The 72,089-nt window shown below is 32.0% G+C and overlaps 5 protein-coding genes and 2 long non-coding RNA genes across 14 annotated transcripts in view; 3 read left to right on the top strand and 4 right to left on the bottom strand.

Moving 5' to 3' along the window:
* The first annotated feature begins 17,448 nt into the window (after positions 1-17,448).
* Positions 17,449-18,537, top strand: LOC105772210 (uncharacterized). The gene is made up of 2 exons (XR_001126635.2): positions 17,449-17,970; positions 18,243-18,537. It is a non-coding gene; the product is annotated as an uncharacterized LOC105772210 (long non-coding RNA).
* A 6,319-nt stretch (positions 18,538-24,856) lies between these two features.
* On the bottom strand, positions 24,857-25,537 carry LOC128041816 (uncharacterized). The gene is made up of 2 exons (XR_008196682.1): positions 25,496-25,537; positions 24,857-25,401 (listed from the first exon to the last, which is right to left on the bottom strand). It is a non-coding gene; the product is annotated as an uncharacterized LOC128041816 (long non-coding RNA).
* Positions 25,538-33,308: 7,771 nt separating this feature from the next.
* On the bottom strand, positions 33,309-48,731 carry LOC105772201 (uncharacterized). Of its 3 annotated transcripts, none has more exons than XM_052632237.1 (2): positions 46,548-48,731; positions 33,309-33,362 (listed from the first exon to the last, which is right to left on the bottom strand). In XM_052632237.1, the coding sequence occupies exon 1, from the start codon at positions 48,600-48,602 to the stop codon at positions 46,563-46,565; it is 2,040 nt and encodes a 679-aa protein (XP_052488197.1). In that variant the 5' UTR covers positions 48,603-48,731; the 3' UTR covers positions 33,309-33,362; positions 46,548-46,562. The 3 variants fall into 3 exon arrangements, with proteins under 3 accessions (XP_052488197.1, XP_052488195.1, XP_052488196.1); XM_052632235.1 differs by lacking the exon at positions 33,309-33,362 and adding an exon at positions 46,305-46,445; XM_052632236.1 differs by lacking the exon at positions 33,309-33,362 and adding an exon at positions 46,305-46,430.
* Positions 33,495-35,789, bottom strand: LOC105772126 (uncharacterized). The gene has a single exon (XM_012593450.2). The coding sequence runs from the start codon at positions 35,787-35,789 to the stop codon at positions 33,495-33,497; it is 2,295 nt and encodes a 764-aa protein (XP_012448904.2).
* Positions 48,732-52,901: 4,170 nt separating the features above from the next.
* LOC105773032 (uncharacterized) lies at positions 52,902-57,764 on the bottom strand. Of its 2 annotated transcripts, XM_012594613.2 has the most exons (5): positions 57,666-57,764; positions 57,151-57,547; positions 56,412-56,934; positions 53,697-55,617; positions 52,902-53,183 (listed from the first exon to the last, which is right to left on the bottom strand). In XM_012594613.2, exons 2-4 carry the CDS (start codon positions 57,513-57,515, stop codon positions 53,716-53,718), a joined length of 2,790 nt encoding a protein of 929 aa, XP_012450067.1. In that variant the 5' UTR covers positions 57,516-57,547; positions 57,666-57,764; the 3' UTR covers positions 52,902-53,183; positions 53,697-53,715. The 2 variants fall into 2 exon arrangements, with proteins under 2 accessions (XP_012450067.1, XP_052487879.1); XM_052631919.1 differs by having other exon boundaries at positions 57,151-57,703.
* Positions 57,765-62,969: 5,205 nt separating this feature from the next.
* LOC105773100 (uncharacterized) lies at positions 62,970-66,639 on the top strand. 3 transcript variants are annotated; one of them, XM_012594757.2, is made up of 7 exons: positions 62,970-63,090; positions 63,185-63,266; positions 63,425-63,544; positions 63,620-63,698; positions 64,323-64,409; positions 65,548-65,610; positions 66,277-66,639. In XM_012594757.2, the coding sequence occupies exons 2-7, from the start codon at positions 63,214-63,216 to the stop codon at positions 66,352-66,354; spliced, it is 480 nt and encodes a 159-aa protein (XP_012450211.1). In that variant the 5' UTR covers positions 62,970-63,090; positions 63,185-63,213; the 3' UTR covers positions 66,355-66,639. The 3 variants fall into 3 exon arrangements, with proteins under 3 accessions (XP_012450211.1, XP_052488246.1, XP_012450212.1); XM_052632286.1 differs by lacking the exon at positions 66,277-66,639 and adding an exon at positions 66,004-66,177 and having other exon boundaries at positions 63,005-63,090; XM_012594758.2 differs by having other exon boundaries at positions 63,015-63,090; positions 63,193-63,266.
* Positions 66,640-67,845: 1,206 nt separating this feature from the next.
* The window catches only part of LOC105773097 (uncharacterized), a 5,863-nt gene continuing 1,619 nt past the window's right edge, over positions 67,846-72,089 (top strand). Inside the window, exons 1-6 of one of the 3 annotated variants that reach the window (XM_012594753.2) lie at positions 67,846-68,015; positions 68,105-68,758; positions 69,286-69,359; positions 69,454-69,545; positions 70,570-70,639; positions 71,916-72,006. In XM_012594753.2, coding sequence (XP_012450207.1) covers positions 67,974-68,015; positions 68,105-68,758; positions 69,286-69,359; positions 69,454-69,545; positions 70,570-70,639; positions 71,916-72,006 — 1,023 coding nt within the window. In that variant the 5' untranslated portion in view covers positions 67,846-67,973. Of the gene's footprint in view, positions 68,016-68,101; positions 68,759-69,285; positions 69,360-69,453; positions 69,546-70,569; positions 70,640-71,915; positions 72,007-72,089 lie in introns of those variants that run through there. The other 2 variants (XM_052632730.1, XM_012594754.2) reach the window with 2 other exon arrangements.

The following is a 72,089-nucleotide window of genomic DNA, read 5'->3' as shown; positions in this document are numbered from 1 at the left end:
TTTGATTTAATCATTGAAAAATTATAAAGATATAAAATATTAAAATGATGAAATTACATTTTTACTATTGGAAAAGTTACAATTTAATTTCGCCACTTTAACAAAATTTTGTAACTCCACCCTAGGTTAACTTATTTTTGTTTGAATCTAAGCTTCGAGTGACATCCCTCATAAGCTTGTCGAAATGATGCATCAAAAGAATAAACAAAGTTAAAATCATGGAAAAAAGTTCATGTATTGTAAATAAAATAAAATTTGTTCCATGTACACTATAACATAATAAGTCAGTAAGTTCGTCACTCACTTGCGAAAACAAACTAGGGCAGGCCAGCCTGCAATATGCTGGGCAAGTTTAACAATAGTAGATGAAGTCGGTGCCTCCACCATTGTAATGTTGTTGAAGTAGAATGCAGCAAAATTGTTGATGGCAGATGCACACTAAAATAATGTGTTCATACTCCTACATTGAACTTTAAACAAAAATAGTATTTTGGTTAAGGAAAAGTCAGCAATATTTTATTTTAAGTTATAGTAAGCACTTATATGAATCTGTAACACCTCAGACCCAGCCTAGACGTTATTATTGAATTCGAAAATGTCACAAAGATGGGTTTTGAAAACTGAGTCATTACAATAAATCGTTCTAGTTTTATAACTCAAACTTGTTTATATCTATTATCAAAAGTGTTATTTAATTAACTTATTTTCCAAAATGTAATTCATAGCGGACCTCATAGAAAATGTATTTTTTGGGGGAAATCCCATTCATGTATATATATTTGAAAACCTTTATTTTAGTAAAAACCACATTTTTAAATATCTGTCGCAAATAAAATGTTAAAACAAAAATATTAAAATTTAATCAAACAGTCCGGAGAGTCCAATTATAACAAAACTCCCAGAAATAAACCTTAAATTAAAAAAAACCACAATCTTAAACAGTTTATGAATTCATTGTCACCGTGAGGTTCTGCCACACTGATTCGCCTAAGTCCGTGGATTACCTGAACAAAATATATAGGCAGAAGTGAGTTTTCATAAAATCAGTGTAACCCAATAGAAATAGATATACAGTTCATATGGAAATCACAGATACAGTCAGATTCAGTCTCGAATCTATGTCCTTTACAGATACAGATAACAGAATCAAATATGCAGAACAGATATACAGAATCCTACCCCATCCTCTATACGCCAACTCCGACCATCCCATTACACAATGTGGGATTAAAAACACCTACCCATCACTACACACCACATGGTGTCTTTACGACACATAACAAATAATATGCAACCAAGCTGCCAGAATATAGGCGAAGGTCACTATGCAAATTACTTCATCCACATATACAATACCCACCCCAAACATAATTATAGATTACAGATAAAGAAATATCATACTTAACATGCTCGCATATAGATGTCAGATATATATAGTAGAATAATAAAACATGCATTACAATGGCCTACTCAGAGCAAACTATCAGAATATCAAATCACATAATATAAGGTTTGGTTAGCCCTTACCAACCCTACGTTAGGCCCACAATCGATCGAAATGACTCGTGCGATCTTAGGAAAAATTTTAGAATTATGGGCCTACATGCCCTTATGGGCCAACAAGCTTAGATTGGCCTCACATGTGTGGCCCATACGCCCTGTGTGGCATGTCCGTGTGACTCATATGCCCACTTTGGCCTAGCTCATGTGGCTCACACGGCCACATTCACACCACCACACAACCATGTCCTGCGCACGATTACATCTTCGTTAAACACACGGCCGTGTCTCGCACACGGCCAACCACACGCCCGTGTGACGTCGACAGAATATCTTTTTTGACTTTAACTGAAGCTCAATTTTTTACGTTAGGAGTACACACCTGGTTCGGTTCTGGTGCGACAACACTCTTGAGACCACTAGCACCTAAAATTGACCAATAAATCACCGAATTAGCCGCTCAAATCGATAACAAATTGAACTACCTTAAAATAGATAATCTTCTAATCCATAAAAACTCTTACCTTCAAATGAACAACGGTGATTTCACCTAACTAAAGCATCGATTGGAAACCCCCAGCCCTTTAATCTTCTCCTAAACACAAAACGAACCCCATTAATCAACGATTCACTAACCCAAAATAATAACCACACTTGCTATACTTACCAGAAATGCATAAAGAACACTGAAATATGGAGACACGACGAATTATGCAAAAGAGATGTGACAAAATAGGAAAGAACAAAGAAAATTGATAGAGAACCCAAAAGGAGAAGAAAAGAATGTTAGAATTTCTTTTCTAGAAGAGAGAGAGAAAAATTCTAAAAAAATAATACTACATAATTGATAACACATCCCCTATTTTTCTCCCACTAACCCACTAACTCCCAACCACCTCGGAATTTTAGCTTACCAAAACTCTATCAATCAACAAAGCAAAAATTAACACCATTGCACACATAGAGATTCAAACACAAGACCTCAAATACCTTAACTCCTCACCACTTGAACTAGTAAGCTCACTCTGATATAGATTAACAGACAATTTATATAAGCCCACTCAACAAGGGTAAGCCTTGGATCTGAAATAACAAAATTTAACAATAAAGAGACATGAACCCAAGACCTCATACACACACCCAAAATACTTAACCACCAAAGCAGATACACATTTATAAATACACATTTATGTTAGATACTTACAGGAATAGAAATAAATTAAGCAGGTCGTTATAGAATTCTCAATAATTAATTTAACTCTAATTAACTAACTAGTCAAAATAAAAATAGAGGACAACCTACAAATTTATACAAGACGAGAATCGAATATAAATCTCAAAGTTATTAAGGCCTCAACCTTACCATTAAGTTAAGGTCTTATTGACGAAAAAAAAAAGGTCATACAAAAGAAGAGAGAATGGCAAACCACCTATAATGGTCACCGTCCACCAAAAGGTAGCAAACTCCATGGTACAAAGTGAACCGCTCGAGGCACATCATGCCTAGAAGGATGCAAAACTGATATGGAAGAGTTTAGAATGTCCCAGATTGTGGCAGACACCTCTAGCACTCGTTGGAGAAGTCTAAAAGGCCCGAAACATTTTGAAAGGTTACAGAAAGGGCTGGACCCTTGTGGAATAGGGTAAAAGGTTTTAGAAGATCTAGAAACACCCACTTGTATATAACATTAAATATTGTTAGGTGAGAATATTCTAGATATTGTTACGGTAGAGGCAATTTAAGTTTTTGAGTACATCTATGGCCATGGGATTTTCTATGAAGGTAAATGGATGTTTGTGGATGTGGTTTTGGACTGTTGGTTAAACTTATATGAAGAAGATAAATGAGCACATTTGATGTCAAGGGAAAAATAACAAAAATTAATGACATTCATAAAAAAATGTGTTAGGTTTTTCCTTGTATAATGCACAAACATATACCTTATCATCACTAGGATATGGTCTTTGTTGATGAAAAAGACCATAATATGAGCATCGGGGATGGAAAGGATGATTAAGAAGTGAAAGGAGTGCTTCTACACATTACTTGTGAAGGTGATAATTGCAATGAATACAAGTGAAGTATGGAGCTGAAAGCAGTTTCCCACATCCACCACAGTAAGCTTTGAGACCTTCATTGCGTTGCTCTGCCACTAACACCAAGGGATGTTCCTCATGAAGAGGATGCTGAATTTGTTGCACCGACTTGTGGTGTCTCTCATTCTCATTCTCCCTCTCTATTGATTAATGTGTTTGTGAGAAATGAAGGAAATAATAGGAATGAATAAAGGAGATGAATAAAAGGAGGGATAATTTTGAAGTAGAGGAATGATTGAGAAATGGTAGTTTGAAGAGTTGTGGTTTAACATTATTATTTCTCAATTTTAATAAAAAAGAGAAAAATGAAAAGTGGGATGCAATTAATAATTGAGTAAATATAATAATTTGGATAAAGCGAGATTTGGTAGTGTGAGATTCGATTTGTTTTCTTTTTCTCAAGTATCCAAAGATTATCACTTCTAAAAAAAAATTAAAGTATTGTGGTTTGCTTAATTGTAAGCACAAAGAATTTTAGTTTTGGTAATTAAAAGAGAAGACTGCAAAACTTGAATAGATTTTATGCATATGAATGATATTAAAGAGTAAGAAATGAAGAATTAAGAGATATAATCACCGCCATATGATTTTATTAAAGATGATAATAGATCACATATATGCCATTTTGTAATAAAATTCTAATATGAAATTGCATAATTTCTTTATTAATGAATTAAATCTAAATATTACTATTTGAATCCAAAATAATAATTATCTAAATATGATTAATATATGAATCTGTAAGTTAAAAAATTAAAAATAATTTTTTAAAAATGTAAATTGGATCATTCAAATCCAAATATGTTTCTTAAAATAAATAATTTATTTAGTATAGTGTCGAAACCATTTTTTTGAAACAAAAATTAGTTGTCGACTTTAAAAACAAAAATTGGAGTCGCCACAGATCCTTTATTAAGGTGTAATCGGCTCACCATAAAATAATTTTGGTCTACGAAGTCTGAGAAAAATGGGTTCGAGAGTCAGTTACGCACGAGGAAGGGTTAGCACCCTCGTGACGCCCTAAATCGGTACCAAATTGATTATTTAATGTCCTGGTGTCGAAAATTTGAAAAGATTTTAAATAAAAAAATTTTAACTCGTGAATGGATTAAAATGATAAAACATTCTTATTTCAAAGAAATAAAACACCACTCCCAGTAAGTTAGGGCACAATATTTTAAATCTTCAAAATACCGAATATTGCCTTTTTGTTTTAGAAATTCTTATTTCAAGAAGTCAAAATATCACGACCAGTAAGTTAGGACCCGACATTTTTGGATTCCCGAGAATAAGCTTTTATTTGAAATCTTTGTGAATTTATTACAAAATAAATACTTGGTTTTTCCAAATTCATCGAAAAATAATCACAATCCAGTAAGTTAGGACACGATCTTTCTCGAGAATCAAGAATGTCAAATATTTAAAATTTAAAAAAACGATTTTAATGCTTTGACGAAACCAAAATATATTTTCTTTGAAAACATGATAAAATGCTAATGCATATATATATATATATATATATATATATATATATATATGTGTGTGTGTGTGTGTGTTTTCAAAAATCATGAAAATGAATTAATAATAAAATATACATACATTTTAGAAATAATAAACATAAAATGTATAAATATAATATATTAGTAGATTATAAAAATATGGATATATAGGTATATAAAAGAAGAATGCAGAAAATATACTTATTACAATTTTGAATAGTGAATGTATATATATATATTATAAAAAATGTATATATATATATATTATAAAAAATGTATATATATTCGGATTATAAAATATATAAAAAACTATATAAATATTATAAAACAGAAATATATGTACGTATATATATATATATATAAAACTAAGAAAAATAAAACAACAATAAAATATATAAGATATGAATATGAATTTAAAACATTTAAAATATGTACATATATCTATTAACATACATATGTGTATATACATATAGGTATAATAATATTAATATTTAATATATTATTAAATAATACTAATAATAATACAGTAATAATAACAATGTAACAGATTTAAAAAAACATAAAATGACAATGAAGGATTAATTTAAACTTTAATTTGAAAAACAGGTAAATTTGAAAATAATAAAATACTGAATGGACCGTTTAGAACAAACAATTAACGTGGAGGACCCAAAGAGAAATTTACCCAAACCTCCCAAACACTGCATGAAAGAACGAGCACCGAATTGAAACAGTCTTAAAATATGCGGTAAAATTTAAAAGAAATAATAAATTTAATTTAAACAACCCCAAAAAGCAAAGGACCAATCGTAAATGGCCCTTTTGAACCCTATAAAATCCCATTTTAAACCCTAAAGTCATTTTCCTTCGCTTTTGAAGTCGCGCCATTGCCATCTCCTTCCACCATTTCGGACCTATTTCCGACCGCCACAACGACGACGACGGCACCTCGACAGTAAGTTCTCTTTTCCTTTTCCTTTCGTTTTTTTTTTTTTTAAGAATCAAAGGAAAAAACCCCAAAATAAAATAAAATAAAACAAGAAAAGAACAAAAAATTAGAACAAAACCGATCACCTTTCCAAAATTCTTTTTCTCTTGATTTTCTCTTTTTAATACTTTTCAATACAATATATGTCTCTCTTCCCTCCCCTTTTTACATCGATTCCCCTTTTATTTGTTGTTGTACTCCCATTTGGATCTATTTTTCCGCAGTATAGAGATCGTGGGAGGGTGCATCGGGGTTGTTGAACGTGCAAGCAACGACGTTCAGTGGAAACGGTTCTTCGCGACACCAAAGTCGGGAAGAAGGTCATTGCTAGGGTTTGCACACTCGGCCTTATTGGGCCAAATGCATTAGGATTAGCCCAAATTCTATTGGTTTGTGTAAAATGGACTGTTTTCATTATTTATTTTTTAGCCAGGCCAAAATTGGCCTATTACAGCTGCCTCTCTTTCCTCGTTGTCGTGTAACGGGAACGGAACAAAGACCTTAAAATGGCCAATTTTGCCTGGTCGTGCTGGACCCTTATGCTCTTCTTCTTCAAGTAGCCTCGTTCTAACCTTCTGTGTCTTCAGAAGTATAGGAATTGATCCACTCCACTGCAACGTCAGGGAGATAGGATTATGATTTCTTCTGTCTGCTTCACTGTAACTTCAGGGAGATAAGACTAGATGCGATCTGCTCTATTGCAACCTCAGAGAGATAATATCTGTAGTTTTAATCCGCTCCACTGCAACTTCAAAAAGATGAGATCTGTCATGGGGATTTAATCCGACCTACTGCAACTTCAGAGGTATAGGATTCATCATTTTAATCCGCTTCACTGCAATTTCAGGGAAATAGGATTAGTTTCTTCTGTTTGCTCCACTGCAACTTCAAGGAGATAAGACTATATGTGATCTGCTCTCTGCAACCTCAAGGAGATAGGATTATTCTTCTGTCTGCTCCACTGCAACTTCAGGAAGATAAGATTCACTATATTCAGTCTGTTTAGCTGTAATGTCGGGGAAACAAGATCCGCCGTCGTGGCTTTAATCTGTTCTTACTACACCGCCAAGAAAGTAAGATTCACCGTTGTGACTTCAATCTTTTTAATTGCAATGTCAGGAAAACCAAATCTGCCGTCGTAGCTTCAATCTATTCCTACTACACCGCCAAGGAAGTAAGATCCGCCGTTATGGCTTCAATCTTTTTAATTGCAATGTCGGGGAAACCAGATCCGTCGTCGTAGCTTTAATCTGTTCCTACTACACCGCCAAGGAAGTAAGATCCGCCGTTGTGGCTTCAATCTCTTTAATTGCAATGTCGGGGAAACCAGATCCGCCGTCATAGCTTCAATCTTTTCCTACTACACTGCCAAGGAAGTAAGATCCGCCGTTGTGGCTTCAATCTTTTTAATTGCAATTTCGGGGAAACCAGATTCACCGTCGTAGCTTCAATCTAATCCACTACACCGCTAAGGAAGTAAGATCCGCCGTTGTGGCTTCAATCTTTTTAATTGTAATGTCGGGGAAACCAGATCCACTGTCGTAGCTTCAATTTGTTCCACTACATCGCCAAAGAAGTAAGATCGGCCGTTGTGGCTTCAATCTTTTTTAATTGCAATGTCGGGGAAACCAGATCCGCTGTCGTAGCTTCAATCTGTTCCGCTGTACCGCCAAGGAGGTAAGATCCGCCGTTGTGGCTTCAATCTTTTTAATTGCAATGTCGGGGAAACCAGATCTGCTGTCGTGACTTCAATCTATTCCGCTGCACCGCCAGGGAGGTAAGATCCGCCGTTGTGGCTTTAATCTTTTAAATCGTAATGTCGGGAGAACCAGATCTGCCGTCGTAGCTTCAATTTGTTCCTCTGTACCGCCAGGGAGATAAGATCCGCCGTTGTGACTTCAATCTTTTAAATTACAATGCCAAAGAGATAGGATTCGCTGCCCACAGCTTCAATCCGCTCCACTTCAACTAATCCAAGCCTTAACGCTAGAGAGATAAGATTCGCCGTCGTGGCTTCAATCTGCTCCACTGCGATGCCAGAAAAATAAGACCCGCCGTTGTGGCTTCAATCTTTTTAATTGTAATGTCGGGGAAACCAGATCCGCCGTCGTAGCTTCAATCTATTCCACTACATCGCTAGGGAAGTAAGATTCGCCGTTGCGGCTTCAATCTATCCAATTGCAATGTCGGGGAAACCAGATCTGCCGTCGTGGCTTCAATCTGTTTCGCTGCATCGCCAGGGAGGTAAGATCTGCCATTGTGGCTTTAATCTTTTAAATCGTAATGTCGGGAGAACCAGATCAGCCGTCGTAGCTTCAATCTGTTCCTCTGCACCGCCAGGGAGATAAGATCTACCGTTGTGACTTCAATCTTTTAAATTACAATGCCAAAGAGATAGGATTCGCTGCCCACAGCTTCAATCCGCTCCACTTCAACTAATCCAAGCCTTAACGCTAGGGAGATAAAATTCGCCATCGTGGCTTCAATCTGCTCCGCTACAATGCCAAGGAAATAAAAATCTACTATTTTCAACCTACTCCAATGCTGTTCAGGAAGATAAGGCTGAAGTTTTACCTGTTTGTTCTCTAGGGAACATGACCTGTATAATTCAAATTATGAACCTAATTATGCCTAGTGATTAGGATGTCATGATCAAAATAAATCAAATACTCCTAACTAGACGTGTATGAATGACATTTGAATGAATGTAGAATATTATTTTTCCTAAGAATGATCCTGTTTAGGTTGTCATTACTTAAAGTATATTAAAGCCGTATCACTAACGTGCCACAATGCCTTTTTGCTCAGCTCGCATCTCTAAAGAAAAACTTGACCAGATTGCTCCTACTGTAAACCTCCAAGTTTGATCCACTGGGATGCAAAAATTTGTACCACCTTTCTCCCGCTGTAACCCAAGGGTAGAAAAATCTGGCCTTTTCTCAATCCTCTCCTATCGTAAATTAAGGATACAGAATGTAAAGCTCTTTGGTCTCTTACACCATTCCCAAGGTGTCATACCAAATGTATATGCACAACTAAATGATTCTCTTCTCCAAGTAAACCCCTTTCTATTGCTTGGTGATTATTACTTGCTTATTTATTTAAGCCTTGTCACCAACCTGACATCTTGTCATTTTGTTCAATCAATGTTTTTGACAACAAAATCCAAAGAGAAAGTCTTAATTTAGATCATTCCTTATCAGATTTCCAACCCTTAAACCTAGTGCGTTCTAAATAATAGTCCTGTTTCAAGTTCTCGTATTATTTAGAAACTTCTAGAGTAATATGCAAAACTTCCCTTGTGAAAGTTTTATTAGTCCTTTAATCATTATTCTAATACAACATGCTTGCAAAAAGAGCAAAACGATGGATAGCATAGAATTGATTTGACAGCATAGCTTGAAATAAATATATTATCAAGAATATTAAGAATAAAATAGGAATTGACTCGTATCTTGAAAAAGAATAAAGTATTCCAAGAATAAGCAATTCAATAAAAATAGTATGAAAACTAGGTGCCCCAGATATCGCAGCTTGAACTTCTCTCTACAAACTTCCTGAAGACCATTCTGAGTTTGACATGTGTTTAGGAGATCTACAATACTCTGTCGATGCTCCAAGATATCACGCACCATTTCCTGCTGATTCAGGCATAGCAAGATCGCCACATGCCCCAATCTGATCAGAATTTGAGCTACTCTTATTACCTCATACCCCATTTTGATCAATATTTGAGCCGCCCTTTTCGGGTTTTCAACTCAAATCCCCTTTGGTCTAAGGCGCCCTTTGCGGGTTTTCACCTTAGCCTCTCCATTTTTACTTTTTCTATTTTTCATTTTTCATTTTTTTCACATCTCATCTCTTTTTTCTTTTTTTGCAAGTCAAAGTGCCCTTTGCGGGTTTTTACCTTGGTCCTCTCCTTTTTTAAGCGAAGCATTTCTTGACTGAATCTGAGTTTACAGGATTAGACAAGTTTTTTACTATCCATCTCACTCAAGATCAGTGCTCATTCGGAAAATGTCTTCTTTACAACATAAGGACATTCCCAATTTGGCACTCATTTTTCTCTAAAATCCTTTTGTACAAGAAGGATCTTTTTCAATATCAGGTCTCCCTCGTGGAATTCTCTGGGACGAACCTTTTTGTTGTAAGCTCGCATTATCTGTTTTTGGTACATCTGACCATGACGAATAGCTTTTAGCCTTTTTCCTTCAATTAATTTCAACTAATCGTATCGAGATTAGATCTTCATCCTACTTCAGCTCAGCCAATACCCGGAGAAAAAGAATTTCAACTTCAATGGAAAAACCTTAATAAGCTAAAGAGAAAGGTATTGCCCCGGTGGAAGTTTTTTGTTTCTTTTTGTTTTTATTTTTTTGTTCTTCTTTTTTCCTTTTTCTAATTTTTTTTCTTTTTTGTGTTTTTTTTTTTGCATTGAATCTACACTCATAGGATTAGGCAATTCCTGGTCATCCTTTTCGATCAGAATCAATATTATTCCAGATAAGGTCTTCCCCATAAGATCTTCCACTTTCATTTTGTATGCGAAAGATCTTCTTTGGTATCAGGTTTCTCTCATAGAGTCTTTTGGGGCGAAATTTTATCTATGACGAAAAAAACTTTAGGTCTTCCTCTTCAATACGGAAAAATGGCAACTTGACTTCAACGGACAAAACTATGATGAATTAAAGAAGAAGGCATTGCCCCGGCAAAGAATTCTAACTACATCGTTCATGATGTTAATTTTGAACATACTGCAAATTTTTGACTTCGTGCTATTGCTCAGATTACAATATCAGTGCTTAACCCAAGCATGTCCTGGTCTGGCCATGCGAAGACATCTTTGAACCCTTAAAGTAACTCAACAAGGTCTTACTTTGTTTCTCCAGTCATGTATGTTCCCTCAAAGTTACAGTCTCCATTGTCTCCTTAGGAGGTAAAATTTGTTCCTCTTCCTGTTCTACCATCCTCAACAAGTCCGTAGATAGGCCATGATCTATGTTATCTTCAAAGTCACGAGATCCCTCTAACACATGTCTCGCTTAAAAGGAGATTCAGAGTCTGTAGTAGTGTCACTCATGTCATTGATATCCAGGGACCTATTGTAGGTACTAAAGAACATACAAAGAATGTATAAATTTTTGAATAATTATTTGTACAATATGATTATGAATGAATGAAAGGATGATTTAGAAGAAAAATCTAAAAGAATGAAAGAATTGTAAAGAATAAAAGAATATTAGCTCAAAAAATGATCACAATGATGTATTAAAATAATAACTTTCAGACATGGGCGTATTTCACAAAGGTGTTCTTATCACTTTTAGGCTAAAAGCAATAAGAGTGTTCTGAACATTACTCTGAGTAAGCTCTAAAGCTACAGGAATTTCCTCCGCAATCCAATGATTTAGAACATCTTCAAGTTGATAAGAGCGAATATCTAACAAGGGCCTTTTTCAATTGTGTCTTCATATATGGCATTGATGTGAACGCCTCTCAACACTTCTTCATACATCACATTCACCCCATTATCAATCATGATTGGGTAGCGGATTTTCTGCACTGGATGAATCATCAAATTTGACAACGCCTATATTAATGAGTCTTTCAACCATCTTTTTGAATGCAGTGCAATTTTCTATCGAATGCCCCTCAATTCCTGCATGGTATTCACACTGAGCATTTGCATTATACCATTTAGGAAATGGGGGCAACATTGGTTTTAAATAGAAGGGAGACACCACATGTGCATTAAATAGGCTTTGATATAGCTCATTATATGACATCGGTATATGCGTGAACTGAGGCCCTCCTGTATTTGTCTTCGTATAAGATTCTTGTTTTAAAGCGCCCTGATAGTTGGTGGTCTTCGTCTTTGGTCGGCTCACAGTGATTGGTTTTGAGTGGCCCTTATTATATCTGCCTACATTATCTCCCTTATTCCCCTTCTTCCTTGGGGCCTTTGAAGTGTTGATTTGAGAGTTCCACTCTCGCCCTTTCCATTTGTAACGATCTTCGAATTGTTTTGGGAACTTCACCCTCGCCTGTTCTGTTTCTGCTTGATCATCAATGATAACAGGATTAGTTAAATTGCCCATCGAGTTGGAATCTGAGCCAGTCTAGAAATTCACCGGTGTCGAGGTGCTGGTCTGATATTGGGGTCAAATGTTAACAATTACCCTTTGTAGATATGCATTTGGTTGTGCTTGGGTATTTGTTGGGTTGAAGCCTGAAAGATATGTAGGGTCCTCATTATTATCCCCAAAGTGGACCACTGGGGTCTTTCCTCTTTCTAACCCTTTAGCCAATGACTGGGCTAACTGGCACATTATATTTCTTTGGAATTCTAACAACTGATCTCTCATATCTTGCTGAAATTTGGTCAATTGCTGCTGCATCCGCACTTGCATTTGCTCTAATTTCTCCAACCTTTGGTCCATTTCTCTAGTCTTTGCTTGGGTGCCGTGAGGGTGTTGGTTTTCCAAATTAACTGAAATAATTTTACTCAATTAGGCTTTTTCAATGGATTTTAATGCATATGATGTCATGTAATGCCAATCCATGAAATGAATGCATAAAGAGACGTTGATTCTGATTCAATTCCATTTAGAAAACTTCACTAGAAGACAAACTTCTTTACATAAAACGGATGCATGTACGGCCTCGCCCTCATACTCCAAGAAACATCGACCTCTTTCTTCATCCGGATGTTTAAGATAAATCTCGCAAATTTCCAATGAACAGCACTACTAGCTCCTTTTTGCTTGATCTTGGTTGCAATCCAACGTCTGCCCATCCTCGTAAGGCTTATCAGCTTCTTTAAGGAAGTTAGAATGTCGACAGCTCTCGAACAATCAGCTTGAATCCTCGGGCCACGAAGTAAAGTCATGAACTCTTCCATCACCCTTCTCGTGTTTCTCGGGATATATTCGGGCAACTGTATTATCTTCCATTTTATCAAGAAATCCTTATTCCATGACAAGCTTTATAAGTTAGTAATCGAACTTGAATCAACATCTCTTTTCTAAGATGCAAATGCAATACAATCATAATCAAAACAAAACAAAATGGGTTAGTACAAAGCAAAAACGAACAAAAAAAATAAATAGAGTACCTACTCGGGTGACCTCTAGGAGTTTGGCAAAGTTCTACCTAGGGCAAGTTCCTAAGGTTCACTATATGTAGTTTAGTTTCTAGGACAAGGGTACCTGAACCAGCAAATTCCTCGATCCTCACCCATTATAGGCTCATACAGACCGAGTTTAGTTCAGGGGGATACATTTCCCTATGGCTACACGAAGATGAAAATCTCACGAAGACATAGGTACGGATGTATCCCGAAAGCGATCCACTATCCTGCACGGAGGTGAAAACCTCACGAAGGACTAGCTTCTCACTCCTACTTAGAGGGGTAAAATTGACCATGAAATGCAAAAATGCAAATAAACTAACAGACTTAAGCCAATCAAACAAGCTTATAACAAGGAAAACCAAAGCATGCCAAAGCGGAAATCATTATTAAAAACAACATTAATTTTCGATAAAAAGACACAAAATAATCAATTTATGGCTCGACTCTCTAAGTTCCCCAGTGGAGTCGCCAAGCTGTCGAAACCATTTTTTCGAAACAAAAATTAGTTGTCGACTTAAAAACAAAAATTGGAGTCGCCACCGATCCTTTATTAAGGTGTGATCGGCTCACCATAAAAATATTTTTGGTCTATGAAGTCTAAGAAAAATGGGTTCGGGAGTCAGTTACGCACGAGGAAGGGTTAGCACCCTTGTGACGCCCTAAATCGGTACCAAATTGATTATTTAATGTCCTGGTGTCGAAAATTTGAAAAGATTTTAAATAAAAAAATTTTAACTCGTGAATGGATTAAAATGATAAAACATTCTTATTTCAAAGAAATAAAACACCACACCCAGTAAGTTAGGGCACAATATTTTAAATCTTCAAAATACCGAATATTGCCTTTTTGTTTTAGAAATTTTTATTTCGAGAAGTCAAAATATCACGACCAGTAAGTTAGGACCCGACATTTTTGGATTCCCGAGAATAAGCTTTTATTTGAAATCTTTGTGAATTTATTACAAAATAAATACTTGGTTTTCCAAATTCATCGAAAAATAATCACAATCCAGTAAGTTAGGACACGATCTTTCTCGAGAATCAAGAATGCCAAATATTTAAAATTTAAAAAACGATTTTAATGCTTTGATTTAAACCAAAATATATTTTCTTTGAAAACATGATAAAATGCTAATGCATATATATATATATATATATATATATATATATGTGTGTGTGTGTGTGTGTGTGTGTTCAAAAATCATGAAAATGAATTAATAATAAAATATACATACATTTTAGAGATAATAAACATAAAAATGTATAAATATAATATATTAGTAGATTATAAAAATATGGATATATAGGTATATAAAAGAAGAATGCAGAAAATATACTTATTATAATTTTGAATAATGAATGTATATATATATTATAAAAAATGTATATATATTCGGATTATAAAATATATAAAAAACTATATAAATATTATAAAACAGAAATATATGTACGTATATATATATAAAACTAAGAAAAATAAAACAACAATAAAATATATAAGATATGAATATGAATTTAAAACATTTAAAATATGTACATATATCTATTAACATACATATGCATATATACATATAGGTATAATAATATTAATATTTAATATAATATTAAATAGGTTGTTTTACCCAAATAACCCTAAAAAATATTATATTTACAAAAATAACCCAAGTTTAAAAATAATCATCAAAATAACCTAAAATGAACAGTACCCACTCTTTTTTTGCACCAATGATTGACTAATCATTGTGTCAGACTTAAAAAATTTATTTTTTTGGGTTCTGGCCTGTCAATGGCCGGAACCCATGTATTTTTTTTTAAAAAATTGTATAATACTGATATACAAATATACGAAAAAGAAAAAAACGAAAAAAAAATTTTTTGGGTGCCGCACATCAATGGTCGCACCTAGTACACAAGATAAAAAAAAAATTATTTTTTCGTGTCGAATTAGATATAAAATACGAAAAAATAAAAAAATTTGGGTCTTGGTCATCAATGGTAAGACACCAAGACACAAAGACAAAGAAAAAAATTTAAATTTTTTTTGTGTCGAATCGATATAAAAATACGAAAAAATAAAAAAAAATTGGGTCTGGCCTATCAATGGTCGCACCAAAGACACAAGATAAAAAAATTATTTTTTCGTGTCGAATCGATATAAAAATACGAAAAAATAAAAAAATTTTGGGTCTTGGCTTTGTCAATGGTCACCCAAGACACAAAAGACAAAGAAAAAAATTTTACTTTTTTTGTGTCGAATCAGATTTAAAATACGAAAAAATTAAAAAATTTGGGTCTCGGCCTCATCAATGGTCGCACCAAGACACAAGACAAAGAAAAAAATTTAAATTTTTTTCGTGTCGAATCGATATAAAAATACGAAAAAATAAAAAAATTTTGGTGTTTGTCGTGTCAATGGTCACCCAAAGACACAATACAAAAAATTTTAATTTTTTCGTGTCGAATCGATATAAAAATACGAAAAAATAAAAAAATTTTGGGTCTTGGCTTGTCAATGGCGGCACCAAGATACAATACAAAAAAATTTTAATTTTTTCGTGTCAAAATCGATATAAAAATACAAAAAATTTAAAAATTTTTTGGGTCTTTGGCTCATCAATGGCGGCACCCAAGACACAAGATAAAGAAAAAAATTTAATTTTTTTAATGTCGAATTAGATTTAAAATACTAAAATAAAAAATAAAAAATTTGGGTCTTTGGCACATCAATGGCGGCACCAAGACACAAGATAAAGAAAAGAAAAATTTTTAATTTTTTTGTGTCAGAATCAGATTTAAAAATACGAAAAAAAATAAAAAAATTTTTGAGTTACTGGCCTGCCAATGGCCGGCACCTAGTACAATCATATATATATATAAGCCATTTCATCTTCCATTTGTGTAATTTGAAAAGTTTTTCTCCCTTTGTTTAAAGGAAAGCAATTTTTTTTGAAAATGAGTTCTCAAATACTTTTTGTTTATGTTCATTTCGATGGCGAAATGATAAATACAAATGAAGAAGGATGTGTATTCCAAAGCCGGAAAAAAATAGGAATGAGGTTCAACAAACAGATTTTGTTGTCGGATTTGAAACGAAAAATCAATACAAAGATAGCAAGCCGTTGCGGAAAGCAAATGTCGAGACTGTTTTATAGATTTCCGATTTCAACTGATCCGCTAAAGTTCTCAAAAAAGGAGCTTGAAGATGTTGATGATTTAGGTACAATGATAGCAATTTATTGCCCCCTAGTATAGAAAATCTCAGTCCAGTTGAGTTGTTCGTGGAGATAACTGAACCGGATCCCATTCAAATGGTAATTCCAAAGAAGTATCTCAAAAAAAATTAAATTTTTTTCTTTTTCTTGTGTCTTGGGTGCCGCCATTGATGTGCCAAAGACCCAAATTTTATTTATTTATTTTTTCAGTATTTTTATATCTAATTCGACACGAAAAAATTAAAAAAATTTGTATCAGAATCTTGGTGCCGCCATTGACAGGCCAGCACCCAAAATTTTTTTTATTTTTTTCGTATTTTTAAATCTGATTCTGACACGAAAAAAATTAAATTTTTTTTTCTTTGTACTGTGTACTGGGTGCCGGCCATTGACAGGCCAGCACCCAAAAATTTTTTTTTATTTTTTTCGTATTTTTAAATCTGATTCTGACACGAAAAAAATTAAAATTTTTTTTCTTTGTCTTGTAATTTGGTACCGCCATTGATGAAAGCCAACACCCAAAATTTTTTTATTTTTTTCGTATTTTATATTTGATTCGACACGAAAAAATTAAAAAATTTTATATTATATCTTGGTGCCGCCATTGATGAACCAAAGACCCAAAAATTTTTTTATTTTTTCGTATTTTTATATCTGATTCGACACGAAAAAATAAAATAAAAAATTTTGTATCAGTGTCTTTGGTGCGACCATTGATGCATCAAAGACCAAAATTTTTTATTTTTTCGTATTTTTATATCGATTCGACACAAAAAATTTAGATTGTGTCTTGGTGCCAAGCCATTGACAGCCTCGCACCCAAAAAAATTTTTTTCGTTTTTTCTTTTTCAGATATCCAGTATATCAAGATTATACAATTTTTAAAAAATACATGGGTTCCGCGATTTACGTGCCGTAACCCAAAAATAATTTTTAAGTCGACACAATGATTAGCCAATCATTGGTGCAAAAAAAAGAGTGAGATCTGTTCATTTTAGGTTATTTTAGTGATTGTTTTAAACTTGAGTTATTTTTGTAAATATAATATTTTTTGGGTTATTTAGGTAAAACAGCCTATTAAATAATACTAATAATAATACAGTAATAATAACAATGTAACAGTATTTTAAAAAAAAATGTAAAATGACAAATGAAGGATTAATTTAAACTTTAATTTGAAAAAACGGGGTAAATTTGAAAATAATAAAATACGAATGGACCGTTTAGAACAAACAATTAACAGTGGAGGACCCAAAGGAAATTTACCCAAACCTCCCAAACACTGCAAAGCAACGAAGACCGAATTGAAACAGTCTTAAAATATGCGGTAAAATTTAAAAGAAATAATAAATTTAATTTAAACAACCCCAAAAAGCAATGGACCAATCGCGCAAATTGCCCCTTTTGAACCCTATAAAATCCCATTTTTAAACCCTAAATTCATTTTCCTTCTGCCTTTTGAAGTCGCGCCGTTGCCATCTCCCTTCCACCATTTCAGACCCATTTCCGACCAGCCACAACGACGACGACGGCACCTCGACGGTAAGTTCTCTTTTTCCTTTTCCCTTTCGTTTTATTTTTATTTTTAAGAATCAAAGGAAAAAAAACCCCAAAATAAAATAAAATAAAACAGTAAAAGAACAGAAAAATTAGAACAAAACCGATCACCTTTCCAAATTTCTTTTTTCTCTTGATTTCCTCTTTTTTAATACTTTTCAATACAATATATGTCTCTCTTTCCCCTCCCCCTTTTTTACACTGATTCCCCCTTTTTATTTGCTGTTGTACTCCCATTTGGATCTATTTTTCCACAGGTATTGAGATCGTGGGAGGGGTGCGTCGGGGTTGCTGAACGTGCGAGCAACGACGTGCGTGGAAACGGTTGCTGCGGCGCCAAAGCTGGGAAGAAGGCTGCTGCTAGGGTTTGCACACTCGGGTCTTATTGGGCCAAATGCATTAGGATTAGCCCAAATTCTATTGGTCTGTGTAAAATGGACTGTTTTCATTATTTATTTTTTAGCCAGGCCAAAATTGGCCTATTACATATAGAATTACAATTTGTAGTTGAAGTATATCATACCAATAAGTATTGAATGTTGTGATAAGACACATTACACTCTTAAGCGAAGAATGTAGGTTTGAACATTGAAGGTGACATTATTAAGAGAGGCAATCACGAACCCAGAACATGAACAATAAAACGAACTTGAAAATAGTAAAAAAAAAAAGTCATTATTTATAATAATAACTTAATTATTTTAAATATTTTATTAACAAGTTTATGCTTTTTATAATGGTTTTTAAATTTTATTAACAATTTTAATAATTTTCTATATTTTAAAATATTTTTCATAATTTTACAATTTTATTTTTTGTAATTTTAATAATGATTAATGTCATACTTTTGTTATTTTAATAATTATTAATGCTTTTTTGCAATTTTAATAATTTTTATAGTTTATGTATTCGTTTATAATATGTTTTTATACGTTTTATAAATTTATAATATTTTAAATTTGTATATATTTGTATTATTTGTATATTATTTTAGTATAAAATATCATATTTCGTTGCATAGCACAATCTTGGTGTGCCATGTAGCAAAAGCAACCCTTAAAAATAGTTATTGTTACTCTTCAACGATTGACTGTTAACTTTAACGGTTAAATAATTTAATAAATTAAAATACGTTCAATAGCTCAATCGGAAAAAAAAGAAAAAAAAAGAGGTATAAGGGCTTAATTATTTTTGAAAAATTCAGGGCTTTTAAAGATCATTTAGCCTTAATTTTTACATCATAGTTAAAAAAATTTAATACATCAAACGCATCATACACTCAAAATTTCTTAAAAGAAAAGACAATTAAATACAAAGTAAAGTTTATATGTTATAAAAAATCCAAACAAAGTAAAACATTTCTACAAGAATAATATTTTGCTTTCTTTATTGAAGTAAAATTGTTCTTTTCTTTTACTTACAAATTAGGTAACTATTTTGGTTCTTTACGGATTTAAGATTACTTAATCATGCTATGAATACATGGACAATAGTCGAAAACCATAAGAAACTATTATACTTGCATGTTCCACTCGAAATTATTGTTATTTATATATTCTTATATATCTAATTCACCCATAAATCGAGGTAAACGAGATGCTTTGCTTTTGCTAATTAAAAGGAGGAGTACAAAGAATTTAAATACAAAGAATTTTACTTTTGCTAATTAAAAAGTATTTTGCTTTGATTAATTGTAAGCACAAAAAATGTTAATTTTGGTAATTAAAAGGAAGCACGTCTTATTCTTAAAAAATATAGGTACAAGAAATGAATTTAGACTTAAAAATAAGGCCCGTTTAAAAAATAAGTCGAATTTCAGGCAAAATTTTTCTACCCTATTCCCTCCCAGACCCAATCCTTTATTCGGTTATTCCCCTTCCCAATCCCAATCCCTAATTCCCTTCCCTATCAGTTCCTATTTCTTAAAAAAGAAAACCCCTAGAGCTAAGTGTCACTCACCACCTCCACAACTACACCAGTGACCTCTAGTACCACTAGCCATACGTCCGTCTACCGATGAATATAATTGTACATGCATTAATTTATTAAATGATCATTGCATAATGCGTAATATGCTATTATGCTATGAATTAAATGCTTTAGAATAATTATATATAATGATTTAAGATTAGTCTCATATTAAGTCGTTGTAAGTTCATTCCCCCCTTTCTTTTCTTCTCAGGTATAGCACGGAAAATTAAGACTCGAAATGACATCGAGGGAATCTCAAATTAGCAGTTTATTTTGCTTTTATTTAAAAGTTTCAGCAGAATTTTCCTTAATCGTTTATATTTACGTTTGTAATTATTAATTATTTTTTTATTTTATAACGTAGGTTTGAGATTGTTTAACTTATTTATTTAAAGTATGATAGTTAGTTAAAACTCTGATATTTCTTTTCCCTGCATGGTTTTTGAACTATATGTTCTCTTTTTATCTCTCTTTATTTCTTTAGTGTTTATGGATATAAGTTAATTGTTTCTGATATTTGAATCTTGTGGGCTGCACCAGCTAGCTCCTCTAGGCTGGCTCTTGAAGCATCAGCAACAACACCATCAAGGGTTAGATCTTTTTTTTCCTTTTAACTCCAAAAGTCATTGTCTATTTCTATTATTATATATAGTTTTTATGGTTGTTTTATTTTTCTAGAAAATATGTTTGGTAGTTAATGGATTAATTATTAAAAAAATTAAGGGTCTGTTTGATTGTCAGTAAATTGTTTTCCGTAAAATAATTTCTGGAAAATGTTTTACTTTTCTGTAAAATGATTTCTTGGAAAATATTTTCGGTGTTTGGCGATTTCAAAAATATTTTCCGAAAAGTTGTTTTTCATATATTAATATATATTAATAAATTTTTATATTTTAAATTGTTTTTACATATATTGCAATGATTTATTTATAATAATACTCAATTATTAAGCTACAATATTAATCGTTATAAATTGAAAAAAACTAATATCAAATAAATTATTTGTAATTGTGTTAAAAAAACAAGTATTGAATAATTAAAAAAACAAGTTACTGGAAAATCGATAAACAGAAGCAGTTCTCTACCGAAAATGAAGGAAGGAATGAAGGAGGCGATAGAGAGGAGAGCACGAAAAATGTCTTACGGAAATTGAAAGGGTAAGATATTTTTCCTAAAATGTGACCCATTTTCCCTTGTTTTGGAGTTCATTTTCCAAATGGAAAATGTTTTCCGCCAATCAAACGCTGGAAAAGTTGAAAATGATTTTCCGGAAAATCAATTCCGTCAATCAAACAGACCCTAAATGGTCCAATTAAGATCAATAAAAACTATTTTTTAAAACAACATGTTATTAAATTATAAATAAATTTACATTTTAGTCATTTAATTTTAAAAATTTATAAAATGATTCTTGAATTCTTTTAAAGTTTTTATTTAAGTCACTTAATTATCACGGCTTCTTTGTTCGCACCGTGAAAACTTTCTTTACCCTTCTCTTCCATTGTTCATTTTTTTTTCATGAAACAATTCTAAATGTCACGAATTAATTAATAAAAATCCAAACAACATAAAATAGAGTCACTTTTAAAATAAGATTTATCCTATTTTAGTCGCTCTAAATTTTTTTCTCAATTTAATTACTCTAATTAAAATAATTATGTAAAATAATGATTGCAGCTAAATTTTCCATTTTCTTCCACTGATTTGTTCACATGACATTTTTTTTTTAATTTTCAAAACTCTACTACAGTGAAAATTGGAAATTATATTTCCTCCTTCATCATCATCATCATCATCATCAGCCTCTGTGACAAGCGACTTTTGCCAAAAAATTGAGAAGAGCAGCCTGGATAATATGTAGCATACAAATGGGTCCATTCACTCATTTTCTATTTCTAATATTATATATAATTTTCGTATTTGTTCTATTTTTCTATAAAAAGTTGTTGGCAGTTAATAGATAAAATATTCAAAAAAAATCAAATAGTCAAATTAAGATTAAACATTTGATTGTCCAATAAATGTTGAAAGAGTAAATGATAATTAAATAAAATAATACTTAAAAATATAAAATAAATTTAATAACTTTTATTTGAATATTTTATAAAAAATATTCTTATATGAAAATTTTGAGAGATTTAATTCATTTGACTATTAAAAAAATTTCAAATATATATATTTTATAAATAAGTCTAAATAAAAAATATTAAGTTTATTATTAAAAAAATTAATTCAAGTGAGGGCAAGATAGATGTCATAATACAAAGAATAAATGCCATGAAAGTTTGCAAAATTGGGCCAATGATCTATTCGGTTAAACCAGCAATTCTTGATTTAATCAATCCAACCAACTCATTTGGTTTGATTAAATATTATATATTAAAAAATTGATTTAATCTTATTAGGAATCCTAGATATGCATGACTTGAAAAATAGTAAAATAAAAATAAAAATATAATTATTTAAAATATTTAAATTTCGAATATTCCAAAAATTCATTTCAAAATTTTCAAGTATAAGTTTTATAAAACATTCAAAACCATATTTATTAATCCAATATTAACCATACTTCAAATTAGTTTTGAAAAACTAATTATTTTAAAATTTATTTTAAAAATTAAGGAAATTAAGATATTCACCGTAAGTGACATAATAATGATTGATCCTCTAATCCTAAGTGTTCTCTAAAATGATAAACAGTTTATCGCAAAATGTAGTCTACCACATTAATATTTTTTTATTAAATGACAAATTTATCTAAAACATTAACAGCACGTTTGGTTCGCTGTATTGGATTAGAGGTGTATTGGATTAGAGGTGTAATGGAATAGAGGTGTAATGGAAAAGCTGTGTAATAGCAAATCAACTGTTTGGTTGAATGTAATGGAATAGAGGCGTAATAGTAATCCTGTGTTTGGTTGAGTGTAATAGAGGTGTAATAGCATAATGAAAAAACTAAAATGACTAGAATACCCTTAGCAGAAATTTGTTTTGGTAAATGATTATTGTTATTGTTATTTAAATTTTAATAAGATTATTATTATCAATAATAAATAATTTAATCATATTTAAACATAATTATTATTAAATATATTTTAATTAAAATATATAATTTAATATGAATTTACTCAAATCATAATATATGATACTTGTAAAATATAAATTAACATAATTATTATTAAATATATTATAATTAAAATATATAATTTAATAAAATTCTTAATAAATAAAATTCTTCTATGAATTTACTCAAATCATAATATATGATACTATAAAAGAAAATTTCAAATAATTAATATTAAATATGATTTAATTAAATATATGATTTAATAAAATTTAAAATTATTATAACTAATATGATTATAGTTTATGAATTTGTATAATTTAAAATAATAATTATTACATATAATTTAATAATAATATATAATTTCATAAAATTCTTGATAATAAAAATTTTCTTATATGAATTTATACAATTTAAAATAATTAATATTAAATATAATTATATAGTGATATATAATTTCATAAAATTCTTAATAATAAAATGTTCTTATATGAATTTACTAAAATCAATATATAACTTGAGAATTATATTATGCATAAACATAATTAACTTATATTAAGAAAAGGTTAGATGAAAATGAAATTGTACATTAAAATCCATATGTTATATAGTTTTACAACATCAAAAGTTTGAACATTGATATTTAATGGTAAGAAAGAAATCTCCTAACCCATTCCAATCAGAAAACGAAGGTAAACTAAAGAAAACGATCATTTGAGTTGGATGGTCGGGAATTTTACTCAATGCATCATATCGCTGATCGTCGGTTAAACCTTCAATTGACCATAAGGCTGAATATAAATTTGAAGCTCTCTCTTCCATATGTTGTTCTGACTTCTGCTGAACTACCACCTCGGAGGCAAAACTCCTACTGATTTGATCGCCAACGGCCTGGATTTTCTCCCCGAACAAAGTGGCAGCCTCATTAAATGAAGAAAACACATTATCACGAGCATCAGATTTCTTCTTTCTCTTGTTTGAAGATGAGGAACCCCCTTGGTCTCGATCTCCTCGCGGATCCGTACCAGAAACATCCATGTCATCTAAAGAGACGTCAGCTTCGCAGTCATAGAATGTGTTTCTCTCTTCATTCATATCTCAGTAGTACGTTCAAGATCAAGATGTATTTCTTCAAGAACATCAAGAATTGTTTGAGCATCTCTCCCGGTTGCTCGATCTCTTGCGTATATGGTAGTAAGTGGTCATAGTAAGGAAAGTACGAAATCTGAATTAGGCGGCTTCTTTGTGACTCTAAAAAATGAGGAAATCATATTAGTCGTAAGTTTGGTAAAATAATATAATAAAGACTTGAAATAATCTTACCTTTAAATAGGACTCCCAAACCGCATCTTCAAAGAACAACGAGCTGCCTATGCTCGTCCCAACCAAAACCGCTATTGTTTTGGCCATTAAGCATGTCGTAGACGATTGACCACTCCCTTTTAAGTAACCTAATCCTTGATTCAATATTAGGTTTCGCCTTCAACATTGCATTTGGTAAAACAGTTTGTAGCATTCTTTCCAACTCGTTCAAATAACCGGCTTTGAACCCGGTATCAGCATTAAATGTTCCAACATTGTGCAGGTCCACCATGCTGGAAACTAATGCTGCATCTTCCTTGGGAACCCATTTTCTTTTGCTTCCTCGAGAAGCTTGAGCATTTGATTCTGGAACACCTGACATAATGATCTTAAGAACAAAAAAAAAATAAATTATATTAATTACTATTTTAATATCATGATTCAAAAGGTCAACACTTTATAAAATCTAAGTAATTAAGTTGAATATCATGAATCAAAAGTTCCATAGCACAAAAAATTTAAAATTATAACACATGCTGAATTAGAAGAAATTATATTATAATTTCTGTAGTTTAGTACAATACAAAAATCAATACAAAAGTTTCACAAAAGTTTCACAAACTAATTTCTAGATGCTTGCCATTCATCGAACATTTGGTTGGCTAGTTCCATCCTCCAAGTAGCCCAAGCATCCGATGGATGAATATTTGTGATATTCGGTTCATCGTCATCCACCACATTAATTGTAGGTAATCCTTCTCCCACCTCCGCTTCAATGGGATCACTACTCATATGGGTTCGAATAAAATTATGGAGCAAACAACATGCAATAATAATTCTATTGTGCACCCTTACAGGATAGAACGATGGACTCCTAAGTATTCCCCATCTAAGTTTTAATAAGCCAAAGCATCTTTCAATGACATTACGTGCTGAGGCATGTTTCATATTAAAAAACTCTTGCGGAGAACTTGGCTGATAACCCTGACGCCACTCGTTCAAATGATATCGTTGTCCTCTAAATGGTGCAAGAAATCCCTCACAATTTGTGTATCCAGCATCAACTAGATAATAACAACCTATAAAATAAGTTTCATATTAAAAAATGATTAATTCAGCACACAAAGTGTGATCTTAATGAATAAATCAAAGTCCTCTAACTATACACTTTACCATGAGGAACTTTTAATCCATGTCTTCTACTAATGGCATCTCAAGAACCCGTCCATCAAGAATGAACCTTCCCAACCAGAAGAACATAAACAAATTGCATCTCGGTGTACAAACACCTAGCATATTTGTTGCTATGTCACCTTTTCGTCCGATATCTAGGTTTATCAACTGTTGGAACCCTAATCTTGATGTGGGTTCCATCAAGAGCACCTAAGCAATTCTATATCACATGATATAAAACCTTGAGTTAGAATACTAATTTAAATCTAAATCAAGTAAATGTTGTTGAAGCTATATATAAAACTTAGTCCTATACCTTAAACCATTTCCACCTTGTGTCAGAAGAATCGGCTGTAATTGGCTCCGGGTTTTTAAATAACACATCTTGCAAGCGTATGACAGCATTTAAAACACTATGAAATGCTCTGCTAACAGTTTCCCCGGACCTTCTAAAGTGATGCTTGATAACTCGATTTTTCAGGTGATGGGAGATGATATGTAAAAACATTGCTACTTGCTCGTCAACAAGCATGAACCTTGTCGACTTCAATCCCCCTATCGATTCTAACATCTCACATAATTTAAAAAAGGCACTCTATTCATCCTAACTTGTTCAATACAGTCTCGTCACTAGCATATACAAGCCTATTCACATAATCCCGTTTTGCATAAAAATCTACGGTATAGGACCTAATCCTTGGTCTATGTAGGCTAAGGTGGCACCCATTCTAAATAAGAACCAAATCGCGATTCTCTGATTTCCAACCATATTGTCACAAAGAATACTAATTCTTTTACGCCTCACACTTTGTGCAATTAAAGGCGATTTGAGCCATTATCGCAACATTTTAAAATTAGAACACACTATCAAAGAATTGAAGTTGCAATTACACATTATCAAATAAAATAAACAAAGACAAATTTAGAACACACGAAGCAAAAAATTATCTACTAAATGATATCGTTGCAACTTTAATTTCATTTCTTTATCAATCACCCAAATAATAATGAAAGAGTATATTTAATTACTGATGATTAGTTTAATTAAGGTTTTCTTATTTCAAAATAAGTAAAATGAAGAATGAGGATTTGGTTTAATAATGAAATTGAAGTTTTATAACTTTTATAACATTTTAAATGGTAATTTCATTTTGTAAAAATATATATAACTTTGAAGAGGACTTATTTTTACAAGAATTGTTACTTATCTCTAGTATCAAGTTTAAAATACATGTTTAGCATTTTTCATCAAAAATTATTATTATTAAAATTTCGAATTCTATAGAATTTATTAATTTAACAGCCAAATTTGACTTTTAAGTAAAATTTGTATAATTTTATTTATCATATTATATATCGTTAATTTTAAAAACTTCCTTACACTTTCACAATTATAATTTATGTATTATAGGAAATCATATTATGAATGAGGAATATTTTATGTATAATGTAATTGACTTAAAATCTAAGATAGAATTAGACAATAATAAATTTCAGTCCATTTATCCATTTTTATAATTAAGATAACATTATTTCCATTATAGGGAAAAATAATGTTTGAATCAATTAACATTTGTTTTAAATAACATGTATTGCGTGCATAAAAGGTTAATTATAATCCATGAGCATTTAATTTCTTCAAAAACTTATATTAAATTTTAATATATTATGTATAATTGAGGTAAAATTAATTGAGGTAAAATTTGAAGGTTGGTATTTGTTAGATTATAACTAAACTCATTATAATTTGGACATTTAAATATATTGATTAGTTAATTAAAATCACCCAAATTAATTGACCTAAAATGATATCGTATAAATATATTGATTAGTTACTTAAAGCATGTTCAAAGTTTGATCATTGAAATTTTTTTATTGATGATTAGTTTAGTTAAGGTTTTCTAATTTCAAAATAAATAAAATGAAGAATGAAGATTTAGTTTAATAATGAAATTGAAGTTTTAAAACTAGATAATAACATTTTAAATGGTAATATAATTTCATAAAAAATATATAACTTTTATCTCATTTACATGTACAAATTTATCTCATAAAAGATTTGTAGGCATAATGCTCTTTAAAAAAATGTTACCTAATAGTAAAACATATAACTTGGCTGATAAATTCAAAAGAACAATGGTCATGCAACAATAACCATAACCATACAAACAAAAGCTTTAATGAGCATTACAAACATACAAACAAAACCATATTCATTTGGGAAACAACAGAACCTGCTACATCAATACTAACCTGTAATGCTCAAATCTGGGACGATGTGGAAGTGTTGGAAAAATGTTACTGTAATGAGAAAAGTGCTCGGATCAACCTTTTTTTTTGGGGAAAATATTTATGCTATAGCTAAATATAGTATATCAAAGCACGAACAACCATACAAAGAATCATCATCCATGAGCCATATTTTAAATATGATATCGATCAAAACAAGATCTAGATAGTTTATTAAATCCCTTGCCTACCAATCATCAATACTTACAATTATGCAACAATCACCTTTTAAGTACTTAAATGGACCGTTAACTTTCTAGAGTAGTCTTACCTTCCGCTCTATTCCGGAACTTTGAGAACTTTCTTATTAACCTCTCTCTTCTGCAAAAACATAAGAAAAATAAAACATTTAGCCATGGTTATAGGCTTATAGCAGATCTTGATAGCGTGAACACAAAAGATGGAACTATGAAACTATTAAATCCAATTGCATAGCTTTCAAAGGATTCACTGGAATTCCATATGTTCTGCACCCAACCAAAGCGACAAACCATTAAACCCAATTCCAAGTTCAATAACCTACATCGAATCGCCTCCTCATTTCCCTCATTATTTGTAATTAGTTCTCACCTCCCTTTTCTTCCTAATAAAAGGCCGAACCAGCAAGTGTCCTCTTTTCATTACAATATGAGAAGACTAGATAATAATTTTTCTTTTGTTTTTCAAGAATGTTTGGAAGCAGTCATGGCACAACCATAAAACCAACCATATTAAGTAAATTCAGTGCCTAACATCCTACATGTAGTAAGTTGCACTCGTTAATACATAACAAACCATCGGCCTCTAATTCCCCACATTCATCCCCATTAGCAAACAACACAATGCAGGCATATGTATCATCAACCGAGCAAAAAGATTCAAACTAACTTCAAAAGTGATTTGATGCTCATAATTTATCCATCAAACCTAATTTCAAAAGGAGACAACAACAATTGATAAGCTAATTTAGCCAATGATTTGGCTGAAGAATGTAGGAGAAACATCATTTGCTTTAGATATGCAATCATCAAACATGACCAAAAATTTCTAGTTCATAGCATGAGCAATAGCATGCAATTATCTAGATTCTAGAGGTTCATAGTTAAGACAAAGCTTAGCATCGAACAAAGTAATCATCATTTGATGTTCCTTGGCCAGTATCAAGAGATAATTAAAAGAGAAAGAAGCAACATTGTTAAACATTAAAAAAGGGAATGGCTGTTAGGATAGGAGCAAGTGTCCTCTTTTCATTACAATAATTCTTCCTAATAAAGAACCAAGCCCCCATACTGTACAGAAAAAATAAAGCAAAATCATAAACAGGTTTCTGCTTTATTCTTTCTCCAACTCATAGCAAAGAATAACAAAAATGGAAAGGAGTGTCTTTTGTAAGCTTTCTTAATTTAAATGAAGTCCGCAAGGCAAAATTTCACTGTATATATGTATATAATATTTATAATGAGCAGAATTTCACTGTATATTTAAAAAGTCATCCAATACTTGATGGCATCTACAAGATGTAAATTTGCAGAATTTATTAGTATGATACAAGTGTTACCTTTTTATCATGATCCAATGCCAAGGCCTCATTATCATAACTTTTTGATCAGTGAACACACAAAAACTTCATTTCAATCAAAATCACTTCAATGTATTACTATTATTTTGGAAGTAAAAGAGAAAATTGCAGATTACAAATGTTCAGTTGCCATCTTTTTTCTTTCTTTGGTCTAATATTCGTTTTATGCTTCGTTCTTTTTCTAATATAACCTCGTTCGATAACTAAAACTACTGAAGAATAAAAGATTCATAACCATGAAATCAGCATTAAACTACTGAAGAGTAAAAAGCCACAAGCGGAATTATACAATAATTCCAATGAAAGCAGCTTTAAAAGCAGTGCATCCATATACACAATAATCTCGATGAAATAAGCAACAATGAATAAAATAAAATAGCAATTTCAGCAGAAATTAACTTGTAGGAACTAAAACAGGTAACACTTAAGGTGACGATTAAGCTTAAAAAAGTAAAGAGAAAAGCATGCAGAGGGGTTATCTACAATTGGGAAAAACATTGAGATACATGTACTACAATTGGCAGATTATTTTAGGTCAGAATTAAAACTCACCTGATATTGGATGCTACGTGATGACCCGAAAAACGCTTCACTCTTTTTTCAATGGATTAAGCTATCAGGAATTTCCAATTTTGTGAATATATTGAAGAGAAAAAGAGAGAGTTTTGGTGTGCGGCGCAGATAGGGTTGGGAGGAAATGGGGAAGGGAAATTAGACGCCGAGACGAGAAGAAACGATGACGACAGAATAATCAACGGAAGCAGTGGGAAATGGGAGGAGAAAATGATTAGGACGGAAGAGGAGAGGGTCGGGTAGGGAGGGAGGGTAAAACAGAGAGATGGGGAGGGAGGCCGGAAGTAATAGCTAATACAGCGATTTGGGAAGGGATTGGAAAACACGGGAATTTGGGGATTAGGGGCGTAACCGATTACGCGCGTAATACCTATTACAGCGAACCAAACGCCGGAATAGGGGCGTAATGTAATACGCACGTAATCGGGGCGTAATGGATTGGGTAATACGGCGAACCAAACACAGTGTAATATTATAAAATTTGATATTTAAATTAGGAAGTGAAACGAGATTTTTCTCCTCTGTTTTTTAACTATTTGATATTTAAATTAGGTATATTTTGATAATTAAATTAAACTTTTACTATTTATTTCTTTGAATGAAGGATTATTGTGTGCTGGAAGCGGAATTGTGGGGCATTTTTCATGCTCTCTCCATTCAAGAAGGTATTGGTGGAATGTGACAGTTCCCAAGCTGTCCAGCTGTTGAATGATGGCCAGGCTGCTTCTTATAACTTGGCACTGGTTAGAAATATACTACAACTGTGTGGACATGGTTGGGATATTTGCATCCTCCATCTCCCACCCCACGAACTGCCAATCAAGTGGCTGGCAAAACAGGGGTTTAACATGGGTTTCGAGCTACAAATTTTTGTTTCCCCTCCTGCTGGTGCTTGGAATTTTCTTTGTCAGGATGTTTTGAGATCTTGTTCTCTATAATTTTTTGATATCCTTCTTTATTCAAATAAAATTATGACCATGCTTTTTAGTTTGGCCAAAGGATGTAGGAGTAGTTCTACCAGTTTGATCCCTTCAACCCAATTTGGTTTTATGCTTGTGTATATCGTATCTTTTCATTGGAGGCTTGTGAGATCTTTGCTTATCTTTGTGTAATCATGCAACTCTCTCTGTAATCCTATGTTAAATGTTAGTAGCTTTGTATTAGGGGGTGAGTGTCGAATATTCGATATGTTGAATATGAATATGTTTCATTCATCGTGTTCCTAAGTTATGTGAATTGTATTCTTATATTTATGTCTGAATATGAGTAGTTTACGATCGTCGGATATGACTAGATGAGAGATCAAAATAAGAGAACCTGACTAACAGTATCAAAATACATGGTATTTAACTTTTGCCAGTTTAAATTATTTGCTATTCAAGTTTTTGTTCTCATACTTAAAATTTATTGATTTATTTGTTTTATTGTATTATATATATATATATATTCAAACATCCTTGTTGAAATAAGAAATAAGAAAATGCCAAAAATAATTGGTAGTGAACCTTAATATAATCAAGAATCACACCTTTGAACTATAGTTGGCATTGTATTCCTATATGATTTTATTGTATGCATTTCCTCATACATGCTTTTGATATATATATATATATATATATGAATTGTATTGATATATATATATATAATATAATAAAAAAAGTAAATTTTCATAATTCCAATCCAACAAATCACAAAACAAACCCAAACAAATTATAGATAAATCTCATACTAATATTGAAATCAAATCATACAAACACAAATAAATCTTAAACGAATAAATTTTAAACAAAGTGACACTGAAACTAATATATATGAATTGTATTGAGATATTTGATGAAATAAAAACTGGTGATTGATTTGATCTAATCCTAAAAATATTGACCATGAGAGCACTGGATAATATATACCTTGTGCCTAGAGGATAACTTAATCATTTGATAATAATAGGTATAGAAATTACCCATGATTTTCTATTATATATTTAGTATACGTTTATTTTTAAAATGTTTTCTAAATTACATAATATATAAAAGTAACATAATATAAAGTATTATATATTTAAAATGGGTTAAGTCAGGCTAGGCTTGGGCCTTGAATGTTCAAGTATGAGCTTAAACATTAGGTGAAATAATCATTTCCGTTCAATTTTTCGTATATAATTTAGAAATGGGTGCATTCATTGATTTTCTATCATTCTCTATTTCTATTATTATATATAATTTTTAAAATATTTTAATAAAATTACATAATGAAATTAAGATTAAACTTTTGATTATTCATATAAAAATTATTTTTAAAATTGTCCAATAAATGTTGAAAGAGTAAATGATAATTAAATCAAATACTACTTGAAAATATATCAAGAATTAAAATTTAATAACTTTTACTAGAGCATTTTATAAATAAAAAATTTATACGGCAATTTTGAAAGATTTAATACATTTTACTATTATAAAAAAAACTCAAAAAATATTTAAATAAATAAATCTAAATAAAAAATATTAAATTTATTATTAAAATTTTAATTTAGAGGGCGAGATAAATGTCACAATGCAAAGAAGAAAATTTGAAAAAGTCTAGCTTATTATGCCGCTAAAGTTTGCAAAATCGGACTAATGATCCAACTGATCAAACCACCAATTCTTGATCCAGTCAATTCGACCAATTCATTTAGATTCATTAAATAAATGATTAAAAATTTATAAAAAAATAATATATATAAAAAGTTTCAATTCAATCTAATCACGAATCCTGAACATGCACAATAAAAGAACTTAAAAATAATTAAAAATTATCTTTATTTATAATTATAATTTAATTATTTAAGATATTTAAGTTTTGAAATAGTCCAAAATTCATTTCAAAATTTCTAAGAAAATACCTAACTACTTTATAAGTTTTATAAAACATTCAAAACCATATTTATTAATCCAATATTAGCCATACTTAAAATCATTATTGATTAATACAAAAATAATAGAATGTAGGCTTTATGTTTTGAGAAACTAATTATTTTAATAAAATCAGAAATTTTCATATTTGTTAAAATTATTTAAAGAAATTAAGATATCCATCATGAGCATAATAACAATGATTAATCATCTTGTCACGAGTATTTTCTAAAATGATAGACGATTGATCACAGAATGGAAGTCCATTCCAGAAATTGGTGACTTCTAAAACCCATAAATCAATACTGTTGAGAATAATTAAATTAATTAAGATAATTTAAATAAGAAATAATTCAAATCTTACGAACCCAAACAAATCATAGATGAATCCCAAAGTAATATTGAAATCAAATCATAACAAAGTAACAATGAAACCAAATCACACTTAGAATTCGAGCATCCTTTCATCAAAGAAGTAGGAATAAAATGCCAAATCCTTTGTGAACTCCTTTGATCAAATAAATCCTTTGGTGCTTTTCATTTGAATAAATCACATCTACAACCATGAACACTATTTGAACTGATGTTGATAATGAAAACAAAATCATGAAATAATAGCAATCAACAACATTGATGATTGAAAAATAATTTTTTAATCATTTAGAGTACTTACCACAAAGCTTTAGGCTTAGTCACCCCAACGGCATTCGTATTTGTAGTGGACAATATAGTTGCATGTAGACTTTTCACACTTGAGAATTTCTTCTTGGCAAAACTTTCCACAACAAGAGCATTCAGGGAAGCCCTCGACCTTCCTAAAAAATTTAAGAGCATGATGATGATTGTAGTAACTATGAGAAGCCACTATGCTCCCATCCTTTACAAATGGAAATTGTCCAAGAACACATTCGATATGAGCCGAAGCATCACAGATTGAACAAGAATAATACCAAAGGCTTGGATCTCTATATTGCTCACAAATATCACAATAACTTTGCTCCTTATCATCATGATAAGTAAGCTTTAGCTTGTGTTCATCAATTTTGTGAAGAGCTGAATGTGGTAATGTTAAGCATCTAAAATCCAAAGCAAATCTGCACTTTCCACATCTGAATGCACCATCCCATTTCGTCTCGCCACAACCATTACATTCATTATTGCATTTGAAATTAAAAAAGAGAAAGTGTTGGTGTCCTTTACTTTCAATGATATCAGCAACTTTAGCACACCTTATGCACATGTCCCAAATTTCTCCAATTTTGTAGAACAAACCACTACAATCTCGATAGCAAAAGCCACATTGCTTGAAGCTGTCGAAATTGAGGGTGGCATTGCTTTGATGAAACCAATGTTGCTTGATTCTTGGCAATTCAGCACAAGTTTTATGAAGAAAAAAAAGGCATTCTGAACAATAATAGAAAATATTTGAAATAGGTAGCATGTACCCATCACATTTTCTATCAATTTCCTCCTCCATCTTGTCTGCTAACACCAAGCAATGTTGATGACTCAAATGTTCAATCTTTGCAGCTTCCCCAGCTTCATTCACCTCAATAACACGAATGATGGAAGACTGCATATATTTTTCATAAAGCTCCTCACATTGCTTTTCGTCCTCAATTACCTCGTACAACTCATCATCCTCTAATACACAATTCACATGGACAGCGTAATTGTAACCTAGCTTCCCACAAGAGTAACTTCCACGCTCTAGTCTCACTTCTTTGAAACAAATCTTGCAATATTGCCTTGTAAGCTCTTGTGTTTGAAGAAAATATTTGTGAAAAATGCAATGATCATGTCGAGAAAATTTGATAATGCGTGGGAGTGAAATGCATTTCTTATGGACTGTGGTGCAACATGTAGAACATGTGTAAGAAATGTAATTTCCTTCAGTGCCACATGCATCACAAATGAATGAGTCTTGTCTCCAAAATAAGGTGAGTGGGTGTTGATGACGGCTTTTGTCTTCAACAGTGGACCTCAGCAAAGCACATTCAAGATTGATGTTAAAATGGCAAAGAGAACAGCCATAAAAAGCTCCAAAATGTTCCTTTTGGCATAGGTTGCAAAAATGGTTGCGATCACTATAATGAAGGAAAAGAGGGTGTATGTGGTGGGAAGGGTGATTGATTTCAGTGGGTAACTCATCAAGGCATTTCTTGTGAATGATGAATGATTGACAATCAGAACAAAAATATGTAGCATCTGTCAATGGTTCATGACACCAGCAGCAGTTCAATCTTTTGAGTACATCTATGGCCATGGGACTTTCTATGAAGGTCAATGGATGTTTGTGGATGTCATGTTTGGACAGTTGGCTAAACTTAAATGAAGAAGATAATTGAGCACATTTGATGTCAATGGAAAAATAACACCTATTACATTCATAAAAAAACATGTTACGTTTTTCCTTGCATAATGCACAACCATATACCAGGTCATCATCAAGGTCTGGCCTTTGTTGAAGAAAAAAACCTTCGTCTGAGTGCCGGGGATGGAGAGGGTGATTAGGAAGTGAAGGGGGTGCCTCTGCACATTGCTTGTGAAGGTGATAATTGCAATGAATACAAGTGAAGCATGGAGCTGAAAGCAGTTCCCCACATCCATCGCAGTGAGCTTTGAGACCTTCATTGCTTTTCTCCGCCACTAACACCAAGGGATGTTGTCGATGAAAAGGATGCTGAATTTGTTGCACCGACTTGTCGTGACTCTCATTCTCACTCACACTCTCATTCTCGCTCTCACTCTCACTCACACTCTCATTCTCAATCTCATTCTTACTTTCACTCTCACTCACACTCACACTCACACTCTCATTCTCACTCACACTCTTATTCTCAATCTCACTCTCACTCTCACTCTCACTCACACTCTCATTCTCAATCTCATTCTCACTCTCATTCTTATTCTCACTCACACTTTCACTCTCATTCTCATTCTCACTCACACTTGCACTCTCATTCTCGTTCTTCATATCCATTAATTAGTGTGGTTGTGAGAAATGAAAAAGATTAAGGAGATGATAGGAATGAAAGAAAGGCAGAGGATGAAGAAAAGAGTGAAAAAGAGATGGGTAGGAAGTAAAGAAAGAAAAGAAGGGTGAAGATGGTTGAAGGCATTGCAATTCATATTTAATAAAAAAGAAAAGATGCCAACTATCTTCTCTTTCATATCAATCCTTTTTTAATTATGTAACAAACTATTAAGAAATAGTTACTAGAAGCAGTTAAATCTTTTGGGTACATCCATGGTCGTGGGACTTTCAAAGAAGGTCAATGGATGTTGGTGGATGTCATGTTTGGATGGTTGGTTAAACTTAAATGAAGAAGATAATTGAGCACATTTGATGTCAATGGAAAAAAAACACCCATGACATTTATAAAAACACATGTTACATTTTTCCTTACATAATGCACAACCATATACCCTTCTAAAAGGATATGGCCTTTGTCGAAGAAGAAAACCTTTGTTTGAGTGCTCAGGATGGAGAGGGTGATTAGGAATTTGAAGGGGTGCCTCTGCACATTGCTTGTAAAGGTAAAAATTGCAACGAATACAAGTGAAGCATGGAGCTGAAAGCAGTTCCCCACATCCATCGCAGTGAGATTTGAGACCTTCATTGCTTTGCTCTACCACTAACACCAAGGGATGTTCCTCATGAAAATAATGCTGAATCTGTTGCACCGACTCGTCGTGACTTTCATTCTCGTTCTTCATCTCCATTAATTAGCGTGGTTGTGAGAAATGAAAAAGAAGAAGTAGATGATAGGAATGAAAGAAAGGCAGAGGATGAAGAAAGGAAAGAGTGAAAAAGAGATGGGTAGAAAGAGGTAGGAAGAAAAGAAAGAAAAGAAGGGTGAAGATGGTTGAAGGCATTGCAATTCATATTTAATAAAAAAGAAAAGATGCCAACTATCTTCTCTTTCATATCATTCCTTTTTTATTTTGTAACAAACTATTAACAAATACTTACCACTCATCATTTCTTCAAATTTCAATTGTTAAAAAGTTGAGTAATTTTAAAAAAAGTATTAATATATGGGTGATCAAAATAGAATTAAAGGCATAGAATTAAAGCATTTCATGATCTAATTCACATGGAGTCCCCGATGACTATTATGCCATGTTTGGTTCAATGAAATGGCTATTTCATTACGGCACGGTTCAAAAATTTACAATAAATCAGATGTTTGGTTTATTGAAAACTCAAAATGTAAAATGATGATTTTGAGGCGGAGGTGTCAAATTGGCTATTCTAACCTCTCCACCAAATGATCCTTCTTCCCCCCTCTCCCCCGATTCTCAACGGTTTCACCTTTTCATTTCTTTGACCATCAACAATCTCAAGTTCAAATCAACCTAAAAGGAAGTAAATCAACTTATAGACTGTTTAGGTGTGCAATTAATAAATGATCTCAATGTTTTGTTGATCTCTCTTACTCTGTATTTCTTTGTATATCTTTGTAACATCAGGTTGACTATGCATGTACACCTGAGGAAGTTCAGCGCAATTCCAATCTTGTGGAACCGTGAACAGAGTTACAATTTTGACAGACAAGTTTGATCAACCTAAAGGATTTGCCTATGTTGAATTTGTTGAAGTTGATGCTATCCATCTCCCACGGACTGCCAATCAAGTGGTTGACATCATTATTTTGCGGCATTGGCTTGAAGCCTGATTGCGCATAGAAACTGTTTGATAAAATGCTTAAGAAAAGCTATGTCTATTGCTGTCTGACATTGTTCAGCTCAGAAACTTGACATATTAAGTTGGCAATTTTTTATAAGAAAAATCTTTATGGCAATTTTTTATAAGAAAAATCTTTAGGCTTTCATTCTTGCTAATCCTTTGATGACTGCAAACCCATTCTTAATATCTAAACTGTTTATAACAACATATCTAGGAGTTTTGTTTGGATTGAAGTGAGGAAAATGTTTTTCTAATGTTTTCCTAATTTTGAAGAAATTGGATCGGATTGGATAAACACAAAAGGTCGTCCTGAAGATCCAATACTTATCTTGAGCTTGTTGAAGATGTTCTCTTAAATAGTAGTCATGCTGGTTTTATGGGAAGATTGAGATTGATTGTAATTGATAAGGAAGTTTTGATTCTTTATAAATTGAGGAGACTTATATAGATGATATATTGATCTGAGAGCACTTAATCTTGTTCATTAAGGAACATATCTTTGGGTGAATTGAGTGGAAAATCAAGAGTGTTACTTGGGTATTGTCCGAAGTTGTTAGGAAGAAAACTTAGGAGAAAGTTGTGTAGATCTTAGATGGAAAAGGAAAGAGTCTAATTTGGTAAGTGTTAGACATATATAGGTGATGAAATGTAGTTGTTTGTAACAAAATAAAATTTTAAACACCTTATTGGATATTTTGAAATTAGGGTGTCGGATTGAACACTTTACTACTTTATCGTAGTAAGAGTACCAAATATTTGAATTAACCTTATTTATAAATTTGAATAATTGAACATGCATTTTATGTATAAATTTGAAATTAAGGTGTCCAATTAAACATTTCACTTTAACAAGGGATCCAATATTTGAATTAACCCTATTTATAGTTTGAGACATGAACTCTATTGAGCTTTATATATTATTGTTATTTCTTTAAAAATATTTGACAATTTGATTTAGGTATATATTTTTTATATCGAAAACAAGCATAATTTTTAACAAAAATTTCATTAATATATAATGTAAATAGAATTAAATTAATTAACACAATTTGAAATAATTTAAATAAGGAATAATTAAAAAAGCAGTTAATTTTCATAATTCCAATCCAACAAATCACAAAACACACCTGATTAAATGCTAAAGTTGCATATTTTATGTAATTAAATTGGTTAATTTATGAGAATGCACCACTAATTTTGCCATATTTATTGAATTTTGTGCAGGAATGCAATTTGGGGCTAAATAGAAGAAAAAGGAAACAATTGGGCTGGATTGAAGAAAGAAGCAAAGAAGGAGGGCCAAAGAAGAATTTTTCCAATATTAATTAGCTGAAATTGTTGACTTAGTGGGAGATTATTTTGGGATATTTTTTATATTATGGAATATTTTCCTTGATTTTCTATACTAGTTGTCTCTTAATTTAGCAAGGCCACTAGTATAAATAGAGGCTACATTGTTCATTTTAATGATCAATTCATAAATCAAGCCTTCAATTAAGTCTTTCATTAAGTGTTTTTCTTTCTTCAAGTATTTTCATCTAGTTCTTTTATCAAGTTTTTAATTACCAAGTTTTTATCAAGTTTTGTAGCAAGTTCTTTTTAAAGTTTTTCATCAAGTCTTTTCATAATTTTTTCATATAGTTTTTAATCATTTCGTTTTTAAATTAAGCTTTTATCTCTTGCAATTCAATCTTTTCTTTCCTTTTTTTTGTCAGCAATTAATTTTCAACCTTGCGTCACCTTCACCACTCACTTTCATGTTTTTCATTTATTCAATCTTATTTAATTATTCCAATACCAACTTGCCCTAAACCTTAGCCAACTAAACCCATTTTCAGCTTTAGGCCGAAATTAGCCTCGTCAAAACCCGTGAGTTACGAACCTGAGCCATTTAACTTCTAAATTCCAGTACTTATTATTTCTCCGAATTAAGAGTATGATTTTGTCAACTCACAAAGTCAGATCAACACTAAGTCAAAAAAAGACGTCGTTTGATTTAGCGTGGTTAGACGTACAGTTGGAATTCCGAAAGGAACGTTTCTAATCGGTTTTCTGTGAACACATTGGCGTGCCAAGTGGAGATAGCTGTTTGGTTCCGTCAAGGGAAGTAGTAACCGGATTTAAATGTCCCACGCGGTTGAGGGCATTGGTTCGAGCTAGGCTCTTCTAGAACGCAAAGCTACCCGAGTTCTAAATCACGAACGTTTTGTGGTTGTTCGATCGGTAAGGGTTAGTTATTGGACGTTCCATAACTGATTTACACAAGGAAGAGTTCGTGTCCGAGGCGTCCTTGGTAACTATAACTAACTTATTGGAAAAGAGGAGTTCATCCAATTTCGAGGATCGGTTTAAAGACGAGAAAAATTCGCTCCTAAAACTGAGCTTATTCTAATTAATTTTTCTTCATATTTATTTCACTGTTTTTATTAACCTGTTTTCAACTTTTACTTTTTACGTTATTTTTCTGTTTATTTCAGGTCAACAAATTTTATCCCCCCCGAATATCTTGGGCACGACAGCTGCCCCGACATAAATCTGGTCAAGAGAGAACAATTTACAGTAAACCAATATCTGAGGGATCGACCCTACTCCCTATACTGCATAATTTGCAAAATTAAGGCGTAGGTTTATATTGGTGGATTCGACACCCATCAGTTTTGGCGCCGTTGCCGGGGACTGGCAACACTTACAATTGTTTAGATTATCTTCATGAACAGATCTTCATCCGGAGATCTCGAATACGACCCAGAGATCGAAAAATCAGCACGAGCACGACGTAAAGAGACGGAAGTTCTTAAACGTGTAGAAGCAATTCAACGTGGAAAACAAGTCGAAGTGAAACAAGTCGAAGTGGTTGAAATTGAGACCGAGCCACTTCCTGAAACAAAAGAAGCAGAAGTCGTTGAACTAGAAAGGATGGCGAACCGAACCATTTGTCAACTAGCCGCTGCTCCCAACGAGCAAACACCGTTATGTATAAACTATCCAATCAGAGAAACCCCGTTCGAGTTGAAGTCAGGTCTGATTCACCTTTTGCCCACTTTTCGAGGCTTGAAGAATGAAAATCCACACACTCACTTGAGAGAATTCCACATGGTCTGCTCAAGCATGAAACCACAGGGAGTAACCGAAGATGAAATTAAACTTCGGGCCTTCCCTTTTTCTTTACTTGATACAGCAAGAGAATGGTTATTTTACTTACCTCCCGGTTCTATTACAACGTGAGATGACTTATCTCGTGTTTTTCTTGACAGATTTTTCCCAGCATCACGAGCAGCTGAACTTAGGAGAGACATAGTGGGAATTCGCCAAATGGAGAGTGAATCGCTCTACGACTATTGGGAGCGGTACAAAAAACTGTGTGCAAGTTGTCCTCAACACGGTTTGACCGAGCAATCACTTCTTCAGTATTTCTATGAGGGTTTGCTCCCTATGGAAATGAAAATGATTGACGCAGCTAGTGGAGGGGCGCTTGTCAATATGACTCCTCAAAGGGCAAGAGAACTGATATCTACAATGGTGGCAAATTCTCAACAGTATAGGCCAAATTCAGAACCCACAAGACGGGTTAATGGGGTAAATGTTTCATCCTTAGAAGATAAATTGGATAAGCTTACTAATATTGTCCAATCTATGCTTACAGAAAAGAAGAATCTGACCCAACTGTGTGGAATTTGTACTACATCTGAACATTCGACGGATTTGTGCCCAATCCTTAACGAAAATTCAACGGCACATGTTGATGATGTCGGAGGTTTTTCGAGACCTCCGCAAAGACGCTATGATCCTTTCTCCAACACCTTCAATTCCGGGTGAAAGGTTCATCCAAACTTGAATTACAGAGCTAATCCCTGATATAATCCGTCATACCAACCGAGACCTTTGCAACCACCGCAACTACCACCCAAGCCGAGCACATCTCTAGAAGCTCTTGTGGAAAGACTTACCGTCGATGCTGCAAAATATCAATAGAGGACAGACGCATCAATACAAGAGATAACTGATCAAGTTAGTAAACTCTCGATCGCAGTTAATCGTTTGGAATCTCAAGGTAAATTACCTTCCCAGACAGAGTCGAATCTTAGGCAGAATGTAAGTGCAATAACTCTTTGTAGCGCAAAGATTCTGGAAACAGTTCCAGACAAAAGTCATGGGCAAGACAAGGAACAGGAAAAGCAGATCTCTAATACAAAAGTCAGACCGGAATCAAAAATTCAGAAACCATTCATGATGCCACCTCCTTTCCCAGAGAGGCTCGCAAAGGATAAGAAAGTGAAGGAGGAAAAAGAAATCCTCGAAACATTGAGGGATGCAGAGGATCAAGACAAAACAACTTTCACGTGCCCTTTCGAAATGTTTGCGTATAGACGAATGTCGTTTGGACTCTGTAATGCTCCGGCCACTTTCCAGAGATACATGGTGCGCATATTCTCCGATTATGTCGAGAAAATCATTGAAGTCTTCATGAACAATTTCACGGTGTATGGATTTTACAAACGATTCATAAAAGACTTCTCGAAGATCATGCAACCGCCTTGCAGTCTATTACAAAAGGATAAAGAATTTGAATAACACAGGTCGTCGAGCTAAACAACGTTAAACAAAGCGCTGTTGGGAGGCAACCCAAATTTTCTTTTCCTTTATGCAAATAAATTTTTTGGTAAAATGGAAAATGAAAATGCATGTCAAGGATTAGTTCTGTCTAAGGAAAGACTTGGTACTTAAGTATGTCCATTGTGACTCACCTCTCTTTCCTGGGAACTTACGTGGTGCATTTATCACGACTGTTTTACCAAATCTCGTAATCTTGGTTTTTAATAATTTATTTCTCGAGTTTATAGCTTAGCTAATAAATTTGAAAAAAAATTTAATTTTCCTACTATTATTATTTATTTTTACTATTTTATTTTATTTTCTTTTTTATTTTTGCAGGAAACATTCCAAGACAAAATTAAATTTCACAAGTCAACCCAAAAAATTCTTTTTATTTCAGCCAATGCCCACTCTACCTACGAGACCACCCTCCACGACGTTGAAATACATGAGGAGTTTCTTTTTCTTTCTTTCTCCTACTTATCTTTACTTTTATTTTTTAAATTACATTGGGACAATGTAAAATAAGTAGAGGGGAGGGAAATATAAGTTGGTTCTAATTTGCTTATCTGTCATCGCTATTTTTACATGTTTTCGGTAAAAGGTAAAATTTTTCTTTTGATAAATTGGGATGGTACACTTATGGTTTGACCTATTTAGCTATTTAGTTCTTTACACACAAAGTTTTCAATAACCTAAACTTTGTGGGTAAGAAATTTTTGGAAATTATGAGTTTGCTTGATTACCTACCTTTTATCATATGTCATATCTTTCAAATATATATATATATAATAATACTCTTCTGATACGAATGTTAAGAGTGAACATTGGGGTTGTGCATCGGGCTGAGTAACCGGAACGTGGTGCTTGGGTTGTCATCACATCTAGCGTAAAAAGGTTCGTGTGGCTGTCCAATTTCTTTGCACTCACTCCGCTAACAAGTTATCATGAGTAGGGCGAAATAACCCGCTTAGAGACATCCGAATTGAGTAACCGGAACATGGTGCTTGGGTTGTCATCATGTCTCGCGTCAAAAAATTCGATAATGTCCTAAGTACAAAAATAAATAAATAAAATAATAATATGAAAGGTAAGTTTATCAAGCTCTAATAAATTCTGAAATATATTTACTTACTTTTTAGGCTAGGTTATTTGAGATGTCAATGTGCTAGGATTAAATTGTTGAATTGTGCAAACCATGGGGGTCAAGTCCTATTTTTGGAGAAAATTTTTCCTTTTACAGATACATACAAAATGCTCGAGGACTAGCATAAGCTAAGTAGGGGGATTTGATTAAATGCTAAAGTTACATATTTTATGTAATTAAATTGGTTAATTTATGAGAATGCACCACTAATTTTGTCATATTTATTGAATTTTGTGCAGGAACGCAATTTGGGGCTAAATAGAAGAAAAAGGAAACAATTGGGCTGGATTGAAGAAAGAAGCAAAGAAGGAGGGCCAAAGAAGAATTTTTCCAATATTAATTAGCTGAAATTGTTGACTTAGTGGGAGATTATTTTGGGATATTTTTTATATTATGGAATATTTTCCTTGATTTTCTATACTAGTTGTCTCTTAATTTAGCAAGACCACTAGTATAAATAGAGGCTACATTGTTCATTTTAATGATCAATTCATAAATCAAGCCTTCAATTAAGTCTTACATTAAGTGTTTTCTTTCTTCAAGTATTTTTCATCTAGTTCTTTTATCAAGTTTTTAATTACCAAGTTTTTTATCAAGTTTTGCAGCAAGTTCTTTTTAAAGTTTTTCATCAAGTCTTTTCATAAAATTTTTCATAGTTTTTAATCATTTCGTTTTTAAATTAAGCTTTTATCTCTTGCAATTCAATCTTTTCTTTCCTTTTTTTTGTCAGCAATTAATTTTCAACCTTGCGTCACCTTCACCACTCACTTTCATTTTTTTCATTTATTCAATCTTATTTAATTATTCCAATACCAACATGCCCCAAACCTTAGCCAACTAAACCCATTTTCAGCTTTAGGCCGAAATTAGCCTCGTCAAAACCCGTGAGTTACGAACCTGAGCCATTTAACTTCTAAATTCCAGTACTTATTATTTCTCCGGATTAAGAGTATGATTTTGTCAACTCACAAAGTCAGATCAACACTAAGTCAAAAAAAGACATCGTTTGATTTAGTGTGGTTAGACGTACAGTTGGAATTCTGAAAGGAACGTTTCTAATTGGTTTTCTGTGAACACATTGGCGTGCCAAGTGGAGATAGCTGTTTGGTTCCGTCAAGGGAAGTAGTAACCGGATTTAAATGTCCTACGCGGTTGAGGGCATTGGTTCGAGCTAGGCTCTTCTAGAACACAAAGCTGCCGGAGTTCTAAATCACGAACGTTTCGTGGTTGTTCGATCGGTAAGGGTTAGTTATTGGACGTTCCATAACTGATTTACACAAGGAAGAGTTGGTGTCTGAGGCGTCCTTGGTAGCTACAACTAGCTTATTGGAAAAGAGGAGTTCATCCAATTTCGAGGATCGGTTCAAAGACGAGGAAAATTCGCGCCTAAAGCTGAGCTTATTCTAATTAATTTTTCTTCATATTTATTTCACTGTTTTTATTATCCTGTTTTCAACTTTTACTTTTTACGTTATTTTTCTGTTTATTTCAGGTCAACAAATTTTATCCCCCCCGAATATCTTGGGCACGACAGTTGCCCCGACATAAATCTGGTCAAGAGAGCAACAATTTACAGTAAACCAGTCTCTGAGGGATCGACCCTACTCCCTATACTGCATAATTTGCAAAATTAAGGCGTAAGTTTATATTGGTGGATTCGACACCCATAAACACCCAAACAAATTATAGAAGAATCTCATACTAATATTGAAACCAAATCATACAAACACAAATAGATCTTAAACGAATAAATTTTAAACAAAGTGGCACTAAACCCAAATCACACTTAGAATTCGAGCATCCTTTCATCGAAGAAGTAGGAATGAAATGTCAAATCCTTTGTGAACTTCTTTGACCAGATAAATCTTTTGGTGCTTTCATTTGAGCAAAACACATCTGCAACCATGAAGACAATTAGAATTAATGTTAATAAAGAAAACAAAATCATGAAATAATAACAACATTGATGATTTAAAAAATTAATAGCTCTTTAATTATCTACGATGCTTACCACAAAGCTATAAAAGAATTAAAACTCAATAACTTTTATTTGAGCATTTTATAATAAAAAAATTTTATACGCAATTTTGAAAGATTTAATTCATATTACCATTACAAAAAAACTCAACAAATATTCATATAAATAAATCTAAATAAAAATATTAAGTTTATTATTAAAATTTTAATTCAGAGAGCGAGATAGATATCACAATACAAAGAACAAATTTTGAAAAAGTCTAACATATTATGCCACTAAAGTTTGCAAAATCGGACTAATGATCCAACTGATCAAACCACCAATTCTTGATTGGTCAATTCGACCAATTCATTTGGTTTCATTAAATAAATGATTAAAATTTATAAAAATAATATATATATAAAATTTTCAATTCAAAATCACATGCACAATAAAAGAACTTTAAAAATTAAAAATTATCATTATTTATAATTATAATTTAATTATTTAAGATATTTAAGTTTTGAAATAGTCCAAAATTCATTTCAAAATTTTAATAGTGATTAATCATCTTGTCACGAGTATTCTCTAAAATGATAGACGATTGATCACGGAATGTAGTCAACTCCTTACCACATTCATGTTTTTTATTAAATGATAAATTTATCCCAAAACATTACAACTCTACATTGTATATAATAAAGTTTGGTATTTATATTCATTTAAATTACCAAGTGAAACAAGATTCTTCTCATCTCTTTTATGTATACTTTTGAGCAATTTTCAGTTTAAAATTGAGAAAGAAAATATCTTCTCTAATTTCGGAAAAAATTAAATGTCTTTATTATTAATTTTTAGAATTATGGATTATTGTGTGTGCTTAAATTATGGGTTCCATAACCCAAGCTGAAAAGTAGGAAGTCCATTCCAGAAATTGGTGGCTTCTAAAACCTATAAATCAATATTGTTGAGAATAATTAAATTAATTAAGATAATTTAAATAAGAAATAATTCAAATCTTACAAACCCAAACAAATCATACATGAATCCCAAAGTAATATTGAAATCAAATCATACAAACCCAAATCGATATTAAACAAAGTAACAATGAAACTAAATCACACTTAGAATTGAGCATCCTTTCATCAAAGAAGTAGGAATGAAATGCCAAATTCTTTGTGAACTCCTTTGATCAAATAAATCCTTTGGTGCTTTTCATTTGAATAAATCACATCTACAACCATGAACACTATTTGAACTGATGTTGATAATGAAAACAAAATCATGAAATAATAGCAATCAACAACATTGATGATTGAAAAATAATTTTTTAATCATTTAGAGTACTTACCACAAAGCTTTAGGCTTAGTAACCCCAACGGCATTTGCAGTGGAAAATATAGTTGCATGTAGACTTTTCACACTTGAGAATTTCTTCTTGGCAAAACTTTCCACAACAAGAGCATTCAGAGAAGCCCTCGACCTTCCTAAAAAATTTAAGAGCATGATGATGATTGTGGTAACTATGAGAATCCACTATGCTCCCATCCTTTACAAATGGAAATTGTCCAAGAACACATTCGATATGAGCCGAAGCATCACAGATTGAACAAGAATAATACCAAAGGCTTGGATCTCTATATTGCTCACAAATATCACAATAACTTTGCTCCTTATCATCATGATAAGTAAGCTTTAGCTTATGTTCATCAATTTTGTGAAGAGCTGAATGTGGTAATGTTAAGCATCCAAAATCCAAAGCAAATCTGCACTTTCCACATCTGAATGCACCTACTTCAATATCAGCGCCACAACCATTACATTCATCATTGCATTTGAAATCAAAAAAGAGAAAGTGTTGGTGTCCTTCACTTTCAATGATATCAGCAACTTTAGCACACCTTATGCACATGTCCCAAAATTCTCCAATTTTGTAGAACAAACCACTACAATGTCGATCACAAAAGTCACAGTACTTGAAGCTGTTGAAAATGATGGTGGCATTGCATTGACGAAACCAATGTTGCTTGAATCTTGGCAATTCAACACAGGTTTTATGAAGAAAAAAGGGGCATTCTGAACAATAATAGAAAATATTTGAGATAGGTAGCATGCACCCATCACATTTTCTATCAATTTCCTCCTCCATCTTATCTTCTAACACCAAGCAATGTTGATGACTCAAATGTTCAATCTTTGTAGCTTCCCCAGCTTCATTCACCTCAATGACACGAATGATGGAAGACTGCATAGATTTTTCTTCAAGCTCCTCACATTGCTTTTCTTCCTCAATTACCTCGTACAACATTTCATCCTCTAAGGCACAATTCACATGGACAACGTAATTGCAACCTGGCTTTCTACAAGAGTAACTCCCACGATCTAGTTTTACTTCATTGAAACAAATCTTGCAATCTTGCCTTGTAAGATCTTCAAGAAAATATTTGTGAAAAATGCAGTGATCATGTCGAGAAAATTTGATAATACAAGGGAGTGAAGTGCATTTCTTATGGACCATGACGTTGCATGTGGAACATATATAAGAAATATAATTTCCCTCAATGCCACATGCTTCACAAATGAATGAACCTCGTCTTCGAAATAATGTGAATGGGTGTTGATGGCAGCTTTTACCTTCAACAATGGACATTGGAAGAGCACATCCAATATTGATGTTAAAATGGCAAAGAGTACAACCATGAAAAGGTCCATAATGTTGCTTTTGGCATAGGTTGCAAAAACAACCACTATCACTACGATTAAGAAAAATAGGGTGTATGTGATAGGAAGGGTGATTAATTTTAGTAGGTAACTCATCAAGACATTTCTTATGAAGGATAAATAATATTGGACACTTGGAACAAAAAGAAACAAAATTTGTCAATGGTTCATGACACCAGGAGCAGCTGAATCTTTTGAATACATCTATGGCCATGGGACTTTCTATGAAGGTCAATGGATGTTGGTGGATGTCATGTTTGGACAGTTGGCTAAACTTAAATGAAAAAGATAATTGAGCACATTTGATGTCAATGGAAAACCAACAACTATGACATTCATAAAAAAACATGTTGCGTTTTTCCTTGCATAATGCACAACCATATACCCTGACATCATTTTTTAATGGCCTTTGTCGAAGAACAAAACCTTCGTTTGAGTGCTTGGGATGGAGAGGGTGATTAGGAAGGTAAAAGGGTGCCTCTGCACATTGCTTGTGAAGGTGATAATTGCAATGAATACAAGTGAAGCATGGAGCTGAAAGCAGTTCCCCACATCCATCGCAGTGGGCTTTGAGACCTTCATTGCTTTGCTCTGCCACTAACACCAAGGGATGTTGTTGATGAAAAGGATGGGTAATCTGTATTGCCGACTTGTGGTGACTCTCAGTCTCATTCTGGTTCTTCATCTCGATTAATTAGTGTGGTTGTGAGAAATGAAAAAGATGAAGAAGATGATAGGAATGAAAGAAAGGCAGAGGATGAAGAAAGGAAAGAGTGAAAAAGAGATGGGTAGAAAGAGGTAGGAAGTAAAGAAAGAAAAGAAGGGTGAAGATGGATGAAGGCATTGTAATTCATATTTAATAAAAAAAGAAAAGATGCCAACTATCTTCTCTTTCATATCATTCCTTTTTTTATTTTGTAACAAACTATTAACAAATACTTACCACTCATCATTTCTTCAAATTTCAATTTTGTTGTTTTCTTGAAAAGTTGAAAGGCTAAAGCATTTTATTTTATTTAATGAAAGTAGTATTCTTTTCTTTTCTTTGCAAACAAGTTTGGTATATAATTCTTTTTACTTTGTTAAGACTTCATCAATGAAATTTGGAATAAGCCTTTTATTTTAATTCTTAATTAAATTATAGAATAAATTTTCTATTATTATATATAAATTATTAGTCATTTAGATCTTTCAACTTTAAAAATTATAAAATAATTATTGAATTATTTTAAAGTTTTCATTTAAGTCACTTAATTATTCAAAATGTTTTTACTTTTGCTAATTAAGATTAAGAAGGAAGCAACTTAAATAGTTACGACTTCTTCTTTTTCAAAATTCAATTTTATTTATAATATTTTGTAAATTTTATTAACAATTTTAATTATTTTCTATATTTTAAAATATTTTCTTAATTTTAATTTTTTTGTAATTTACATATAATTTTTGTTATTTTAATAATCATTAATGTTTTTTGGCAATTTTAATAATTTATATATTTTATTTCATTTATAATATGTTTTTATATTTTTTGTACTTTTATATATTTTTATAAATTTATAATATTTTAAATTTGTATATATTTGTATTATTTGTATTATTTTTATTATTTTAATATAAAATATCATATTTTACTGCATATACGATCCTCGTGTGCCACGTGGCGAAAACAACCTTTAAAAATAGTTACCGTTACTCTTTAACGATTGACAGTTAACTTTAACTGTTAAATAGTTAATAAATTGAAATTTTAACGTTCAATAACTCAATTAAATTTTTTTTAAAAAGTATAAGGGCTTAATTGATCTTTTGGAAAAATTCAAGGGCTTTAAAGACTCTTTAGCCTTAATTTTTACATCATAGCTAACAAATTTTAATGACTCAAAAATTTAATCCAAAAACATACCAATTCAAAAGGGTAAAGAATTTCTTAGAAAAATAGACAATTAAATTAAAAGTAAAGCAGTTCTACAACATTAATCCTTTGCTTTCTTTATTAAAGTAAAAATTGTTTTTTTATTTGTTCTTTTCTTGCAAATTAGGCAATTACTTTGGTTTTTTTTATGGTTCTAAGATGACTTAATTATGCCATGAATACATGGACAACAGTCCACAATCATACGAAATTGTTATCTATATATTCTTATATATCTAGTTGGTCCATCAATTGAGTTTAACAATTAATGCAATTAAAGAATAAAATATTTAATTGATTTTTTATTAACGACAAGAATTTAATTGGAAACCAATTAAATCGATAAGTCAAAAACAATTGCACATTGCATTGATAATACACATTGCATTCTCAAATGAAGAACGTAAGTTTGAACTTTGAAGACAATATCATTGAGAGAGGCAGTCACGAACCTAGAACATGAATAATAAAATAAACTTGAAAAATAGTAAAAAAAAAATAGTGTCATTATTTATGATACTAACTTAATTATTTTAAATATTTTATTAACAATTTTATGCTTTTATAATATTTTGTAAATTTTATTAACAATTTTAATAATTTTCTGTATTTTTAAATATATTTTCATAATTTTAAAATTTTATTTTTTTCAATTTACATATAATTTTGTTATTTTAATAATTATTAATTTTTGACAATTTTAATAATTTATATATTTTATTTCATTTATAATATGTTTTTATATTTTTTGTACTTTTATATATTTTTATAAATTTATAATATTTTTAATTTGTATATATTTTATTGTTTTTATATTTTATTACTTTTAATATAAAATATCATATTTTGCTGCATAGCACAATCCTCGTGTGCCACGTGACAAAAATAACCTTTAAAAATAGTTATCGTTACTCTTTAAAGATTGACCGTTAACTTTAACGGTTAAATAATTTAATAAATTGAAATTTTAACGTTCAATAATTCAATTGAACTCAAAAAAAAAGTATAAGGGCTTAATTGATCTTTTTAGAAAAATTCAAGGACTTTTAAGACTCTTTAACCTTAATTTTTACATCATAGTTAACAAATTTTAATGCATGGACAAAATTTGATCCAAAAACATACCAATTCCAAAGGGTAAAGAATTTCTTAGAAAAATATACAATTAAATTAAAATTAGAGTTTATATGTTAAGGTAAAGCATTTCTACAACATTAATACTTTGCTTTCTTTATTAAAGTAAAATTGTTTTTTTATTAGTAAATTTGGCAACTACTTTAGTTATTTGTGGGTTTAAGATTACTTAATCATGTCATAAATACATGAATATTTTATTTTTGTAATTTATATATATTTATGTTTTTAATATTTATTAAAAATTCAATTTTAATAATTTTATATTTTATTCCATTTATAATATTTTAATTTGTAAATATTTATATAATTTTAATATAAAATGTCCTATTTCACTACATGGCATAAAAAAATCCTAACAAAGTAAAATATTTCTATAAGAATAGTACTTTGCTTTCTTTATTAAAGTAAAATTTGTTCTTTTCTTTTATTTGTAAGTTAGGTAAACACTTTGATTCTTTACGGGTTTAAGATTATTTAATCATGCCATGAATACATAGACAACAATCGAGACACATAAATATATTTTTATTTGTAAAAAATTATAAATTAATTTCATATGATGGATTAATTGAATTAAAGTAAATGGTAGGAAATAAGGTATATGGAAAAGTCGCATATTTAAGACTTTTAAAAAGAAAAGATTAAAGAATTGTGCTTTGCTTCACCGAAAGCACAACAAATGTTAGTTTTGGTAAGTAAAAGGAAGCATGACTTATTCTTCAAAACTTAAATACATTTTGATATATTAAAGAGTAAGCAATGAAATTTAAAGAGATCACATCAATATAATTTTTGTAATATTTTATTATGGAACTGCTTCAAATCAATTTTGTTTATTCCAGTCCAAATATGAATCAAGTAATTTATAAAATAAATATATTTTTATTTCCTCTAAATCTGCTATAAATGGTAACTATAATTTTCCCCAGCCTTGGCTCACTAAAATAAATAATTTTTAATATAAAATTATAACAACAAATGTTAAGTGTTAGATGTTAAAAGGTTTAATTATTAATTATTAATAGAACCGAATTAATATTACCCCACTTAATCAAACTACATAATTTTTATCTGTTAATCGAATCAAAATATTTTAATTAATTTACTTAATTAATTAAAATTTATATAATTTTATCTTTTAATTAAAATAGCTAAAAACATATCAAAAATACATTAAAATTAACCAAAAAATATATTTTTATTTTAAAAATTAATTAAATTACTCGAAATTTTATGTCTTGAAATATTAAATAAGTCTTGAAATTAACACATAATTATTAAGTTCAATTAATTATCTGATTTCGAATTAAATTAACCAATAATTGAAATTCCAAAAAACTATTAACCAACCTCCGATCGAACTAAATTCGGCCACAAACTGACTAATGAAATTTGATCGGTTCAATCGGTTAATTAGATTTTAATTGAAATTTGAACACCCCTATTGGATGCAGTGATAATATGCATTGGACTCTTAAGTGAACAATGCAAATTTGAACATTAAAGATAATATTATTGAGAGGAGTAATCCATATTGATTAACAAATCAATCGATCCAACCCCTCTAATGAACCGCCTAACCAGTTTGGGATCCAACCGGCCAGGTTCAAACAACATTGCAAGCCACTCAATTCATGAATATAAAATATGCAAGCCACTATCATTTCAACCACTCAATCAGAAGGATAACAAGAACACCGCCCTATCATTAACTGTTAGCTACAAATTTTCTTTCTTCAAGCCTATTTTGCACTTCAAACACCGCCCTATTCTTCTAGGTAACTATGTTCAACACAGACCCGAACACGATATCAAGAGGGGTACAAGAATGACCCTCTAAGAACCTTCCAATTTAAAGCTTCAAGCTAATCCTCTTGGACCATACTGTGGGGAAGAAGAAACTACGTCTCACTACTTGCTTAATGGGATAGCAGCTGACAAATACCAAATATACATTAAAGAAGAACAAGTTTGGACATGCAACCAAAAAGCCATTATAAATACTACTACTACCTCCAAACATACACATGGCTTATTCATTAGTCAGAATATGAAAAACTCCCTTACCAAGTACCAATGGAAATGAAAGAAGGAAGATGGGGAAACAAAACACACGCACAAAAAGAACATTCAATTTCAACAACATTCAGAAAAAAGGACACCCGCCTTCGAAAAGCCTGGAGACAATTTGAAGTGGTTCCATTTCGTACTTGCAGCCTTCACAGATGAAGAAGAAAGGAAAAATAAAACAAAATCAGCTCCCAATATGTATCATCAGGAAGGCAAAAACAGAAATGAAAACAAAGAATCAGTCAAGTTTTGTTAAGGCATGCTACAGCAGAGCCCTTAATCATCAGTCGAACCACCCAACCCCTTAGGGAGGCCTTTGCACAGGCTTTAGGTTCTCAAGCGCACTTCCTTTTAAGCAAAAGGCACCAAAAAAGATTGTCCCATGTCTAATCTCAATAAGAGAACAAAGAAAAAAGGATAACATAGCCTATCAATAACTTTTTTGTTGAACATCCAGTATCAAGATAATAATTGAAAATCCCTTATTTTGTCATCAACGGAGCAACCAATGTATAAGCAAGAAAATTCAAATTGCCAAGAGAAGTAAGATATAATATACTTGAGTCAACAAGACGAAGAAACTGAATTTGTCAAAGACTTTCATCGCAAATGCAACTCAAAACTAACAGATAGTAAAATATAACAAGTTTTACAACTCACCAGTATGCTGCCACAACCATCAACGTCGGCCATCTCCACGCGATCTTCTGTCACTAGACCGAGTATCATTATATGCCATTTTCTCAGAATGATCCAATTGCCTATCCCGCACATGACCTTTGATCCCTCGATCATCTTCCTCCCCTTTTCTGTGCCTACGGCTTCCATGGTGCTCCTCCTCATCCCTTCCACGACTTCTATATTTATGGTCAATCTCATCTCTTTCTTGCTCTCTCCCTCGAGGTTCCTCTTCATCCCTACCACGCTTCTGTCCACCTCTCCGGTCATCATAATCCTGATCATCTCTCATAGATCCACTATCTAGTTTGGTGATCTTACTTTGAAGTCTGCCATCTTGTCTACCATTATTACAGTCAATCTCTCCTCCTGACCTAACTGACCTAGAATAATCATCCCTTTTCAGATCATCTTTCTCCCACCTAGAATATTCATCCCTCTTCTGATCATCTTTTCCCCATCTAGAGTATTCATCCCTATTCCGGTCACCCATCCCCCACCTAGAATATTCATCCTTATTCCGGTCATCTTCCCCCCACCTAGAATATTCACCCCTATTCCGATCATCATTCTCCCCATAAGCTTTGGCATTTGATTCAGAATCAAGCTTAGCATCCTTTGGATTGTCCCTTTTGCGCTCCAATTCGCTTCCTAAGTTTCTGCTTCTTGACTTCAATTCTGGCTGCTCGTCATGATTTTCATCATCAAGCTTCCTCTTTCCTTTCATCATTTCTCTATTGCTCTCTGATTTCTGCAATCTCTCTAATCTATCATCCTCATTTAAGGTCCTTCCCCTTCTATCATCATTCTTGGCTGCATAAGATGGAGTTTCTTTTTCTTCTTGATACCGACGACTACCTCTAACACCATGACAGTCATGATCACCTCTATGTCCTCTTCTGTCTTTGTCAGCAGCAATCTTCTTTTCAATGGTTTGACGCTTTACATCGGTGCTGTCAGAGTCACTAGAACTTGCATCACTATCATCTGTCAAAGAGCCCGATCCCCTTCTACCCACCCTTTCTCTAGCTTCTGTAGCCTTGCCAATTTTCCTGCCATAGGATGAATTGGAATCTTCATCATCAGAATCATGTCTTCTACCTCTTCTCCTACCCTTTTCTACCTTTACATCACTTGTATTAGAATCACTGTCATCTCCTGTATCATACCTATGACCACGTTTCTTTACTATTTCCTTTTTATGATCTCTTGCTCTGTCTACATCGGAATCCGAGTTACTATCACTGCCTCTCCTCTGGCTCCCAGTCAACTCGATCTTCCCTTTCTGAACTTCACCTCTCTTCTTTTTCCTCTCAACATCAGAATCAGAGTCATCCTCACCGGAGTCATTCCTACGACAACCATTCTTAACCATTTCCTTCTTACGACCTCTCGCTCTGTCAGTATCAGAATCAGATTCACTACCCATGTCCCTCTCTCTCCTGTGGCTCCCAGTCAACTCAATCTTTCGTTTTTTAGCTTCACCTCTCTTCTTTTGCCTCCCACCATCAGAATCAAATTTGTCCTCACTGGAGTTGTGCCTATGACGACCTTTCTTAACCATTTCCTTCCTATGACCTCTTGCTCTGTCAGCATCAGAATCAGATTCACTACCCATGTCCCTCGCTCTCCTCTGGCTCCTAGTTGACTCAATCTTCTGTTTTTGAACTTCACCTCTCTTCTTTTGCCTCCCACCATCAGAATCAGAGTCACCCTCACTGGAGTCATGCCTTTGACGACCTTCCTTAATCAATTCCTTTTTACGACCTCTCGCTCTGTCAGCATCAGAATCAGATTCACTACCCTCAAACTTTTGCTTTTGAACTTCACCTCTATTCTTTTCCCTCCCACCATCAGTTCCAGAGTCATCCTCACTAGAGTCATGTCTACGTCGATGTTGTGCCTGCAAGATTTAAGGAAATAAAATAATTGAAATACAAATGACAGGGTAGCAAAACGTCATACAGATCGGTATTAACTCACAATCATCTATCAGACCACTGTATTAGCTCTCAATTAGCTCACCACAATGTCATAAATGCAGGGGGGAGTAATAGCCTCACAATGGCTAGAAAACAGGTAAAAAAGAGTACTTCCTGTTATAACCTAAGCTCAGTATAGACATTTCCAATCATATACATGTTGGTTCTGCTGGAACTTTTCCAATGAACTTTTAAGCTCCAACGTTGTTAGGGAAGGAGAAAAAGAGAAGGAAAAGTGGGATGAGGACGGTTGGTAGCTTTGTAAAATGCCCCTTAATTTAACAACAATAACAGATTTTCAATCTTACTTCTTGAATGATTCATGAGGGAGTGCCAAAAACCAAGAGGTCAGTGTATTAACATTAAACATATATCTACACCATGTGATTAAATGACAGCATAGCTTTCAGTAAGTTCAGGTCAAAATCTTGCATGGAAGCAGCTATCCAGTCAATCAATTTTGATGAAAATTCAAATATCACAATCCTCTAATTTATTCTTTAATATATAAGAATCTCATCCTTGGTGAAAACAATTTCCTGAATGCACATTATGATGTGCAATGCTTTACCTAATTAACTTGTTTATCAAGATTCATGCAAATTAGTATAGTCACCACTAGATTGCATTCTGCAGGACACATTCACCAGAACCGCAAAAGGCTATGGCAAAATTTAAGCTTGGAACAAGGATTTAAATTAAATATAATTGTCACCTGTCGATCATCAACATCCAAACTAGCAGCACCAAGCTTCGACCGATCAGATGGTCTGCGTCTATCATGCTTCTTCGCTGATTTTTTTAGCTTCCTGCCACTGGCATAGTCATCAGAATCACTACTTCCACTATCATAACCCTTACGGCTCTTCTTCTTGCGAGTAGCTTTCTTCGAATGCTCTAAACTGCTATCTGTATCAGTATCATCTGTATCCGAGTCATGATGCCTGGACCTCTTTTGCTCCTTTTTCTTTTTCCGGTGTCGTGACTCGTCAATTTCATCTTCAACTACTTGACCTTTTTTCTTGTCTGCTTTTGCCTTAGGATCATCCACATCCATGGCTGCAGAAACAGGTGGATCTCTATCCAAAAAGGAATGTTCACGCTCATCGATATTCTTTCGAGGATTTGGCAGAGGAGGAAGCCCAGATTCAGAAGCTCCAATCCCGAGAGCAGCCCTAAAGGTCTCCATCTGCTTCTCCTTCCTTGCAGCAACTTGGTGGGTCTGTGTATCCGAAACCCTAACCACCAAAACATGAATGAATCAATAAATAATAAAAGAAAAAAATCATTCATTATTAATCAAAGTGATTTTAAAAAAGATAAACTATTAATCCACTTGGTGAGCCTGCGTAACCGAAAACCAAAACCTCCGTAACATGAATTAATCAATAAATAAACAACCAAAAAATCCATAATCACTAAATTTAAAAACAAAATAAAAGACGAGAAATTACTTTTGCTGGCGAGTAGGGATTGGTATAACTTCTCCTTCTTCTTCGTCTTTCTCTTGTTGAGCATCTTCGAGAGCCTTCCTAGCTTCAGCAAGCTTATCAGCGATCTCAGATTCAGTGTAACCTTGTTCGGCGAGTTTATCTTCCAAAATCACGAGCTTGAGCTCAATCTGACGCTTGCGATCATGCTCGAGGATTTCCTTGTTAGGTTTCCTGGTGGTGAGACCTGCGGTGCCTTGATCTGCCTCGAAAGGCTTGGTGGAATCGGTTACCCGATTCGTCTTCGGCTTTACAAAGAATTTGTTGCTCTGAATGTAACCATTGGTGCCTGACCCCCTAGGGGTGGTCAGTCCGATTCCGTTGTACATTTAGGGATTTTCAAAACCCTATCTCAAATCTTCTGCGATTTATTTTTTTCCAATTTTACGATTAAGAAAAAAACAACAACTTGCAATTGCTACTTTTACCAATGGAAATCAGAAACAGAGAAATTCAAATAAAAAAGAAGGGAAACTCACGGAGATTTGCGATCGACTCGTGTGCTCTGTTCTGCCTTTCAAAATCGAGTTTTAGATATAACCCTAACTTTATAATCTATCTATATATCTTAAATTCCGCTATTAGTCCCTGTACTTTACCCAATTTGTGGATTTAGCTCTTATCCTTTTATTTAAACACTTTTAGTCCTGTATTTTTTAAATCGATCAGTTTTAATCCCTATACTTTTCAAATTTTGAAATGGTAGTCTTAATTCAATCAGTAGCAATTAAATCTATTTAGTTAAATTCAATTACTAGTCTTATACTATGCTACATTTATAGTTTTAGACTTTATTCTCTAATTGCATCATTCTAAGTCCTTATACTTGTCGAATTTTGAAATTTTAGTCTTGACACATATGATAATATGTTTGGCGCATCAGATTTTGAAAATAACAAAACTTTACACAATGAATTTTACAATTATTGTTCGGTGATAGCTGAAATTTTAAAATGTGGAAAGTACAAGGACTAAAGTCTAAAAATAACCAAATAAAGGTACATGAATTAAATCCTCAACTTTTGCAAAGTAAAGTGACTAATAGCATAATTTTTATTACCCTTGCAATTTTGTCACCTAAGTTTTAGGGCACTTTCATTTTAGTCACTCAGGCATTGGATCTCTAACTGTTATCTACTGTAAACGCTACCTCATATTTATACTTTCATTTTGGTCACTCAATTGCTAGATCTCTTTCATTTTAATCACCCGAAAATTTATCTTTTTGTAGTATTGGTTGGGTAAAAAAATTAAGAATTAAAGTGAAATAGCGGTAGAAACTAAAAAGATCATTACAAATTTGACAATTTGTACTTGTTCACACTCTTACCGAATGTTTTAATTTTTTCAATATTTAAATTTAAAAATTTTAAACATCAAAATCAGTTAAATAAATTGTAGAGAAATTTGTATTACTTGATAGTCTTAGCAGAGTTGTTATTATAATACTAAAATTAATTAAATTATTTAATTTAATTTTTATCTAAAATTTAAAATTTCATTTCACTAAACTCGATTTGAAAAAAAAAAAGAAGATAATACTCAACAACTCAAAAATTTTCACTCAATCCGATAAAACGCTCGTCCCTAATAGTGGATTGGCTTCCACCATTAGATCATATTATAATTCATACTCCCATTTTCTTTCATTATCTAATCTTTGAAGGAAGTCGTACCGCAAACTAGAAATAATTTAAAATGCATTTACAGTTGTGTTGCGTTTATTATAATTACAAATATAACAAATAACATCATAATCACCATCGTTATGTACATTGAGAGTGTATAGTTTTCAAATTCACACAATTTATCAACAAATATAACAATTATATTTATAATTATAAAATGACATTCTTAAATTTTAGATTTATAATTATAAAACCTCATTCTTAAATTGATTGATGACACCATAAAACATAATTTCATCTTAAAAATATTGTTACATTCCAATAAAAATAATATTCATATATTCTTGATTCTACATATAAAACATTAATAAATTAATAAACATAAAATTCATAATTTCTAATATAAAATAATAAAGACCATGTAATGACCTAAAATTCATGGGCATCGGAAAAGTATAATATCGGGCCTCCGTCTTAGTAAATTGAATTAAAAATAATTATTAGAAATATTTATTAGACTAGTTTAGAAAGGTGAATTTAGCTTAATTAAGAGTAATTAGTAAAAGGATTAAATTACAATAGAAGTGAAAGTTTAATTATAGATTAAAAGAAAGTAAAAGAGCTAAAATGGTAATTAAGCCATTTAGCATAGTTGAGGCGGCACAAAGGAATAGAATTTAAGATTTTATTTGTTTAATTATATAATTAATGATATTTAAATATAATTCATATTATATGAATTTATGATAATTAAATTATAATGATATTATATTATTAAATAAATCAAAATATGTCAGTTGTATGGATATGATAAATAATACATGTGTAATTAAAATATGTATATATTTGTAGTTTTAGATTTAATTTGCTTATTAATTAAGTATAAGATATTTATTATTTATTATTAGTAATTATTAAATTAAAAGATATTTAATAATTAAATAATTAGTATACAATTTTGGTTAATAATAAAATTATGATTTTGCCAAGTGTATGGTAAAAATAAAATACAAGTGTATTGCATTTATTTATTTACTTGAAAATTAGTAAAAGATAATTATTAATTAAATAATTATATTATGATATTTTATTTGATAAACAAATTAAGTAATGACAAATGTATGGTATAGATGATATTGTACATTCATAAATAAAATATATATGTACATTTGTAATACTATTAATTGTTGTTAAATAGATTTTTATTAAATAAATAAGATAATTGACAAATAAATGGTATAAAATTTATACAAGTGTAATAAAATAAATATGTACAAATGCAATTAAACACTTGGTTTACTTAATATGTAAGCATAAGATATATTATATTAATATTATATTAATTGTTTAGTAATTAAAAACAATAAAAGAAATAAAATAAAATAAAAGAAAGAAACAGAGAAGAAAAAGAACAGAAGCTCTTCCGAAGACAGGGGAAATAAATAAGAAAAAGAAAGAAAAAGGGAATATAGGGTTTTTAAAGCTTGGAGTTAATTTGGTAAGTCAATTAAGCCCTTTTCTTTTAATTTTGATGTTTTAGAAGCTTTAGAGTAGAGTTTCGATGAAGTTAAGTTGAGGTTTTGGAAGTTTATAGGTTTTTAAGCATGGTTCATGTTGAATAAATTGTTGAATTAGGGATTTAATTGAATGAATTTTAAGTTAGAATTGATAAAGGGATTAAATTGTAAAAGAAACTATAAGTTTTATGTTTTGGGGACCAATTTGAGAGAAATTCGAAATTAGTGAAAATGCTGAAAATTTAGTAGATAAATTTGAGTTTAGAAGAAATTTGAATAGAAATAGAGTGTGAATTAAATTAGAAAAGTAGATAAATCTAGTTAGAATTTAATTGGAATTACAATATAAAATTTGATAGAAATTTTATTTTATTGTAAAATTTGTGCTGTAATTAATTAATTAATTATTTAATTTTGTAGCTAATAAAGAATTGAGGTATCGGCACAAAAGGGAAGGAGAAGGTCGTTGAGGAATAATCGAGCAAATTCGGGTTTGTATTACTATAATTCAAATTTATTTATTATTAATTGTTATGTTTTAATTAAATGCATGGTAAGTAAAATTAGGTAAGCAATTGGAATGATAATAGTGACTTGAACTAAATCAAATTGAATCGAATGATGGAAATATGTGAGTATTTGAAATGTATATTGATTAAAAAGTATTTAGTGATTTGAATTTGATTAAAGAATTAATTTAAAATATGTATTAAATAAAGTGAATTAATTTATGAATATGTGTGAATATGTGAATTGTGTAATGATTGAAAAGTGGTTTAATTGAATTGAAATATGTATTGGTATTAAATTGTTAATTGATTAGAAGGTGAAAAAGTGATCTCGAATTGAAAATGAAAGAGAGTTGAGAATTTGAATACCCTATTAACTAGTGGGGCTAAATCGGATATAGTTGGCATGCCATAGGATTTTGGAAGAGTACGGGATTTATCGGCTTTGCCGATCAGGCACTTTATGTGTCGTATCAGGCACCTCGTGTGTCGTTTCAGGCACTTATGTGTCGTACACTGATCAGGTACTATGTACCGTTTTAGGCACAATGTGCCGTATTAGTGTGTTTGAGTTGAAATCCGTGTATCCGTCAAAGTCCAGATTGTTAATAGGGTGAATAATTGAATATGAGAAAATTTAAAATTTATAGATTGAAATTGATATTGAAAATAAAAGACATAAATTTAATGTTTATGTAGTGATCAAAAATTGCTACATGTGATATGTGATTGAGAATGAAGAATAGCTAAAAATTGTATTGTTATTGTTAAATAATGAAAATTTATGAATTAAATGATATTTAAAAAATTGGATAGTTACATGCTTCATAATTATAATTCTTTATTGCTATTATAATTTGAATTATGGTAATACCACTGAGTACAAAATACTCAGCGTACGGTTGTTTCCGTGCGTAGGTTGAAAAAGGGGTCTAAGTCTCGGTTCAACATCCGGTCAATCTCGACTCCTACATAGAGATTTCGGTGATGTTTTCTTCTCTAAATGAAAGTAGCATGTACATAAGAATTATAATAGTTATTTTGGTATTTTATATAGGTTTGTTGTAAAGTAAGATATTATGTGTTTTGATGATTATATTAGTAAAATAGTAGAAGTCCTTTATGGCATTGGTATCGAATTGAAATGACTTGATTAGTTTTATGAGTTAATTAGAAATGATAATAGGATTTTATTAATTAAGTTGTTATGTCAATATGTCAAGTAAGATTTAATTATATAAATGCCTTGATTGAAATACTGGAATTGGGTTGGTTATGTTTTGAAATTTTGTAGGGGGTTTTATGTAAAAATAAGTAGAAATGCTGCCGAATTTTTTTTTTAAAAATGAAATCAAGTAGGAAATTTTATAACAATTTATGAATTATTTTAATATGTTGGTTATTTATTTATGAATTATTTGTAAATTGTTTGATATGTCCGGTAATACCTCATAACCCTGTTCCGGTGACGGTTTGGGGTTAGGGGGTGTTACAGACTAAATTAAAATAAAATCATCAAATCTAACTAATCCTCTTACCCAAATCAAAACTCAAAGGGATAAAATAACTTCTAGTCCCTAATCTTGACAAAATTTTTAATTTAATCCTTTCACTTTTTTCCATATCTTCACCTAAAATTTTTAAAATTTTTAGTTTTTTTATGCGATGGGGGCACTAGACCTATCTGTAGCCCAGCCCAATAGGCCCAATCCAATTTGGGCTAGACTTGAAAAAGGATATTTGTGTCTCGGGTACGGCCTAATCAATTTGAATTCAATTTAAATAAATAAAAAATATTTTTAAGTTTAAATATAATTGTAAAATATCAATTAAAAATATATTTGTTTATAAATTTATTAATTTTTGAACAGTAAAATAAGTTTTTGGAACGGGCGAAGTTAGTTAAAAAATGGACTTCGAAATGAAATTTTTGTTGGGATTAAGCTTCGACTCGACTCATGGACAGCTCTAGGTGGAGCAATATCGCAATGTGGCATTATCACATAGATCAAAACTAGAAAAGAATGTAAAATTAAAGGACTAATGAGAAAAAAGTTCAGGGACTAAGTTGAGAAAAATTGACAAATGCGGTACTAAAATGTTAATTTGTCCCAAACTCAAAACGCTTTTGCAGAGCCACCATTTTCGTTTATTCTCCTAGTTTACCAAAAATATTTTCCCCAAATTTTTTTTGTTTCAATTTGCAGGCCAGTCAACAGCATTTCATTCTTCTCCATTGGCCAAAACCAGGTTAGTAAAACTTTTCTGCCTTTCTTTTCTTCTATTGCTTTCTCTTAGCTCTTCTATGTCTCTGGTATTAAAAAAAAATTAGCTTCTGGTTTAGTGACTCAGATTCAGCTTGTCTTTCCAAAAATGGAGCAATCATTTTTTGATAGAATGATCACCCATCTCCGTTCATCTTGCAAGTAAGATAAGTTTTCATTTATCTTTGATCTTGCAAATTCAATTCAATTTTTGATTTTTTTTTTCTATCAAGTTTTAAGCAGATAAATTGTAGTATCAATTTGAATGTTGTATGATAAAGCATTCATGTTTATGTTTATTTTCTTGTTAAAATTTGAAGGTATTATACTGGTTATCCTAAAGATCTTGGACCATCACGAGTTATTCATTTCAAATCCGAGCGTGAATTTGTACAGCTACTTCAGCAAGGTCATCCCGTTGTTGTTGCATTCACTATCAGGTCATATAAAACCCCATCCCTCCTTTTACCCATTGTATGTATATTCCCCTAGCTCATCCTGTATGTATATTGCAGGGGGAACTACACAAAGCATCTTGACAAAGTACTGGAGGAAGCTGCTGTTGAGTTCTATCCGAATGTTAAATTTATGCGCGTATGTTTCTTCTTCTTCTTCTTCTTCTGATAATGTGTAAATGCTGAAACAGGTCATTACTTAAACATTTTTACAGTCTCATCATAGCGATGTTGTAGAGTGGTTGTATTGTAGTATGAGAGTATATGCTTCTATGGTAAAAGTACCGTGGCGGCCATTGTATGTATTTTGCCCCTCTACTCAAAAAAAGGGCAAATTAGCCCCTATACGTTAGTTCGAAGACGAAAATGGTTATTTCTGTATTTTGACGAGTTTGCTCTTTGATCTAACGTACAAAAACTAATTTACCCATTTTTTGAGTTGCAATCTGGCTGCTTGTACAGGGGCCTCTTCACCATGCTTCTATTCTTTTAGCATTTTCACTTTAAATTGGCTGTTCTTAGTATAAACCCTTGTCCAACTTACGCGGATATCCTATGACTTTCAATTTCGGGGCCTTGGATTTGAACATTGGGGATGGGGAATGAGGTTTATGAAATTGGAGAGGCTTTTATGTACCTACCCTAAATTTTGTAGTGATTACTGTCATATGGTGATAGTAGTTGTGCTAACTTACTATATGGGTTAGTTTCTTTGTTCTTTCTTTGCACTCACATCTTAGTTTCTTGTGTTATTCTCTTGCAGGTTGAGTGCCCAAAATATCCAGGGTTTTGTATAACACGGCAGAAGAATGAATACCCATTCATTGAAATATTTCATAGTCCAGAGCAAGTATGCAACTTCTCTTTATTTCTATTTTCTCCCTCTACTGCGCCATTTGCTTGCTTTGGTCTGTTGTAACCAGTTGCTGTTAACTGATTAAAGCATTCCGAACTAAAGTTGACTAGTGCGGGGTTGTTCAAGGATTGTATGATTTTTGTTTAACATACAGAAGTGTAATAGTTGCTGAAACTATAATAACCTTAAGCATATTTGCCAATTGAACTTTCTACTATCTAGCTACTTTTGATTCAGTTATGGCTTCTTAACAATTAGGCCCTTGTAGAACTAAAGCACGTAGCCAAATCATTGTGGTTTACTCCTGCAAAAACCTCATTACTTGAAAAGGTTTTGCATGAAAATTTACTAGCTTTTCTGCCTCGCTGAGAATGACCAATATAGATAACTTGTCAGGTGAAAAAAAAATAAAAAGGAAATGAAAGAAATAGATGAACCAGGCTTATCTTTTCTGAGTTAATGAAAAACTAGTTCCCATATATTCTGTGGCTGTTTTGTTGCAAGACAAATGAAGTATAAACTTGGGACAGTGTGTTGGTGTAGGAAATAACTAAAAGTCAAAAGAAAGAAGGCTAAACGGCTGCTAGCAAGTGTTAATGACAAACAATAGTCTCTGCTGCATGTTGTGGCTAGTGAACATATATATATATTTCAGTTTGAATAAAATGTGGGGTTTGGTTAATATAAGCAAGATTAGACTTTTTGTGGAACCATGGAGTTGATCACTTTCAGCGGTTAAATCTCGAGGGAGAGTTCTGATAGATAAAAAAGAAGCTCAAGCATACGCTATGCTTCTCTGGATTCTGGGAAGTATATGAACTATGCAGCTTTATTTCTGCTTTGCAGAATGGCTGTTTCTGCAACTTAAACATGTGGCCCATAGGCACTTTCTATCCAAAGTGCACTGATAGGGAGAATTATGAGACATTGTATAGCTTAGTAGTTATATTATTTACGATGTTTTTCCATAAGTTCACCTGCAGTCAAGCTGCATTCAAATGAATCTTACAAGCGCAAAATATGTTTTAATTTATAACTTGCTCCCTGTTTTATGTTGGAGTCTACTTTTTGTAATAACATTAGAGCTTGATCCTGAATGTTTGATGTATTTAATAAGAACATTCTATTGCAGGCAGCAGATCAAGGGAGGGTTGTCGATCCAAGTACCACAAGATATTCTGTAAAAGTTCTACCTGTAAGTTTTGTAGCCTTTTTCCCCTAAAATCTGTTAGCATCATCGGGGCTGGTTCTTGGCTTTTTTTTTTTGCTTTGCTCAATATGATTCCATATGCAAACACAAATTTCAGATATTCATTGTGCTTTACATATACAATGCTTTTAATATTTTAGGTTTGTGGGCATTCTGTACATTAAACCCCTTATATGCTTAACCATTGTTAGATCCATTCATCTGTCACTTGGGTTTCTGTACATAAACTCAACTATCTAGAATTTCACAATCATGAATGTACATAAATGCTGGTAAAAGTGTATTTTTGTAAGTTCTGTTGATGCAATATTCTCTTCTGTATTTATTATTATTTGATATATTATCTATATCTATTGTTACATCTATGGTACTATGCAGTTCAATTACGATCTCAGTGCTTTTAATATTTTAGGTTTGTGGGCATTCTGTACATTAAACCCCTTATATGCTTAACCATTGTTAGAGATTCATTCATCTGTCACTTAGTTTCTGTACATAAACTCAACTATCTAGAATTTCACAATCATGAATGTACATAAATGCTGGTAAAAGTGTATTTTTGTAAGTTCTGTTGATGCAATATTCTCTTCTGTATTTATTATTATTTGATATATTATCTATAACTATTGTTACATCTATGGTATTATGCAGTTCAATTACGATCTCAGTGCTTATGGATTTAGAGAATTCTTCAAGCGCCATGGGATTCAAACATCAGACCGAAAGTAAACTCTAGGTGACATCGATCTATAAGATTATCTGTGTCATAGAATTACGGGAATGAAAGATTATTTATCAATGTTATATTATCCTGTACGGTATATTTAGGTGGAATGATTTTTTTTTTTTTTTGTTTGGCTGATAGATAAGCAGAATTTACTATTCTTGTTATAGAAAATTTTTAACAAGCTTAGCTCCTTCAATGTTCAGGAGGTAATTGATATTTTTCGATGTTGGGATTGAGATTCCAATGTACATTCCTAATAATGATATATATCATTATAAAGTTTGGTACATATGGGGAAGTGCTAAGTAAAATCGTTTGATACATTTGGTGTATTAAGCAATGATAAATTTTGAAATTATTTCGATTGAGTCTTAGCTCGATTGACATCGGCATTGTTGCCGATGTGGTAAGACGCGGGTTGAGTGTGTTGAAGCACATTGTCTTCCTATTTAAGGGTTGGGGGGGTTATGGGTAGTTTCAGGCATTGTATCAAAAAGCATATACGATAAAGATTAATAGTAAAAAAAATACTTTAAATAGTTAATCAATTTATTTTTATCTAATATTTTTTTACTTTAAATAAAAATCAATACATTTATCTCAAAACTAATATGTGATTAAATTTAAAATGATTTTTAAATATTTAGTATGCACTACAATTGTAATATATTTTAAAATTTAATTTAACAGTATTTAAGATAAATTTAAAATGAAATAATTTTTATGATTTTATGGAAAAAATAGTATGAAAATAATAAAAATAAATAAAAGGGTAATTTTGTCCTACAGATAAAATTCATACTTCAGGAATATTGAGATTAACTTTATATTTTGATAACTTACATTAACTAAGAAAGAGGAGCTGAGAGCCGGTTAAGATAATTTAAACCTAACGCAATTAACAATATGAAAATGAAAGGCTAAAGTTATTGGGACAATATCAAATTTGACCCTTAAAAGTTAACATTTTTTTCAAATTGATTCTTATTATTTTTGAGCTAAATTTAGTTCTCTCAACCTTTTAAAAGAGTCAAATTTGATCATTAACCATTTGAAAAATAGTTGAAATGGTTTTTTAATGGAATTGTTGGCTAAAATTTTAAATTAATTAATGTGACAATCCATTTGTACTTCATGTTATTTTTCTAATAAATATTTATGAAATATTTATAATTTTGATTTATTTTTATATTAAATTATTTGTTAACGTAGCATATAAAATAAATATTGTTATGTCAACATTAAGTACACATAGACTGCTATGCGAGTTGTCAGATTAACATCTTAAAAAAATAATTTGACTCTTTTTTAAAGGATAGCTCAAAAAGAATAAAGATCGAATTGACAGAAAATATAAACATTAAGGACTAAACTTATCATTATGCCAAAATTATCACTAACCCTACGGCCTGTTGTAAGCCCAATAATCAGCTGGGTTTTCGATTTTCACAATCTAAAACCCTAAAAACCCATACCAAAACCCTCCAAAGAATTAGAGGGTTTTCAATTTTTACAATCTAAAACCCTAAAAACATCAAAACGCTCCACCGCGAAAGCTCAAGCAATTTATCTCTCATCAATTGGCAAACCCGACGGCATCTTTAGTTCTCATTGTAACTCAATGAGACCTCCGTTCAATTCGTTTTCCCACCGACCCCAGCAGGTAGCCTCTCTGATTCTCTCTTTCTTACTCTCTCTCTTTTTTCTTTTTTGAATTTGAAATTTGGGTTTTGATTTTATTTTTTTTAGCAGAATGGTTTTCAATCAAATTCTGCGGTGGCAAACCAGTGCAATAACAACATGAACATGCTTATGATGCAACCTCAAATGGGTATTTTTAATCCTCAGCTGCCAACTCCGTTGAGTAATAATATTAATAATATTAATAAGAATTCTAGTGTTATGCCATTGCTAAATAATGTTGGATTCATGAATGGAGCTAACCAGCAGTTTCCTACACAAAATAACAGTACGGGGTTTCCTCAAATTGGTCCAGTTTTCCCAAACATGAACAATCTTGCAATGTTCCCACAACTTCCTGCTCAATTCAATAACTCTTTGCATAATCCAAATCAACCAAATTGGTTGAATTTGCCTCAACAAAATAATATGGGTTTGACAAATGGGCAGCAGCAGCGGCAACAACTACAGCAACAACAGCTTTTTTTACAGAACCAATTGCAGAATGTGAGCCAACTTTTGAATTCTCAACTCCCAGATCTCTCACAGTTTGTTTCTGGTGGCCAAGCCATTGTTCCGAATCCGCATTTCGGGATTATGCGGCCAAACCAGATGCAGCAGCAAGCCAATCAGAGTCAGCAAAATTTAGCGGATGTTAATGCATCGAATTTGTCTTCTGTACCTGCTTCACTAGTACCAGGAGACCCTTCTTTCGGAAGGCCAATGGTATCTGTTTTTACACCCTTACTGTTTTAACTTTGTGCTAGAACTAAGGAGGTAGTTTGGTTGTGAATGTTGACTCTGAAAGTGGTTTAAGAGAGTCTGATTGCCTTTGGTGGATAAAAGCATAAACTTTAGCAATACTATTCTTTCAAAGTTCCAATGGTGCAGCCGTGCCATTTTCTTTGATGTATGAGTTTGGGTTAAACACATCTTGTAAAGTTAACGGTGAAGATTCAAAAAGTTGATGATATCAAATGAGAATTTGCATTATTTGTTGTGCATTAACTTGGAAAGATATACGTACCATTGGAGATACTCCATTTGGGTTCTTAATAGCTTATGTTATACCTTTTCCCTAAGCAGAACTTCTCAAGCTGCTTTGATGTTATTTAATGTGAAAGTTTCGTAATTGTTAAGCTGGAAATGGTTGATGTATGGTGTTAAAATTTCTTTTCCACAATGTTTTTGGTGTCTATTTTATCTTTTGATTTGGCTTTTGAAATTAATGCAAGTCTTTTCAATTGTTGAAGGGTGGTCCTGGTAAAAACAGTCAGAACATGAACAACTTTCCTGGAAGAAATGCTAAAAGGGATTCAAAATGGGGGTTGGTATTCTTAAACATCTTACAGTTTCTAGCTTCTCTTTGTGAAAGACTTCGATTTTTGGCTTTTTATACAGCTGAAATTCAATTTTTGTAGATCTCAGAAGTCTAAGTTCCAGCAGCCCCGGTTCCATCAAGCGGATAATGGAAAGAGAGCGTTTGCATCTTCTAATGGACATAAGAAAAAAGGTTAACCTTTTAATGAATTTCAAATAACTTAAATGGTCTTTCTTGGATACATTGGGCTGTGGATAAATAAACTTTTTTTTTTCTTTTTTCTTTGTTTTGTCATAAAGCATAAAAATAAAAAGTTACTTGACATTTTCACTATTAATGCAGTTGTCACTTCGTCTGGCTTTATATCTCAAATGGAATTTGATTATAAATGAACTGATTTAATCCCCTTTTTAAAAGATTATATAGTGATTCAACTGGGACAAGTCGGAGTTCATTGAAAAAAATCTTGATTATAAATGAATATGATATAGTGTTTGTTCCCTTCCTAGTAATTCCAGTGATCTGATTGAAAATAAACTGCGACTGGGTGAAACAAGACTTTCTTTGGAATAGTGAATTAGGGTTTAAGATGGAAGTCCCAGCTAGTCACAGGTTTCAGGAAATAGAATAGGATGTGCAAGGTGTATGGAGTGATCGATGGAAATTGCTGTTAGTGTTGATCACTATGTTTAAGATATGTTTTATTCAAACATTTAATTTAGCATTGCAAAAAAAAAAAGATGGAAGGTTTTCTATTTTTCAGATAAGTTGGTAAAAGTGTAGAAGTTTACACTTAAATAAGCAAAGACCTTAAGAGTACTCTGGGATAGGTTTGGATCACTGAAGTATGAGATCGGTAGAGCTAAAGCTGTTGTGAAGCTTAAATTCTTCTCTATCTGTTGGAAACTAAAAACCCAAGAAAGGGATATTAGAAGATATAGTTTGTTTGATTTATTTGAATTCACATGTGAATACCAATGTACAGACATCTGAAGCTTTATGTTTGAAATAAATTGATTTGTTTTGGCTCTTTAAAAAACAAGACAGACAATTTTTTCCATGCACAACTTTGCATTTTTGGTGTCTACAACTTGAAAATAGATATTGGTTTCCTTTGTACCTTCTTATTCTTTTATTTGTTTTTTGCTACTAGATTCTTTTGTTTCTTTTGAAAAAAAATTCTAGTTTCTCCTCACCTTGAGAAAAAAAATAACAGGGCCTGATAATGAGAGGGCAGCTAAATTTCCTCATTCTAATTCTGCAAACCCAGCTAAAGAAAAGAGAAGGTAACTTCTGTTTGCTAATACTCGTTTCATAATCTTGCTTGTCAGATGTGAAGATAACTTTTGCTTTTTGACAGAGACGTTCAGTTGAGAGTAATTTTGTGTTAACATGAGACATTTATTTAGTTGAAACTGCTTTTTTACAAATGATGTCTGCTACACTTATGACAGTGGTTAGCCTGAAAATAGACAGTTCTATTTATGCTTTCTTATATTTGAAGCAGTTCTTTGGCTTGCAATAACTATTTTATCATGGGAGTTTTATTGGTATGGAGAATGGAATGGTGGTATCTCTTGAGTATTTACGTGAATTACTTTAAATAGAAGTTAAGTGGTATGGGATTAGAGTGAGTTGACAAATGGGGATGTATTGCATTGAGTTTAAATAAATGAGCTTTATGTGATTAATTTTAGAAACTTAATTCCTTGAATATTTTAATGGTGGTCACAACTGGAATAATTCTAAGCAATCATGTTAAAAAACCATTAGTTGTCCGACTTAGCCCTTAATTGATTCCGTTTCGGTGAGGTGCTTAAGTTCTTGCTTGTATAAGTTTGAACTATTGATGATAAGTCAAGGCCTGAAATGTTGTGGATGAAATCCCACCGTATGCATGAAAACGGTAAAAGGAATGCTGATGCTCTGTTGGTTTACTTGTTTTGATTTGGTATAAATGCCAGAACTTTTAAAATTTCACAAGATTTTAGTGTGTTGGTTTTCTTTCTCTGTATTTAGTTGTTTGCTGGGGTACAGAAAATGTATGTGTATGGACAGCCTAGGTAGTTTTCAGCTATGTTATTCGGACTTGATTGTGATTGTCAACTATGTATATGTGCTTGAGATGGGTATGTTCAATTTTCTTTCAAAGTTTTTTCATGTATTTGGAGGATCTTTGGATGGTCATATCTCCCAACTTATGTCAGGTTATGTAATAGAAACAAGTATTTCAAGAGAGATGAAGAGTCAAGCAACATAGGTTTCAATTAATTTACAAGCTGCCTTGTAACTATGTTAAAGGATTTTCTTTCTGTTCTTTCCAAATACTTTTGAGAAAAAGTTAATGTTTTCCTTGATAATAATTCCGAACAGGGAGGCTAATAGAACCGAATCAATTGCATTTGACATTTTAGTGAAATCATCTACAGCATAACCTTATTTTCCTGTACTTATGATTAATATTTCTTATAAATTGTCATGTATTTTCTCTCCTCTTATAATTACATTCTTTATTTTTAATCTCTGCTTTGATGTGTCCACAATTCTTTCTTAAATGAGAAGGTCGCTTGCTTTGACCTATACGGAGGAAGAGATAAGAAAGTGGCGTGAAGAACGTAAGAAGTTCTATCCAACAAAAGCCAACATAAAGAAGGTTGGATATAGCTGCAGAATTCTCTTTCATTTCACTTTTTGTTCCCTTTAAAGTGTATATGCATTCGAGGATAATTGACTTTC

Source organism: Gossypium raimondii, chromosome 6 (genome assembly GCF_025698545.1).
Source record: "Gossypium raimondii isolate GPD5lz chromosome 6, ASM2569854v1, whole genome shotgun sequence".
Taxonomy (NCBI): Eukaryota; Viridiplantae; Streptophyta; class Magnoliopsida; order Malvales; family Malvaceae; genus Gossypium; species Gossypium raimondii.
This window is presented reverse-complemented; position numbering and strand designations above follow the sequence as displayed.

What these genes read in the sequence shown, in the direction of transcription:
- LOC105773100 (XM_012594757.2), top strand. Translation starts at nt 63,214, where the DNA reads ATGGAGCAATCATTTTTTGATAGAATGATCACCCATCTCCGTTCATCT. An exon ending in CATCTCCGTTCATCTTGCAA is followed by an intron (nt 63,267 to 63,424) that starts GTAAGATAAGTT and finishes TAAAATTTGAAG; the next exon opens with GTATTATACTGGTTATCCTA. An exon ending in TATTTCATAGTCCAGAGCAA is followed by an intron (nt 64,410 to 65,547) that starts GTATGCAACTTC and finishes ATTCTATTGCAG; the next exon opens with GCAGCAGATCAAGGGAGGGT.
- LOC105772201 (XM_052632237.1), bottom strand. Translation starts at nt 48,602, where the DNA reads ATGAAGAACCAGAATGAGACTGAGAGTCACCACAAGTCGGCAATACAG.
- LOC105772126 (XM_012593450.2), bottom strand. Translation starts at nt 35,789, where the DNA reads ATGGATATGAAGAACGAGAATGAGAGTGCAAGTGTGAGTGAGAATGAG.
- LOC105773032 (XM_012594613.2), bottom strand. Translation starts at nt 57,515, where the DNA reads ATGTACAACGGAATCGGACTGACCACCCCTAGGGGGTCAGGCACCAAT. An exon ending in ATCCCTACTCGCCAGCAAAA is followed by an intron (nt 56,935 to 57,150) that starts GTAATTTCTCGT and finishes TTTGGTGGTTAG; the next exon opens with GGTTTCGGATACACAGACCC. An exon ending in TGGATGTTGATGATCGACAG is followed by an intron (nt 55,618 to 56,411) that starts GTGACAATTATA and finishes TAAATCTTGCAG; the next exon opens with GCACAACATCGACGTAGACA.